The sequence below is a fragment of the Salvia splendens genome, chromosome 3, assembly GCF_004379255.2.
Source record: "Salvia splendens isolate huo1 chromosome 3, SspV2, whole genome shotgun sequence".
Taxonomy (NCBI): domain Eukaryota; kingdom Viridiplantae; phylum Streptophyta; class Magnoliopsida; order Lamiales; family Lamiaceae; genus Salvia; species Salvia splendens.
The window spans coordinates 35089725-35159231 of NC_056034.1; the positions used below are offsets into that span (position 1 = coordinate 35089725).

Consider the following 69507-nt stretch of genomic DNA (forward strand, 5'->3'; position numbering starts at 1 on the left):
GATCAATCCTATTTGAATTGCGGGTTAATCCAAACCGGACTAGAATTTTATTGGATTAGAAATTGTTAACTCTAATCCTAAACTGTGGGTTTCGAACCAGCCCAATGACTAATTGGATTGCTAACGATAAAATTACTCATATTTATTGTGAGAATTTTGGAATATACACTTCATCTGAAACCTTATAATATAGTAAAATTTATCACATATGACTGATCCATCCTGAGCTGTTAAACTATACTATTATATAAGAATATTTTATGGTGAATCTTGATATTGAAAATCTGATTTCAGATTTGTAAAATTAAAATGAAACATAAACTTATCCATTAATACAATACGTATATTATAAAAGTATAAATATAAAATGAAAGATTTAATATATTTTGTTAAATTATTTATATTATAAAAATAATTATTGAAGCTTCAAATAGTTGTCAAATAAAGCGGAATAATAGACAATGGTTACACAATGCATTTAGGTACAACACACTGGGCCAGCTTGTCGGGTTTCAGATTAACCCTACTTGGATTACATGTTAATCGGGTGCAAGCTAATCGAGTTGTGGTTTTGCTGGGTTCAAAATTTACAATCATAACCCGCTACTTTTAGTGGGCTATTCGAGCCACCTTATAAATTTCGGGTTGCGCTGATATTACTGCTTATCAGAAATAATTTTCGAGTTCTCATGTGTGTGACAGTACCCGTCACATGATTTCATTTTATATACACAATTTTAAGTAGATGCATGGATGTGTGAATTTGAACTTTGGGTTTAAATTAGGTATGATAGCATATATAATATATCACATAGTTTGGTGGGCTCTTTAATTTCACAATTATTAAGAACTTTTTTCTTTTGGCTATGAGCACACATGAATGAGGAATGTCATCCAAAATGTTGCTGTTGCTGTTGCTGTTGTGTGTGGGCTAGGGTTAGATCATAGCTACCATGAGTTGCTGTTGTCTTGGGGACAAGTTTCATTATTCCTTTACTCCTTAATTTAATTGTCATATCTCCAAAGTGGAAGAGGATGGCTACTTGGATTTACATAATTATATATCTTGCATCAAGGTAATCTTTATCAAAAATAGAGCATACATAGTCCAACATTTTCTTCACTTTGATGCCAACCTATATGTATTGTAACGCCTCCAAAATTCGAGAATATAAAAAAAATTAAGCATAGGAAAATCAAGAAAAACAAAATAATCTTAAATTTAAGATTATCGAAATTAATGTAAAATAGTGAATAAAATTATTGTGTATTATAATTATTGATACATGTGTACTGGTGTTAAATAATGAAATCTTTAACATGATAATAATTATATAATGGGATGATTGAGGATGTTGGACCAATATAATTATATCGTAAGTGGGCTTTGATACAGGAAGCAAAATGAAAGAGGCGGGAAAAAGCACCCCAAGTTGGTGGTTGATGAATTAAATTTTTAAAAAATGGGTGAATTAAAGATATTTCCATTTATATTTCTGTAGTTATCTTAAAAAATTAATATTAGTAATACACATTGTTGAAGTGAAAGCAGGAAACCCGATTAAAAAATGATTAAATTAAGCTAAAACAAATTATTAAAACTAAGGTGACAAATAGAGAAGCGATTCATCCTCTTCGCCACCAAAGCTGCTGTCATAGTAAGCTGATCTCTGTGTCATAATCCCACCCCAACGACTCCAATGACTGAATGATACTGACTAAACAGAATACTCATTCCAAAAGACTAGCCTTTTAGAAGAAATAGCTTATTTAATTTATATATTTGCTCACAACTGATATGGAACATTGAGCCCGTAACATTCAACCATTTTTTAAGGGTCAACGTCCTCATTGGTCACATTTGATTTGATCATGGCTAAATTAATGGTAGCGGAGTCGGCCCAAATGTACTTGTTGGTCACAGCGAGCCACATTGGTGGTGCTGGATTCTTTGCCCGACCACCACTCCGAGTCGGCTCAAACGTACTCGTTGGTCACGGCGACTTTGTTGCCTGGCCACCATTTAAGCTCTCAAAGAAAGCATCAATGATATAGACCAAACAGGAGAACTCAGTTCAAAAGACTAGCTGGTTAGAAGAAAAAACTCATTTAGTCTATATACTACGTACCAATTATTGGCACAACTGACGTGGGATATTGAGTCTGTAACACTAAACCACCTCCTCGTTGTGGAGGTGTTTTGCCTCCAAAAATCGACGGTGCTGATTGGATTCCATCTGGATCGAGGTCTTCTCTCGTTGCAACTGCTGAATCATAGCCCCCGCGCCGCTGTAGCAGAAGTCGGCCTTTCTCTCTCCACCTCCGAAGAGATGCATCTGCTCTCTGCCGCTTCATCTTCACCAATTTCCTCAACAAAGGTCCATCTCCAACAACTATGGCCACTGTTGTTGTTGTACGAGTCCTTCGACGACTCGGAGGCCGCCTTCTCCTCCGGCGAGTTGGTAGATTATCACCAGATACAATCACTCAATAAAAAAATATTTTACTCAATGACTAAGCTATTTTGATATCTTTACATCCATCACACGTGTACTAATCATAAGACTTTTACCATACATTTACTAACACGTACTCCTTCATTGATCTATAGTAGTGGAGGTTTTTTTGGACAAAGAGATTAAAAAAAATTTAGTGAGTTAAAGTAAAGGAAAAATAAAATAAAAAAGAAAAGATAGAGAAATTAAGAGAGAATAAAGTATAAGAGAGTAAAAGTGAGGAAAAATGTATTGATTTTTGCTGAAAAAAGAAATGACTCTACTATTATGGAATGTACTAAAATGGTAAAATGACTCCACTACTAAGTAACGAATGGATTAAGATAGATAGACTTTTCAATTAAACAATACAAATGCGTGTAATTATTTTTCCAAAGCTGTAATTTCCTAAGTAATATTTTCTTATTTGCAACCTATATAGTTTAACAATCACATGCATATAAAAATATACCGAGCTAGTATTTCAATACTACACAACTAAGATTAATTTTGTATGATTAGATGTTAAAATGAGTGGATGTGATTAAATCTTATGAATTTTAATAAATAGTAAATAAAATATCAATAAAAGGATAAAATCGCCAATCGTCACAATATTATTTTGTGGTTTTTCTGATATAAATATAGTGTATTGAAAATATCAACCCATGTATATGACAATTTCAACACAGTTTTATTGATATTGTACATGTATTATATTCAAACTTTTTCATGCATTTATTGATATAAAATATATTTATAAACACATACAAAAACTGAAATAAAAATTAAAATATCATCATCCGATCGTCGTCGGAACATATGCAATGGAAATCTCGTTGGAATCCTTATAAACTTACCTTTAATTTGGTATATTTTTCACAAAAAAAAAAACTTAAATAGACAGACTTACATAAATTTAAAGTTTAAAGATGATTTTGAGGAGAGAAAAGAAGTTAATTTTAACTACCAGGGGAGTGATCAATTGTTAACTCAATCTTTAATTGCTAACTACACTAATTTAGAACCATAAGATTTGTAGAGATTTAGTTGTCTATAAATCGACATGTGTAATTTTGTTTTATTATTATTTAAATTTAAAAAGATAAGAAAACTATCAAAATTAGGGTTTTGTATTAAAATGTCAATATAGTGTATTAACATATCAATACAATTCATTGAATATGTCAACACAATTTAGCATTGTATTATATTGACATATTATGATTGCTGCATTGACATTAAGCTGCTTTTGAAAAATACAAAAATTAGAGAATTTTTTTCAAATTTTGATATCGGAGCATATGCAAGTGAGAACTCGTTAGAATCCTTATAAAATTATCTTTAATTTGATATAAGTTGTGTAAAAAATAATATAAATTGAGATAGTTATAATCATTTAAAATTTTTGGATATTTTTTGAAAGTTGGTTATAACTAACTTTTGGTCAATTGATATTAATACCCATAATTGACATTCTTTGTTCTGATACTCGTGGATGGATGATCTTGTGCCTTGATTTCATGATCCAATGTCTATTATTTAGTTGTAGTTAGTAATTTAAGGGTGAGTTAACAATATAACACCCCTTAACTACCATATATAAGAATTGACATTAATCCCCTTTTAAGTTAATTTAGTAATTTTTAAATTTTAAAATATAATCCATTTCACATTATTTCAATCACTATATCTTCTAATCTAATGATTACGAATGGGTCGCAATTTCAGACTAATTAGTAGTTAGCAATTGATTACAACCATATACTTATATGCATACAACAGACATAAAATTAATTAAAGAATATAAATATATTTTTGATTCATGTTTATTATATATAAAAACATATTTTTTCTACTTATTTTGAATAAGGTACTAATGATAATAAAATATGCAAATATACCAGATGTATATTTCAGGTCAGAAATGTTACACAGTTTTGACTTAATAATAAGTCACGAGATTACAACTCCAAGCTTCTAAGATCACTTGTGTGAAATAGAAACACATAACTTTATAAGAATAAGGCTTATCCAAATCTCCTTGGATCCTACCTCAACAAGTATTTTATAAATATATATATAGGAGGAGAATCAAACCATAATAATACACAACTATCAGTTTTAAAATTTTGAAAAATTCAAAAACTGTTAGAAACAATTCTTGTGATATTTTATATTCCCAAGGTTCAGAGGTTTGATAGTTGATTGGTAACGCAATGTTCGAAGTTTAGTAAGGGTAATTCGCTTGAAGATTCGGAAAGAGCAAATAATGCTATGTTTTGTTGTTGAGGAAGTTATTAACCAGTTTTTATGTTTTGATTTCGAGCTTGTAATGTTGTTATTTAAAAAATATTATTATCAATTGCACATATGTTAGTTTATATATATAATTTTATACAAGTGAAAACTATGAAACCAAATTGTAATTTTTTACTATTGCTACTATATTTTTTAATTTAGGAGGGTATGCGTATTGGACTTAATTTTGTACAAAAGTTTAGAAGAGGGACCAAATGAGAAAAGCAACCGAAAATATAATTGGGCCAAAGATAATATATGGGCTTCTTAGTTAAACCCTAAGCCCATTAGATGTCTCATTATATAAACTCGTTGCTCCGAAGATAGGGTTTCAGTCAGTCTGTTGTTATTCACTCGCCTTTCTTTTCTCTCAATCTAGGGCTAACAGCAACAATGGCGGAAAGAGGCGGAGACAGGGGTGGTTTCGGGCGAGGATTCGGCGGTCGTGGACGCGGAGGAGACAGGGGGGGCCGAGGACGCGGTCGGCGCCCTCGCCGTGAGGCAGAGGAGGAGAAGTGGGTGCCGTGCACCAAATTGGGGCGATTGGTTCGCGACGGGAAGATCAAATCCCTGGAGCAGATCTACCTCCACTCCCTGCCAATCAAGGAGTACCAAATCATCGACCTCCTGGTGGGGCCATCGTTAAAGGACGAGGTGATGAAAATCATGCCTGTGCAGAAGCAGACGCGCGCCGGGCAGAGGACCAGGTTCAAGGCCTTCGTGGTGGTCGGGGATAGCAACGGCCACGTCGGATTGGGAGTCAAATGCTCGAAGGAGGTGGCCACCGCCATCCGCGGCGCCATTATTTTGGCGAAGCTGTCTGTGATTCCGGTGAGGAGAGGATACTGGGGGAATAAGATCGGGAAGGTCCACACCGTGCCCTGCAAGGTCACCGGGAAGTGTGGCTCCGTGACTGTGAGAATGGTGCCTGCTCCCCGTGGATCTGGTATTGTGGCTGCGCGTGTGCCGAAGAAGGTGCTCCAATTCGCTGGAATTGATGACGTGTTTACTTCTTCCCGTGGATCCACCAAAACCCTTGGAAACTTTGTCAAGGTCTGTTCTCATTTCATTATCCTTATTTTCATTTTTAATACTAAAGGCCCAATTAAATTGAATATCCCTAATTTCACATTTAATACTACTAAACGCCCAATTCGAATTAACATTGTTATATATTTTATTTGTTGCTATGGTAATTTTGTGCTTTTAATAATGCATTGTACATATGTTTACATATATATGAAATTGATAATCCTGGTTCTGGTTCTGGTATACTTTTGAATTGATGCGTTATATTTGATGGAGTTTTAGCATTGTATTGATCAAATGAATTGGTATATTTAGGCAACTTTTGATTGTCTGCTGAAGACATATGGGTTCTTGACACCGGACTTCTGGAGGGAGACTAGATTCACCAAATCACCATTCCAAGAGTACACTGATCTTTTGGCTAAGCCCACAGCCAAGATTGTCCATGTTGTGGACGACGTTGAAGCTTGAGGATTAATAAGTTGCTGTTTTAATTTTGTTTTTTGATGGATTGTTGAATCTTCTTATCGTTTTAAATACTTTATCCATGGATTTTTTGCATTGCCTATTTCTTGGAATCTATTTAGTTTTAAATTATTCTATGCTTTGTTGTATGGAATCATGCGAGATTATTACTAGTATATTTCTTTTTTCATATTTATCATAAATGAGTTCTAGTCGAATAATGTGATTTTCAAGCTTTATGTAATGTTGAAATGATATGATCACCCCTAGTGTCCCGGTTGTGAGTTTGGCATTGCACCCATAAGAGTGTCCACTATAAGGCGGACACGCCCAATAGTCCCGCCCCAGTTTTTGTCCATAGCTCTAATTTTATTGTCCATAGCTCCAAAATTTTGTGTCCGCCACTATAGTGGACAACTCCAATAGCCCTCAAATTTTATAATCAACTTTCATTTTATAATATTTCAAGTAATTATTAATAAATTTATCGGGCTTTTAGTGGATTAGAAAAGGCTGACTATACGAATTAAAAATAAAAATACAAATAAAATACAAATTAAAATTAGAATTACACACTAAATTTAAATTAAAATTAAAATCACACACTACATTGAATCTAATACAAATCACTACCAAGTTTACACAATGCCACCACCTCCCCTACGTGCCCACACTTCTTCAATCAAATCGGCCTGCAGTGTGTTATGTGATGTGGTCCTGCGCATATCAGCGAAGCGTTGGATCAAATATTCATTGCTCCGTGGTACGCCCATCTGGATCGGCGCGGAGGCGACACCGTGACTTGTACTTGCACCCTCTTCCGGCGCCCATCGCTTTGCCGCAAATCCAGTTGTCTCTCCACAAATTGTTCATTTCCGACCCCAAATTGTAGTGAGAGAAATTTGTATAGATGTTGTGTTTTGAATGGTGTGAAAATAATGAATGGGGTGAGGTGTATTTATAGGTGAATTGAAGTGTAAAAAAATAAAATAAAATTCGCATGCAACCGCCGCGGCTTTATCTTCGTGCCACTATAGGCGCCGCGCCTATAGGCGCTGCTATAGCCCCCTCGCCGCGTCCTCGCCCCGCACCCGGCGATTTCGCGTCCGCCGCCTCTCCCCCCACCCGCCGCGTCCACCCCCGCGGCAGACACCCTTCCCACTATAAGCCGCCCCGCTCGCGGCTATAGCCGCGTCCATATTATAGTGGACGCTCTAAGGGTGTCCATTGTAAGGCGGACACCCAAATAGCCCCACTCCAGTTTTTGTCCATAGCCCCAGTTTTTTTGTCCACAGCCCCAAATTTTTGTTTCCGCCACTGTGATGGACACCAATAGCCCCAAAATTTTTATTTTAATGTTTCGAGCAATTATGAATAAATTTATCGGACTATATGTAATTTAGAAGAAAACGACTATACGTGAAAAAATTAAAATTAAAGTATAAATTTTCGTCGTATTAAAGTAAAGGAAAAATTATACAACAAAAATTTAATCTAGTGCAAATCACAAAGGTGTTCACAATGCGCTGCCAACAGGAAAAAAATATTGTTTCTTCGGTCCAATCGGTTGAGTGATGAAGAGTTGGAATGGTGTGAGGTTGAGTGATGAAGAGTTGGAATGGTGTGAAAATAATGAATGGAATGAGGTGTATTTATAGGTGAATTAAATTGAATTAAAATAAAAATAAAAAATTCGCCGCCTACCGCCGCGCCGGGCACCGCTCCACTATAGGAGCCCTGCCTATCCGCCGTGTCCTCCCCGGAGTTGCCGCATGCCCGTCCGCCGCCTACCGCGCCCACACTCCTCGTCCGCCCTCCACTATAACCGCCCCGAGATCGCCCTGGCGGGGGCTATAGCCGCGGCTATACCATAGTGGACACTCTAATGCCCGAGCCAGGATGAGCACCCATCCCGTAACCCCTCATGCCTGTGCGTGGACCACAATCCACCACCTAACTTAGCCCCTCCTAGCCACAGTGAGTGTATGGTGCCATCCGCTGGTATGCTCCAAGTGCTCGCGAGAGATGCAAAGTTTGGTGATAAATTTTAAATTTTCTATTTCTTTCAAACTAAAATAAAAATTCATATTTTGAACCTTTTGTATCTCTCTATTAACCACTGACATAGTCATATCCTGTGATCATTTACATTTCAGTGTCGACATTATTTTTTTGTCTTCATGGATTTCAAATTAAAGTTTTTTTCATTATTTTATCTGTCTTCATCTACTATTTCTAAAGAGTTTCTAATGTAATTTTATACCTGGTACACAAAAAGTATAGATTCATATAATAAGCGATTTCATCTTAGAAAATATCTCTTTCATCGTATCTTATTGAATGAAATCATTAAATTAAAATGCATACTCGTCCCTTTTGATCAAAGCTGGTGCAAATTTATTGAACTTTATGCCAATCTCGTTAATCCAATTTATTAAAGTCGGCAGCCATTTATCTCAATTTTGGGACCTCCGTTAAGCCACCCATATTGCAATTGTTAGTATATCATATTCAAAGAAAAAGGTAAATCGGTACCTTATTCAATTTTGGAGGGGTACATTTATCTCATCTTCAGGTAATATAGTAATCTTTCTGTTTTTTTTGTTAAAAGTTGAGTCAAATTCTTTTTAGGCTTAGTTAAATCATATTATTATTTTTTTTTGCAAAAACCGGTACATCTCTTTTCTCTTCTATCCCTATACTTTGTTCTATTTTGTAAGTATAGAACTCCATCCGTCTCTTCACCTTTTCCACATATTTTAAGAAATGTAATAGAAAGTGGGTTGAAAAAGTTAGTGACATATATGTCCTACATTTATAATAGTTATAACAAAATATGAGTGAGAATGAGTTAGTGGAATGTGGGTGTACTACCAAAAATGATAAAAGTGAAATGTGACAAAATTTTAAGGTAAAATGGAAATAAGTGACAAATTTTTAGGGACAGAGGGAGTATTACTTTATTTTCTTTCTATTTAACCCACTTAACACAACTTTCTTAAATCTCGTATCCTAAATAAATGTCTATACTACAGAAGGACGAAAGTAATACTCCATCCGTTCCATAGTAGTAGAGTCATTTTGGTACGCTCCATAGTAGTGGAGTCATTTCCTTTTTTTAGTAAAAGTCAACACATTTCTTCTCACTTACTTTTCTATATCTCTTACTTTCTTCTCTCTACTTTTTCCTCTCACGTTATTATCTTTATATTTAATACATTACACACTTTTTCTTAATCTCCGTGCCGAAAAGAAATGTCTCCACTACTATGAAACGGAGGGAGTAGTTATTTTTATACTACTTCAGGCCACAAAAAATAGATAAACTTATAAATGACACGAGTTTTAACACGTGTAATTGGTAAAGTAAGAGAGGGGGAGGGAAAATGTAGTGGAAGTAGTGTTAGTGGATCGTGGGGTCCACATTTACAATGATGTTTATGAAACTTTCCATTTTTAGAATTAGTCTAATTTTGGTGGACGTCCCAAAATGGTAAAACTTGTCTATTTTTTGTGGACGGAGGGAGTATATTTTTTTCAATTACTTTTTTCCCTTAAAATTTACTACTTTCTTAAAAAATATACTTTATCCATCCTATTGAAATAGGCTGAATTTCTTTTTTTTTCGTCCATCCCATTGAAATAGGCTAAATTTCTTTTTTTTTCGTTCATCCCAAAGAGAGTATATTATTACTATGAAAAGATATTTGATTGAAAATAAGTTTTTACCGTAATTCATAACTTATGTTTACTTATAAATTTAATTATTTCGTTGTTACATATACATATAGGATCATGTTAAAATAAGTGGATGAGATTAAAACTCACAAATTTCAATAAATAGTAGATAAAATATCAATAAAATGGTAAAATAGTCAATTTGTTATACCATAATAATTTTCATGATTTTTTATATCAACATAGTGTATTATGAGTATCAACACAATGACATGAGAATTTCAACATAAGTATCCAAAAATATCAACACAGTTTTATTGATATTGTACATGCATTATATTGAATTTTTTAAATGCATTTATTGGAACATATACAATTGAGATTTCGTTGGAATCCTTATGAAATTACCTTTAATTAGATATTTTTTTAAAAAATAATTTAAATTAAGAGAATTATGTAACTTTAAAGTTTTAAATGATTTTGAGGAAAGAGAAAGTGGTTAGTTTTTACTACCATATACAAAAATTCATTTGACAATATTAGCAATTGATCAAACTCAAAATCAAAATTTTTAATTATTCTATTTTATTTCTTAAAAAATAATTTAAAATTTAAACATAATAATCATAATCCATTTTGAAATAAAGGTAGTGATAAATATATATAATTGTACGTAAGCATTACGAAATAATTAAACTTTTTTCATGGACAAGATTTTTCTAAATCCTATTTTATTACCCCTCCCTCCTATTACATGAGAGTATCCGCATGGAAGTGGGCCCAGCCTACTTTTATTCATTTTTTTTATTCCCTGCTATGCTCTTTCTCAAGAGCACAACACCCACATCCATGCTCTTCCGTAAGTTTGGGAGCCACCGATCCCTCCCGATCCTTGTTCGGGTGTCCAACCTATCGCCAATCGGTGGCATCTTGCTCGTCCACCGGATAAGACCGATAGCCACCCGGAATTTGAGAACCTTGGGTTTGAGGAGGGGCTGAGAATTTCGTATCTGGGTGAGGGAATGGTGTTGGGTTGAACCATTCGATGTTCCATCCGCATGAGTCGGAGGAGTGATCGCCGAAGCCGAACATTTTTTTGCAAGAGTGAAAAGATTGAGAATTAATGAGATAATTTAGATGATAATTGTATAGTGTGGTGTGAAATTTTTTATGTGGAAATGATGGTATTTATAGATGAAAAATGTGAATTTTGGGGGGAAAAATGAAAAATAAAGTAAAAGTGAGGAGAAAACGGATATAATTTATTAGGAAGTGAGAAAATAATTTTTTTATTTAAAAATGATTTTTTAAATTAAATTCAAATTTTAAAAAAAATAGAAATACCAATAGGAGGCTGTCACGTCGACCTGCTCAGCGGTACGGACGTGCTCTTATTATCGAGCAGCGTCGTGCCGTCGGCACGAGCACAGCTGCGGAGGCACGGACATCGTCCGCCCCATCGAGCAGCGATGGGGATGCTCTCGTTACAGCAAATAAGGGAAACTAGCCTTGAAATTGAAGCAGAAAACAAGTGAATCAGACACAAGTACCGGTAACAATGAATTTTATAAATCAACTATTGCTTTGATTTGTTTAATCTCTCCAAAACACAAAAATATGGAGTAGTATTAATACTTTATTTCTCCAATGTTTTTATATTTTAGGTAAATGATAATTATGAAATTTTAGCGTAGAGACGAGTATAGAATGTGGGTCTGTTTTTTCGTATGTTAAATTTGTTTTTGTCCGTTCCAGAATAAAACTCCCATAGATTTTGAGTTAAGGTTTATGCAGCGTGGTTTCTGGGTTTTCTTTCGAGCTGGTTTGGACAATTTTGACTGCATGGATACTGAAATCTAACTAAAAGAATCTCTTGCTTTTGGGGGTTCTCTTATTTCTCCAGGTGAGTGTGTATAAGCGTTTGTTTTGCACTTCGATTTCAAAATTTTCCGCATTTTATTTGATTCTCACCGGCTTATGATATTGGGGGAGCCTGAAAAATTGAATCTTTATTGCACTTCTTTAACCGATATATTGCTGAATCTGATGGGCTCTGCAAATTCCTTTTTCTTGAATAGATTGAGTGATGCATTTCATGCATAGCTGGGGATTTATAGCTTCGTTTGCTTCTGTGAATAAGGATACCTGTTGGCGTTAATTTGGGGTAGTTTTCATTTTAGATTGTCTGTATAGGAAGAGGGGAAAAGGAAGTTTAATGGTAGCTCAAAAAATGGGATCTCATGGGGGTGGCAGTAATAACACTGGGTTGAGCCAAGCCCAAACCCAGACCCAAATTCAGAGTCATGACCCGAACCCGTTGGCTCGACAGGGATCAATGTATAGCCTCACTCTTGATGAGGTGCAGAACCATTTGGGTGACTTGGGAAAGCCCCTTAGTAGTATGAATCTTGATGAGCTTCTCAAGACTTTGTGGACTGCTGAGGCTAATAATCAGGCTGGTGAAGGAGGTGTTGATGGCGGGCCTAACGTGCAGCTTCCGGGCCAATCTGCGCCTGGGTTGTCGTTGAATCAGCAATCGAATCTCATGCTGTCAATGGATCTCAGCAAGAAGACTGTGGATGAAGTGTGGCAGGACATCCAGCAGGGGCAGAAAAGGAGCAGTCTTGATAGGAAAACCACGCTTGGGGAGATGACATTGGAGGATTTCTTGGTGAAGGCGGGGGTGGTCTCTGAGTCTGCTGGAGGGAATAAGGTTTTAGGCTCTGTTGGTGATGGTGGTGGGGCTGATCTTACGGGGTTGCCTCAGCAGACCCAGTGGATGAATTATCAGATGTCTTCGATGCATCCTCAGCAGCAGCAGCAGGGCATGCTGCCTGCTTTCATGCCTAGTCATCCAGTCCAACAGCCTATTACTCTTGGTGGAAATCCTATCATAGATGCTGGTTACCCCGATGCTCAAATGACTATGTGTTCATCCCCTCTTTTGGGTACTTTATCAGACACACAGACACCTGGGCGTAAAAGGGTTGCTCCTGATGATATAGCTGAGAAAAGCGTTGAGAGGCGACAAAAGAGGATGATCAAAAATAGGGAATCTGCGGCCAGATCACGAGCAAGAAAACAGGTCTATTTTCCTAACATTTGGTTGGTGGATATTAATTTGTTTTCATTATTTACTGTTAGATTGTTTTATTGTTTTGGTCTGCAGGCTTACACTCATGAACTGGAGAACAAGGTTTCCCGTTTGGAAGAGGAGAATGAAAGACTCAAGAGACTGCAGGTGTGTGCTATGTAATTATTTTTGTGCCCAAGTTTTGGTGTAACTATTTTCAACCGCATTGCATTTTGCTATATCTAAAGATCTACATTGCTATTCAACTTGGAGCAATTTTGGCATTCCACTTGTGATTTTCTGTACCTTAATAGAAAAATGTGGAGTTTGGGTGCTACTGGTTTAGTATTTTGGGTTGTATCCATCATTCTTAGTTTGTGAGTGCATCGACATTCTCAAACTCATCAATTTATACCTCTCAATGTGCTCACCCAACAAGGCGTAGCTGGATAACTATGAATATGCAGCATGATTATATGTTCATCTATGTTTGTGTTTCCTGTTTGACTACTCCACATAAGCTAATTTATGCAACACCTATGTGATTAGCAGCATCTGCATTTGTTGTTAATCACTAAGGTGGTGTTCGGTTTCATAGATAAATTAGTAGCAAGGTATAATCTTGGATTGAGTTGTGAGATTATTTTAGTTGGAGGGAGTTAGCTATGACTAATTATTCCATGATTATCCATCTAGGATTGAGTTATGGGATTGAATCTCATGAACCAAACACTTACAATCTTGCAAACCGACACCCCTAAGGTTATTAAAGATTAAACAGTGTAAGATCAAATTTCTGAAACAGATTATCTCAAAGGAAGTTTCAGATGTAAAGAATGCCTGGGTTTATGTATATTATGTGGTGATTACACATAATTACATGAAATAATTATTTACAGGTCTATCCATGAGCAGTGAGTTAGTGCAGATTAGTTACCACCTTTTATTAATTTACATTGGTAAAGGCATGAACTCTGCTGAAATGAAACACTACTCCTTTTTCCCTCAAATACTGCTGAAAATCTGCTAAGTTTAAAAAATTGTCAATGAAGTATGAACTAGTCCAATTTTTTGCATCTTACATATTCCAATCCATTCACCATCATTGCTTGCTGGTTATACCACCCTTTGGATGGTGGCATTCATCTTGATTCAAAGCCCATTGAAATACTCATTAAGAACCATTAAGCCATCTGATCATAATGTACATAATCGAACATAAAGCATAATATAGGCTCTTAAGGAATCTCTTTCTGTTTTGCTCAAATAATCACAAACAATACTATCTATCTCTATTGGCATACATCTATTTTAAGAGTTCTCCTCTGGATGTATTCATGAGTATCTGTTGGTTTTGACTCCTAAACTAAACCCGACGTTTTGGATCGCAAGAAACCTTTTATTTTGTAGGTACACGTGACTTTACTATAATTATTTGCAAAGTAAAAGCAATAACAGTGCCTGCAAGAGCATAGAAATAGGACTAGTTTACTTTAATTCTTCCAATTTTCTCAGCTTATCCTTTCCTTTTTGCTTTTTTTTTTTGTTCTAATTTTGCTTACATTATTGATGAATTTTATCCATTCCGCACTTGTGTGGTGTTGCAGGAAGTGGAGAAGGCGTTGCCGAGCATACCACCACCGGAGCCAAAATACCAGCTGCGTAGAACGAGCTCAGCTCTGGTGTGAGGATTGTGTAATAATTATAACATAGTCAATGTTGTTAGTTGTTTGGAGTTGAAGTAGTTGGAGGGATGAGTCGCGGGGTAGATTAGCAGTTGTGAGTTTCCCTCATCTAACATCCTTGGGCTGGCTGTCTCGTGCCCCATTGAACCTTCATGTCTCATGTACATTTTTAGTCTTAAAAAACTTTGCCAACTTTGTTAACTCTCGTAGTTTATAACATCATGAATTTTTATCTACAATTATCGTCACACGTCTCTTGATTGCAAGGATTTTTGCACCTTTTCAACTTTTTTTTAGTACCAAAATGCTCTTTCGACTCTTAAAAAGAGCTATTTTTGTCAAATTTATTTTTAGTCCATCCCACTCTTCTTTATTTTTCAGATTAAATAATCTTTATTCTATGATCGTCTTTCATTTTCATTTCTCTCATCTACTTCTCTCTCAATACTATGAATCCATTTGTTACTGACTTATTATATACTCTCTCGTACCCATAAAAAAAAAGAGACATTTTCCTTTTTCCATATGTTCCATAAAAAGAGTCTAATTCCATTTATAAAATATTCTCTTCAATTCATTACCCATATATATCAATTTATTTATAATACCATTAAAATCCACTAAAATCCCATTATCGACTAATATTATTTTAACTATATTTTTCATCTTCTCTCTTACTTTACGAATTATGTATTAATTCTTGTGTTATTCTAATTGTCCTTATTTTTATTGGACGAAAGGAGTACTGCGTAGTTGTTTTTTGACAACTCCTGCACAATGGAAATGATAATCTAATAAATAATGTATATGTATTTTTTTAAAATTATTTAATCCTAATAAAAGAGAGATGACATACTAAAATTTGAGCTACATCATCAACCAACCTCACAACTCTCCCATTCTCTCACAGCCCTCCCAAAAGCCCTTCAATTTAATTTATTTTAATTGTTGGTATTTATCAAATATAAAAAAAATGAAGTACCATTAGTTGAATATAGAGTTCAAATAAAATATAAAATAAATTGAAAAATTCGGGCCGGCTCCCGCTCGGCGCGCAATAGGCGCCGAGTGAGCGCCGTCCGATTGTCGTCCTCAGCCATGCCCTTCCTGTCGGCGCCCGCGTTAAACCATCCCACGGCTTAAGTCGTGCATTAGGCGTCACGGCAGTGGGACGGCTCCGTGCTATGAATGCTCTCAAGAGGGTGAAGGGCATGTATAGCTATATTTTTAAAAGACAGGGACCATAAATGACATTCAAGCAAAGTTAATTGACTTAAAATGAATTCTTTCAAAATATTAGGTCATTCTATTGCTGCTCTTCAGTTGTCATTTGGTTGGGCTCATGGCTTCGGAAAAGGAGGCTGCTCTTGCTGCCGCTCCCTCTGATTCTCCCACCATGTCCGCCTCTATCCACCCATCCTCCTCCCTCTCTCTCATGTCTGTATTTGAACTAATTTTTCTTCATTTTTCACAACCTGCAGATTCGACAAGATCATCAACAAGCAAATTCCGGCCAACATCGTCTATGAGGATGAACAGGTTTTTTCTATTGCTTGACTTCTTTTTCTTCTCTCCGGAACTATAAGAATCAATTTTTGAAATCGGGAATTTGATATGCCATCAGATTAAGTGAGATATTGTAAATTTGAGAGGCTAATTGCTTATGATGGATGCTAAATTCGAATTTAGCCTTTAAATTATAGCTGCTTAATTTAAAGGAAATTTCACTTGGTTGATCTAGAATTGGGTGACTTGTTTTGCTTAGCTTTTAAAACTTAATCATGCCGATGTATTAGCTACCTATATTTTCTAGATTATGTTGGTTTTGTTATGAACGGATCTTTTTATATTGTATCTCAATTACATGAGTATTTTATTTGCTTTGTTGTAGTGAACAAGTTGTACTGGTTTGAAACTGGTGTTTTCCCTTGGCAGGTTCTGGCTTTCAGGGACATAGCTCCACAAGCCCCTACTCACATCCTCATTATCCCTAAACTGAGGGATGGACTGATCGGAATATCCACGGTACATATTCCACTCCTCGTTTGCTCCATTTCTATATTCAGGCTGCTGCATTACTTGATTTACCACTCCCTTATCTGATCTCATCACGATATGTTTTGTTTCGTCTTGTCATTTGAAGCATAGAGTTTCTTGAACACGGGATGCAAATGTTGCTAAGCTTTTCCCAAATTTTTTCAGAGCATACAAAACTTAGTATGGTCTTAAATTACAACTTGTACCAAGCTATAAAGAGATAATGCCAGTGTGTTAGTTGACCTAGTGTGCTAATGAGTCCACCGTGATGCGTCCTTTAAATTTATATTCATTTACCTATAATAAAGAGATAACATCTCAAGCTTATAGTTCAATATTCAGCATATCTTGTAAGACTGGTTTTTGTGGTGGTCGAATCTCCCCTCAACGAAAGATGAGGTAGGTAGGTGTAAGCTAGGTCTTGTGGGTAGGGCCGAATTTGGGCAAAACTAGAAAGCTAGGTTCTGTGGTTAGGGCCTTTTAAAAGACTATGCACTCTTGACATCTGTGTGAAAACGTGCGAAACTTGAACAATAATCTAATTTTATTCTTGTAGGCTGAGGAGAGGCATTGTGAGATTCTTGGCCGCCTTCTATACACAGCAAAGCTCGTGGCAAAACAGGAAGGCCTGAAGGATGGCTTCAGAATTGTGATTAACGACGGACCTAATGGATGTTAGTACCATCCTCTCTCTACCTCTTGCATTTGCATTCGAACAATTTTGAGCTAGTTTGTTCATATAATCCTTCAAATACGGGATCATATGTAATATCAATCTAATTTATTGAATGCCCCATGGGTTGTATTGCGCAGGTCAATCGGTGTATCACCTGCACATTCATCTTCTTGGCGGACGACAAATGAACTGGCCGCCGGGCTAAGCTGGACGCAAGAACAACGAGATTGGTATAATCATCTCCAATTTCAATCCTTGGCTGCACTTTTGTCTCAACTGTGGGAACATAAATAAGTTTATTAAGGTGGCTGCTTCTTACAATGAAGTAGATAAAAACCTTGGTACTTTCCTAAAGATATTTGTGGTTTTTACTAGTGTCGATCCTATGACGTTCAAGTATTATGATGTGATCGGATATACTCCTACCTATGGAGAACACAGCTGAGAGGAAGTCCCTGCCAAATTAATTTTTCTTTTATATTTATTAATTTTGTTAAAATTGGCCAAAATATCTTTAGCCTCCTTAATTAAGCTGGCACCTATCAACGCCAAAATACTAAAATGAGGAATAGAAAGTAAAATAAGTTTACATAAAACGTATCTTGCATAAATATGGTTTCAAGTCAAATTAAGGTATTGTTGGTTGGCCTTAAAATTTCTAAATTTTACGCTAATTTTGGTATCTATTACGAATTTAAAAATGGTCTTAAACATCATAAAATTTTGAAAGTATGCAATTTGTCCAACCTAACTTATTAATTTTTGTTTTAGATTTTGATCTTATGATTCAAGCTATGAAATCTATTGTGCTTAGTATGAATTATACAAGAAATAATGTTGTTGCAATGCCCTAATTCTTGAATTATGTCTAACATGATAAAAATATGCCTTGTAGATATATTGGGTTTGAAAAATGACCCACCGTGTAAAATTGACATCAATCTTAGGATCTATTTGGTAGTTTAGGGTTCCGTGGAATAATATACTTTTAATATCACTTTTAGAGTTTATAGAAAATACCAGAATTCGTTCAAAGTTTATGATTTTTAAAACCAATATCCAAGTATTGTAGTACTATTACTTTTAAAATATAATATTTAATATATTATTGATATTTTTTGCTATGTGATATATTTTTTTAATGTGTAGATATCCATTTTGATAGTAAGTAATATGCTTAATGAAGTCTTAACCAATAACTTTTTTCCGCGTGCACCTATACTATACATGTGATGAGTGATGTGGATAATATGTGATGTAACATAGCCAGGGGCGGAGGGAGGGTGGGGCCAGGGGGGCCCATGGTCCCCCCACTAATTCTTAAAAAACTTAGGGGTATTTTAGTAATTTCACAATAATTATAATTTATAATAAATATAATATTAGAGATAGGTTTCAGCAAAATATATATGAATCGTGCCTCTTAATTTAGCGTATTCATTCTGCCGTTCCAATCCAAGTCTGAATTTAGCGTATTCATTCTGTCGTTCCAAGTCTGAAATCTGGTAAACTAGAACTAGGTATATTCAAAACTCAAATATAATTCAATTAATTTTTCTACATAGGTTGTTTTTTTGTTTGGCTGCAATAATAATTCAAAGGGGGAGAAAGAAGATAGCTTATGTAATTCAATGGCTACGGACTACGGTGGTTCTGTAGTTGGAATTTTATAACTCCAATTCTTTATTTGATGTGTGTGTTAATAGTTTTGCATACAGAAAATATTAAATATTTTGAACTTAATCAGTGTTGACTATTTTTGTAGGTATATGGATCGTTATTTCAAGAAACTTTCTTCCGTTGATTCTTCATCAGTTGAACCTTCATTTCTTCAACCTCAAGAATTATCGAATGAAGATAAAAGTAAGGTTGATTTAGAGAATCTTCCAAGTGATCCAGGAGAACGACCTGATATAATGAGTTATCCACCAAATTTAATAGAACAACTTCGCAGAGCTTACTTACTTAAAGGTCCGTGTCAACCACGTAATCATGATTTTCGTCCTATAGTAGATGGAAATCGAAAACGTAAATTTGTCTCACATTAGTTTGATGAATTTAAGGATTGGTTGGAATATAGTGTTACAAAGGAAGCAGCTTTTTGTTTATATTGCTATCTTTTTTCAAGACTCCACGGAAATGGACAAGATGCTTTTGTATCAGGGGGATTTACGGTCTGGCGCAAGAAAGAAAGATTAAGAGATCATGTTGGAAACCATAAAAGTGCTCATAACAGGTGCAGATTAGCATGTGAGGATTTGATGAATCAAGCCCAACACATTGAGGTCTCTTTGGCAAAACAGTCAACACAGTCTAAGCTTGACTACCGCCTGCGATTAAATGCAACGATTATTTCTCTTCGTTATCTTATAATGCAAGGATTGCCTTTCCGCGGTCATGATAAGTCAGAAGAATCATTAAATCAAGGTAATTTTCTTGAGTTCTTGAAAGTTATTTCTTCTTGCAATGAAGAGATAGCTAGTGTTGTGCTAAAAAATGCTCCAGACAATCTCAAACTTACATCACCAGATATTAAGAGAGATATTATAAATGCATTTGCTGTTGAGACAACGAAAGCTATTGTACATGATATGAGAAGTGAATTTTGGACCCCCATTATGAAATCTCTGGCTCCGCCACTGAACATAGCTATTAATAGAAGATCTTCTGTGAAATGTTACGATTTTTCCTAACGTCCACATTGAGGTGATAAGGACATTGGTAATATTGTACCCCTTGAATCCCAAGTTATGATATAACTCTGTAACGTTAGTAATATTCCTATCAAATTAAGCATAACATCAGAACTCTAGTAACCATATATATGAAATTATACCACAATCAATTATTTTCATTTTTAATTATAAAAAATTACATCATGTATAAGTAATAAAGTTGAATTAATTAAATAATGAAAATTATATAATCAAAATTTTAATTGTACTCCTTCCGTGCCGCAATAAGCAAGATAATTCTTTTAAACATGAGATTTAAGAAAATGATGTTTAGAGAGTTAGTGGAAAGAAAATAAATTATTAGAGAGAATAAAGTAGATGAGTAAAGAGAAAAGAAAATAGGAGAAAGTAAATGCATTATATTTTGCCAAAAAAAAGAAATAACCCACTTTAGGTGGGGCGTCCTAAAAAGAATACATGTCGCTTATGGTGGGACGAATGGAGTAATATGTTGGTCCATGCAAAATGAAGAAGAAGAATGAAGAAGAATCACAACTCGAGACGACTCAGCCATCTGCAGAGGAGAAGCCATTGGTCGCGGCGAACTAAAGGTAAATGATGGAACTTTGCTTGTTGTTTTAGAGTAGTTTATGTTGTACACTATCAAGAGATGGATCTCTTACTATTTGCTTGTTTAGGATTATATTCTAGGTAGAAACGTGATCACGATGATGGCTCCAAGCGTGACGACAGACTTTTCGTCCATCACGGCTACCCCAATGGCGAAGCCGAGCCCTTGGGTGCACATGACACTGTAGAGAAGCACGAAGAGGCCTGAGAAGAAGGATCCAACAGTGTGCTTGAGGCCCGCCATGGTGTAAGTCACGATATAGAAGATGGTGGGGAGGATTAGATCTATGGGATGAGAGGCAGTACATGCACGATGCTTGCTCTTTCGTGAGCATCATGCGCTCTTGAGTGCATGTGAAGACGGCCTGGAACATGGGGTAGAACCCCTAAAGCTCAGAATAGAAGAATAGGAGCCCCACTTGTATACACATTATCAATCACAAAAAGAAAGGGTTAATTAGTATACAATAGTAGTAATTAGTATTTTCAAACTAACTCAAAAACCTGGTCTTGCAAGTGGTCGATGTTGGATTGCCACCAAAGGAGTCCACGGACAAGGGCAGCAACCAAGACCTCCACAATCCTCTCTTTGACCCCCCCTCTCACCAGGATTGAGCCATCCATGGATTTGACCAACGCCTATCATCGGCTGGAAGAACACCACTATCATCAACGTTGGCTGATAGCTCTGACCACATAGTGGCAGTTGGTCTTCATTGGTATCTCCCATTGCCACTCCTACAAGATATGCAACAAACTCACCACTAACTAACTCAATCACTACACAAGAAAAACAAAAAAATCATACCATTTGCTAGATCCAGCAAGAAATCAGTCGGGTTCATGGCAACCCATGGGGCAAACCCCACACTGGAAAAGTAGTCCAACACATGGGCTCATTTGCCGAAGTACATCGGATTCCCATTCGAGAGCAAAAGTATCTTGTATAGAAGAGCCTGCTCGAGGGCTGGTGAATAGTCATCACCACTGTGGAAACCATCCTTTAAGCGGTGGTTTAGTCTAATCTCGAGGTTGGGTCATCCAGGAACAATAAGCTCGGATTGATGAGCATCTCCTCTCGATGCTCACCCATTTCCTCTCGCCCCCGTATACCCCCCTTTCGAGTTGTCCACCGATGATGCTATTCTGGCACCTCAACAGCGCAAGCTGCACAACCACAACCTCAGTTTGCCGAACTTTGTTCGCCTTCATCAGAGTAGCGAAAGAGGACCGTGTAGACTAGTGTCTCTATTACAGTCAAGTGAGGGTAGAGCACGTCGTCATGGGTGACGAAGCCGATCTTGCGTTTCATCGCATTCGAGAAGGGCTGTCCGTTGAAGGTGATGGTACCGGAGAGATGGCATTCGAGGGCTATAAGCAGGGTGGTCTTGTCGTTGCTCGACGGCCCCATCATCGCCAGCGTCTCTCCGGGTCGCACGCTACCGGAGACTCAATATGTGAAAGAGATATGCTTTTTTTATTCTCTTAGACCTTAGATTTTAGTGTATAGATGCAATAGTTTGTGATTATTTAATTAATTAATTTATAGGATATAATTATGTTTTAAATTAAGTGATGCAGTTTTTGCATAGACGCCGAAATGGGCCAAAAACATTTTGTGTTAGAATGACTTGAAATTCGCACGGTATTTGCAAATCGAGCCGAGAAGTCATTCTGGCATACCATAAACATAAGGTTAAATCCTAATAATTGAATAATTTATGCGTATTTAATTCGCATTGCGTCTGTGAAAAATGACTTGAAATTCGCACGGTACCATAGGTATAAGGTTAAACCCTAGTATTTGAATATTTGAATAACACACGAGATGGGTGGAGCTCAATATCTTTTCCCTCACAACTACTTCTCTCCCCCTTTCTTCTTCTAAAAGACGTATCATGCATGACATCCGGAAGCAATGGGCGGTCGTGGCGACATTTGCAAGGATATTGGGTTCGGCGTCGGCTAAGCCCCCGCTGGAGCGGCAGTTTGGCGAAAGCTAAGTCCGTCCTTGGTGGTAATACACCTAATCAAAATTCAGATGTAAATAATATTCATCGTTACTTAGAAATTAATATGCCCACATGAGATTTATTAATACATGTGTTTTCAGAAATGACAAATATGCTGCCACATGAGATTAATTAATTCATGATAGTTTTAGCCATGACTGAAAATAATCACTGTGAAAAATTCAATTGTTAAAGTTCGTGATTTATCTGACCATCTTTAAAAGTAGTGGGAAATACTAAATTTTGACAATAGTTCATGATTTTTCAACTAATAACCCTAAAATATACAGTAATATGAAATATATTATTCATATATTTTGCTATATATATGTCCATTTGATATAATATATTTTTATTATAATAATTTGACAGTAAAAATATGCTTAATGAAGTCTTAATGTGTGGATAATATGTGATGTAACATAGATAGTAATAGAAGATCTTGCGTGAAATGTTACGATTCTTCACATTGATGTGATAAGGGCATTGGTAATTAATCTGCACCCCTTATAATATAAATCTGACAAGTTGTTATTTCCTATTAGATATCAAATTATATGTCACGTTATTATTCCCTCAAATAAAGCTTAACATCAGAATCTAGCTAGTAACCAACTAACCACATACTCCATCACACAATCTATTTTTTTTTCATTATAAAAAATGACACTATTTATAAGTAATGAAAGTTAAATTAATTTAAAACTGAAAATTATATAATTAAAATTTTAATGGGACGAAGGGCGACCATGCGTTTGTTCTTCATGAAGAGAAGCGTCTCAACTTGCAACTTCTGAAAATTGAGGCAACGCACCTCGATACTTCTCTCAAAGTTGTTATAATTTGTTAGTTTTCTATTAGGATTCTAAACCGAAGCAAAGACTAATTAAGGAATAAAAGAACATAATACTTGCATTTTATTTCATTGTTCGTAAAAAAAATATAAGAATTTCCCCCTTGCCATTTCTTTGAAGGGTGAAATTTGTAAATTGTTTGCTCTGGTTAAACCCTACAAAATTGCTTCAACTCAAAACAAATAAGATAACAAAGGCAACCCAAAAAAGTTTGTACATATAACTTAGGTAGAAATATTAAACTCAATCACGATATACTTAAGTAGTGGAAGCAAAATCTTGAATAAAATTTTCATCAAAAACTCGAACATGCATTGTTGATTTGGAAAATTTGAAAAGGAAACAAGAAATGGTATTGGGACAAGCAATCGCCAAAGCGTTGTTGAAACTCGAACATCTCAACTAGTGAAATTTTCAGTCATGGGGTCATAACTTGTCGTCTCGTCTCGATAATTAACAATGAAAAATTAATCAAGATTACCAAGAGGGTACAAGACCCCATCCAAGAGTTTTATTGTCGGAAAGTACAAGCACCTTGTAGCAGGCCCGGCCCGCACCTCCTTATCATTTTCTCAAACTCTCAGACCATACATAATTTGATCTCATTTGGCTGCCCCTAAATTTACCTACCAATAAACTCAGACCTGATTGAAACGTTCTTTTCATTGCTTTTATTGTCTCAGCATTATTTTTCTTCATTTTTGTCATATGCTATCTTTAGTTCTTTATTTTGACAACAAGTTGTGGTCTTTACTATCAACTCGGATAGAGGAAATGAAAGTTGCTCCACTCTCGTTCGAAATATTTGGGGTATGTGTGGCAAAATGGGTCGTATATCGTGAGGCTGATTCAGTTGTTAATTTACTCCCTCCATCCCTGAAAAATAGACAACATTTGAAACGGCATGAATTTTAATACACAATTGGTAAAGTAAGACAGAGACAGAAAGAAAAAATGATTGAAATATTGTTAGTAGGTATGAGACCCACCTCATTAGAGAAAAAAAAGTTCTTTAAATAGCATTGGTCTATTTTCACGGGACATTCCAAAATGAAATATGTGGTCTATTTTTAAGTGATGGAGGGAGTATTTGACAAGCTGATCGTCAGGCCATGATACTTGGTTGTATTTGCGTAAGAAGCCACCGGTTGGGCGTGGGGTACGAAACTTGTTATTGAGCGACTGCATAGGAACTGCATATGTTCGAGATGGATTAATGGTAGGAGTATTTTCTTGCCCTCTCTTGTAGGAGTAACGAGTAATTTTTTTTTCTTTATCGATATCTTATGTAGCAATTGGCATCTAAAGATAAAAATCCTTTTGTAGCACTTCTTTTAATTTCCCCATACTTCTCCACATAAGCAAATTTATGTTAACAGCATCTCCAGTAAGACTGGACGTCAAATAGCCCTCACATAGCCTTCACACTGCCACATCATCAACACTATAATTCTCCTGCCACATCAGCTTGCCACATCAACTGGACATCAAATAGCCCTCACATAGCCTTCACACTACCTATCCACATCACTAATAACAATTATATAATTTAATTTACACTCGTATCAACATACGGAATTTAATTTACGAGACAAATACGGAAAATTCGAATAATAATATTAAAACTTAAAAAGTACATTAATTTAAAAAAAAATACAATAATTTAAAAAAAAGTACAAAAATTAAAAAGTACATTAATTTAAAAAAGTAAAACAAAATCACTCCTCGCCGCCGTCCTCTCGTCGCCCAGCTCTTCTTCACCGTCGTCGCCGCTGCCTCCGTCGCCACCTACGCCGCGGCTATTCCCGCCGGTGTCCCTCCTCATCGCCTCCAATTCTTCACGCTGGCTCTGGAGCAATACACGAAGAAAATCCTTCACCTCGGGGTCCACCGCCGCTTGGAAGTCGGCTAAGGTCTTCACCATTTGAGCGCGCGTTTGTTGGCGCGCGAAGAATTTGAGCTCCTCGGTAGACCTGCCGAGGGGGATGTCGAATGGACCCCCTGGGAACTCGGGGTGCCCCCCCTCGCAACCTGTTGCGCCCGCTTTTGGCCAACCGGGTGAGGTCGGCGACCGAACGAACGAGGAGTCGGGACCTCCTGGGCCGTCTCGGGGAGGTCTGTCGAACCACCGCTGCTGCCGCTATAATCTCCGGTATAGTTCAGTTTCTGCCACTTCGGCCAGCCAGCGTCAACGCCTGCCTAGAATTTCTCCGACTCGTTGAGCACAACGTAGCAGTTCCAGTAGGTGAACTCATAGTACTTCTTCTGCGGATCGGGGTAGGCTCTCTCCGCAATCCTCCTGCAGTCTTCCTCTGTTTGGCCACTGGTCTGCATGCGGAGGGCGTTGGCGTACAAACCCGAAAATCGAGAGACGCCAGACCTGATTCGGTCCCAGCACTTCCGGACCTCCTCCCCGGTGCACGGTCTCCCTTCAGGGCAAAATGCCCTGTAGGCTGCGGCTATCTTGGCCCACAAGTTGACGATCCTCTGGTTGTTCGAAACGAGAGGATCGTCGCAGACACTCACCCACGCCTTGGCAACCGCAACGTTCTCCGCGTCCGTCCACTTCCTCCGGCCCCGGATTTCGGCCTCCGGCTGCGACGACTCGCCGACCTTCTTGGCCTTGCCCTTCTTCTTACCCCGCCCTACTCCCTGGCTTTGAATGAGAGTTTTCGGAACCTCGTTCATATCAAAACCCAAGTCCGCTAAGGAGAAGGTCTCCGTATACTGTGCATCCGTTGGGGTCGATGTGTGTGAAGAACCGGTGGAAAAATCAAAAGTCGGCCGATAGGCGTTGTCCCCCCCGTGCGTCCCCTGCGCTGGGGGAATCATCTGCTGCGCCGGTGGAATCATCTGCTGCGCCGGTGGCTGCATCCCGGGTGCCCACCCCGGCATCATCTGCATAGGGGGCTGCATGCCGGGTGCCCACCCCGGCATCATCTGCTGCCACGGGTACATGTTGTAGTACCCGGTCATCGGAGGCCAACCACCTCCCCCAGGAGCCGGGGAAGTATGGGACCCTACCCCGGGAGTCGGGGGCGTCTGAGACCCTACACCGGGAGGCGGGGGAGTCTGAGACCATCCCCCGGGAGTCACTGGAGTACCTTCGTAGTTGTTCTCCATTGCTCGTTATTGATCTTGAACAGAAAGTAAGGTAGAGAGAATACTCGTTAAAACAAGTGGTGCGAATGAAAATGACGTTCAAAGCGCGTATATATAGTGTTTTCAAAAGAAAAAAAAATAAAAAATAAAATCTGACGCCGGTTTGACGCCGATCCGGGACCCACAATGGCGTCGTGAGGATCGGCGTCGGAACCGGCGTCATCGCGCGAATCGGCATGGCCACGCCGATTTCGCCGACGCCGGTTCCAATGGTTCGGCGTCAGAACCGGCGTCGGCGAAAAATCGGCGTCGCGATTTTGACGCCGGCATTGGAGATGCTCTAACAAATTCCATATAAATGAGTTGTACAACAACAAATAGACATTGCTTCCGTTGGTCCAATTTATGCAGTTATATAATGTTAAAAAGTAAGGATAGTTTGTTGGCGTCCAAATCAAATATAGGTCACACACACCATCCATCACATGAAATTTGCATATAACATGTCCCCCGTTCATAACAAACACAGCTTTCTTATAATTAATAATCTCCATATTTGTTTTTTCACTTTAAAACTCACCCCAACAATTAATCTAATTCCTTTGATTTCTACCCAATTGTAATGCAATGTATACGTGCATGAAGTTGAGTTTAAATTTCTTTAAGTAACTTGTTTTCTTCAAAGCAAAATTTATAAAGTTCAGTTTAAATTATACTTCCTAGGTGCCCTAAAATAGTGACTTTTGAGACGACATGAGTTTCACTGCGAGATGGTAGGTAATATAGGAGAGAGAAAAAAAATAGTGGATTAATGTTAGTAGATAGTAAGGCACACATCAAGATTGTAACGTGTTGTAATAAAGGTTAAAAAAAATAAAAGTAAATTACTTTTAGTAGACAAACAAAAATGCAAAACTAGACTACTTTTTGGCAAAATGAGTGTGAATTGCAATGCCTTTTGTGCACCCTAACTTAGCACATATCCCATTAAGATCATGTTGCCAGAATTATAATCACAAAACATGTTGAGTTAATTTTGAAATGAAATCATTGTGGAAAATTCCAAATAAGACAGACTTTAGCAAGCATCGTTTACCAGCATCATGAACACTCACCAATCACTGAGCACTTACCGATAACCTAGTAGAGCATTTGTCTACATCACTGAGCCCAACAAATCCGAGTAAGAGAAATGGGAAAAGTTAAGACATTTACCAAGTGCACACGTACAATGCCTTGTTTAAAAAATTAATTATACCAAGCAACGCCTTGCTCAGTACAAGTCATAGTCGGTGGGCACATACCAAACAAATTGTAGTGTCCTCGGTAGGCTTTGGCGCTAAATAATTACGGAGCAACTCGTGCTAAGTAATGTTTCGGTCGACATACCGAGCACACAGTACTTGATGTTTTATTTATATTTATCTAATGTACTCCAATTGAAAAAGAAATTAACAGAGGGACAGAGTTTGAAACATGTGAGGCGCATGCATTTATGTGAGAATGTGTCGTTTGATAAAGGCCATTCGTTCTTGCTAGACAGCCCAACAGCAATGAGAACAGTGAGTTTCCCTTATCATATCAACAGGATTTGATTTGAGGGACCCAACATGAATTACATAGGAATCAAATATTGTATTTATATTGCATTGCATATACCAAAGAAAGATTCGCTTGAAATGTTTGGTTGAAAATATGAAAAGATTGATTCATTTCAAAAAGAATATAAAATGATGAGAAAGGACAAAACTAAACATGTAATTCCCACAAAATCATTGGAAAGTAAGTAAAAAAGAAAAATACTTATTGGAGAGTAGTTTTGGGCAAGAAATAAATCCAAATGTTAGAACCAGCGACCAAAATGTTGGGCAAATTGGGCCACTTGTTACTTTTTGGGCAAGCAATTTGTCGTCATCATCCCCTATAAATAAGAGCCAAAACATAGCTAATTAAATCACTTCACTTCAAGTAATTGAATTGTAGCAATGGAAGTGACGAAAGAGGTGAGCAGAGAAGAGAAATGGTCACTCAAGGGCATGTCCGCGGTTGTGACGGGTGGAACTAGAGGCATCGGGTAAGTTTTCTCGAAAAATAGTCTTGTTTTTCCATTCTGAGCTTCGCCTTATGTTGTGTTATGTTTTGAATTGAAGACGGGCGATAGTGGAAGAGCTAGCGGGATTCGGTGCAAGAATCCACACATGTTCAAGAAACAAGAAGGAGCTAGATGAAAGAGTTCAACAATGGAAAGCCAAAGGGTATCAAGTGAGTGGCTCGGTTTGTGATCTAACTTCAAGAACACAAAGACAAGAACTAATGCAAACCGTGGCTTCACTCTTCGATGGCAAGCTCAACATTCTTGTAAGTCATTTCAATTAATTGTATTGCAAATTTGCAATTGATTGATTGCATTAATTGAATAGATCAACAATGCTGCAATAAGCATAATGAAAAGAGCAATGGAGCATGATGAGGAAGACTTTTGGCAAATAATAGGAACAAATTTGGAGTCACCCTATCATCTCTCCCAAATGGCACACCCTCTGCTTAAAGCTTCCGGCAGGGGCAATATCGTCTTTATCTCCTCCGTCGCCGGCACAACTGCGCTTCCCGCGCTCGCTGTCTATTCCGCTTCCAAAGGCAACACCTCTTTCTTTACTTATTTAATTTAATTTATATTAATAATTAGCCTCACATTAATTCAATAATATGTCATTAACATTGTGCAGGTGCCATAAATCAATTGACAAAGAATTTGGCTTATGAGTGGGCAAAAGACAACATTAGAGTTAACACAGTGGCGCCATGGGCAGTCAACACCACTATTGTCAAACCTGTACCACTTCTATCCCTTCTTATTTTCAAGTTACATTTAATTTTTCAAACTTAATAACAATGAAAATATATTAAAATAGTCGATTGGCAGCATTAATCATCAAGCCAATCAACATCTCAATTGGTTGCTTGATGATAAATAACAAGGACTTTAAATTTTCTCTTATGGGACATAGGTGTGACAATGTGATTTCTTTTCTTTTTATAGAATTTATCCATTTCAACTTTCAAAGTGATGACTTTCTTTGAAAAGTTCACTAGTTCACCACCACACATCCAAAAATGGGACCCCAAGTTTTTATCTTATGTGCTTAAATATCGCAAAGTGTCTAACAACTTTATTGCATCAAATCAAACAAGTTTCAATCTGAATTAGCTGTTATTTTTGTGTTGTGTACAGGAAGATATAGACGTGTGCATACAAAGTATGTTTGGGCCGCTGATGGCCCGAACTCCGATCCGGCCCATAGCCGAACCGGACGAGATATCGCCTTTGACGGCATTCCTCTGCCTTCCGGCGGCTTCTTATATTACCGGCCAAGTTATTTATGTTGATGGTGGCTTCACTTCTAGTGCTTGAGCTATTGGTAGTATTATTATTATTATTTTTCCCCTACCTAAATGTGTTGTTTAGTAAAATGTGTTATTTGTATCAACCCTAGAGGCTGCACCAACCGCAATTGGAACAGCTAATAGTTATTCATGATTTTTTTAAATCATGATTTTATTTTAAAAACAATATCATTTTCTTGATTGTATTTTGACATTATTGTCTATCTTCATAATCACAAAGAGTGGTGTCCAGTTTATTTGACGAGTCAAGATTAAATGGATATGGATGTAAATTTAAATTTAGCGAAGTAATTTTTGTAATTAAATAATTATATTTAAATTAAAATATAGTGTGTAATATAATATAAGATGACATCAATCAATCATCCTTCTTATTACCCTAACCTCCATAAATGTCCCCTTTGATATGGGCCAACATTGTGATTGATTGGTTAGGGCTCTGTCCAACAGAAAATGGGGCCCTTTATGAGATTATGGGGCCCATTGTTTAATGGGTTGGGCCCATAATGGTCGCCGACCTAATGGATTGGCCCATAGGGTGTTCAGATAGAGTTCACTCATTTTGATGGCACATAATAGTAGAACTGTAGAACTATAATCCAATTCCTTGGTTCAAAATGATTCTGGTAGAATTTTGTTTTTCATTACTGGTTTATCTTTCACACTATTACATGTACGGAATTGGAGCGGGCACGTACTTGTAAAATTTGAACAAAAGTTAAACCTTAGTTAAATGATGGTAGTAATTATTACTATGAAATTTGAAGTTCATAATCTTATATCTCAATATCATATTTTCTACGTCCATAAATGGGTTATGTGATCATTTTCAGTACTTCATTCGTACTCACTTATGTGTCCCAGTTTATCATTTTAATCCGTCCCTTATTAATTATCTGTCCCACTTCAATTTTATTATTTTTGGTAGTGAACTTTGTATTACCCTAACTCATTATCACTCACATTTTATTATAAAACTAATATATAAAAGTAGGATTCATATTATATTAACTTTTTCAACTCATTTTCTATTACGTTTCTTAAAATTTGTGTCGATTCAAAATGAGACAAATATTAGGGGACGGAGGGAGTATTGATTTGTAAGTCAATTCGGCGACAATCAACTTCCGTCCGTCATTTATATCCTTTGTATTGTACTGCATTCGTCCCTATAAGAGCATTAGCAATGGGGCGCCCTAAGGGACGCCCTAAAGCCCGCCCTATGCACCGCCACGTCAGCATTTTATCCTCCTACCCTTCCACATGCAGTGGGGCGCCCTATAAGCCGCTCTAAAGACCGCCCTAAGCATTTTCTTTATTTGGATATTTAAATAACTACAAAAATTAAAAAAAAAACCTTCATTTCATTTAAAATTAATACAGTACAATACGAATTAAAAAAAATACGCATTCTTCAACCATGTCGTTCATTAGCTGAGCATGGTCTTGTTAGTTGCGCATTGAGGCTTGTCTAGACAGAACCTCATTGAAGCCCGTCGGTAATCCTCGAGCGTGGGGCGCGGTCGCCGTGCTGGAGCTAGATCCACCTTCATCATCGGCCCAATCGGTGACGCTTCCACCTTCGTGTTCGACTATCATGTTGTGCAAGATTATGCACGCATACATGACATCGGCGATGACTTCCTTGAACCAGAGACGCGCCGACCCTTTCACTATTGCCCACCGTGATTGGAGCACACCAAATGCCCGCTCCACATCCTTCCGCGCCGCCTCCTGCTTTTGCGCAAATAAAACTCTTTTCTCATCCATTGGGCAGCTGATTGTCTTCAGAAAAATAGGCCAACTTGGGTATATGCCATCGGCCAAGTAGTACCCCGTGTGATATTGGCGCCTGTTGGCAGTGAACTCGATAGCCGGGCCGTTGCCATTGCATTGCTCGGTGAAGAGGGTGGATGAGTTGAGGACGTTGATATCGTTGTTCGACCCCACTACACCGAAGTAAGCATGCCAGATCCAGAGCCGATGGTCAGCGACGGCTTCGAGGATCATCGTCGGGTGGCTGCCATTGTATCCACTAGTAAATTGGCCTCTCCACGCCCTCGGACAATTCTTCCACTCCCAGCGCATACAGTCGATGCTCACTAGCATCCCAGGAAAGCCGTATGCCGTCTCGTGCATCTTCATCAGGCCCTGGCAATCCACAGCAGTCAGCTTTCGCAAATATGTGTCGTTGTAAGCCTCCACAACTCCCCTACAAATTCTCTTCAGGTACTCGCGGCCAGTTGTCTCCCCGACGTGAAGGTACTCGTCGAACATGTCCTACGTAGTGCCGTAGGCCAACTGCCGGAGTGCAACCGTGCACTTCTGCAACGGCGTAAGTCCGGGTCTACCGATGCCATCTTCCCAATACTGGAAGTATTCATCACGTGACTCCAACGTCTGAACAATGCTGAGAAAAAGATAACAATGCATTCTAAACAGGATGTGAAAAACAGTCGGGCCCCACCGTGGTTGCTCGGCAAAATAGTCTGCAAATAGACATTCGTGAGCTACGGCGTGTTCGCGGCGGACAAATGTCCGACGTCGAATAGGCCTGGGGATCTGCTCCGTCGCCACCGCCGCCGCCAAGCGCTGCATTTCGGCTAAGCAATCCGCCATTGCGTCATTGACAGCATCGAATAAGACTGGTGTCAAGGTCTGACTAACGCCCTCCGAGGTACTCCAGTTGTCGTCGTGGTTCATTTTGTTTGTGAGAGATTATCGAAATATTCGTATGAAATGTGAGAGATGAGAGAAATGTTCGTATGAAAAATAGAATGACAAACGAGGTTTAAATAGACAAAAAATTAAAAAAAAAAACGAAAACGCGTTGCATCGTCCGCGTCGCCCACAATGGGCGGACGATGGGGCGGATGATGCCCTATCGTCCGCGTATCGTTCGCGGACGATCTATAGGGCGCGGAAGATGCATCGGGCATCGTTCGCACACCCACAGTGGGCGGAAGATGGCGCGCCCGAGGCATCGGGCTGCCTATCGTTCACCCCATTGCGGATGCTCCAAAATAGACAACACTTGAAATGACACGGATTTTAATGCGCAATTGTAAAGTACTAATAAGGATAGAAAGAAAAAAAACGATTGAGGGTACTACTAGTGGAGAATAAGACTCACCTCATTAGAGAGATAAAAATTTCCTTAAATAGAATTGGTCTATTTTTAAGGGACATCACAAAATGGCAAATGTGGTCTATTTTTAAGGAATAGATAGAAATATTATTTACGATCTTAATATATGAAGTAGTAGTTTTATATAAGTAATTTCTTTGATTGTAATTTGGACAATTTAAATTATTGTACAGTCCAGATGTCATTAATTTCAACCATTCTCTTCAATGAAATGTTTATTATTGGTTGAGATAACAGAGATATTCTTTTACATACATTTTTATTAAATGAAATTTCATAAAATATATGAAGTAGAAGATTTTAGAAAAATAAGAAGAAAAAATATACTCTAAATTTGACATATGACATTATTGGAGATTGATGTCACATTTCTGTATGTTGTTCTGTATGTTGAAAAACAATTACTACTGAGTTATCATATTGTTTAATATTGATAAACAAGAAATAGCTTCAGTAATTATATACTCCATCCATCCCACTCAAGATGACCACATTCTTGAGTGATACGTGATTTTAGAAAGTGTTGTTAGGTGGAATAAAGTAGAGAGGAAAAAAAGTAGTTGAATATTTTAATGAGGAAAGAGTAAGTTATTTTCAAAATTGGAAAGTGGTCATATTGATTGAGACAAACAAAAAATAAAAAAATGGTCATCTTGAATGGAACGGAGGGAGTAGTTTATTTTGTTGTATAAATATTTTTATTCTAGTACTAATTGCAAAACAGGCATATTAGATGATCGAAATGTGAAAACAGAAAAAAATAAGGTCCTGCCGACACTTGAACTCGGGTTACTGGATTCAAAGTCCAATGTCCTAACCACTAGACCCAAAAAACGAACGACGACTCCAAAAAATCCCAAAAGCCCATCATTACTAATCCAGTTGCAGCTTCAACCACATCAAAGTACTTCATTGCAATAAAAGAAGATGATGAACATTCATAGTCTCTCACTCAAAACCCCCTTCAAGAAATAAAGGGGCAAAAATGTATGGCTTAATGTGACAACTTAAGCAACTAAACATAAATATGTGAGACTAGGTTAAAATGAGATATATGACCGGAATCAGGCCGATGACCCGTCATTTGGTTGATCGTTCACGAAAAACCGTTTGAGTCTCGTCCTCGCAGCTGAGACCTGCAGAATTGCGGAAGAGGCGACATATGAGCAACTTCCTATCGGATTGTTATGAAAGTGGGAGTAATCGGGACGGGTTAGTAGTGGTTACCTGTTTATCCCAATCTGTTCTCTTGGTTATGATCATTAGTACTATCGTTTGAACCAACGTGCCCATCAGCATTCCAATCCATACTCCCTATATACAACATTTAATTTATTAATTTGACTCATTATAAGGGGCTAGACGCGATCAACGGGATCTGGAAACTCACCTCGACTTCTAGCTTGATGACATAACCCAGCACGACCCCGATTGGAATTCCTATCAGATAATAACATCCTAGGTTGACGTATACCACAACGCTCTGCCACCCAGCCCCAACTGCGACACCTGTTCAGTCGAAAACATTCTATCAGATGCAGCGTATTCTTCAATTGTTAAAGATGTGACGGATCAGCGAAGAAGATTATAGGCCTTACCAGAAAGAACTGGTTGAACGCTATTCATGAGAATGGAGAATGCCAGCAGAGGAGACAAGTGAGCAACTTCCACAGCCACATCTTCTTCGTTTGTGAATATGTAAGCTAGACGTCCACGAAAGAATAGGAAAAATACGAACAGCACTAGTCCCACGGACGTTGAAGTTACGACAATATTCACAATAGAAAACTTTGCAGCTTTAGAGTCCCCCCTTCCAAGCTCATTTGAGACCCGTACACTATGACAAAGAGTACGAAGATGATCCATTTAAAACGAGTTCCTCTAGTCTAATACAAGTTGGGTTACCAATAGGATGAAGCAAAGTTTCATACCTTGCGGCAGATAAGAAACCAAGAGATATCATCATTTCCCAGCCAACGATATTAAGGCTACAAGACAGAAGCAATATTTAATTATATGATGAATCTGAGGTAACAAGATTAATACGAGTTCAGAGTGAATAATACCAGATCGAAAGAGCATCAACCGCGACCCTAGCATTCTTCAAATTTCCAGTCAAAAGGATCAGTATGGCATTGTACCAGAGCTCAAGACTATCACCAAAAGAAACAAGGAAATTAAAGATGTAGACTGAGGACTGCATAATGAACAATAAACTTCCATGAAAATCCTCGGTTTTTGTTATACGAAATGCTTAATCATCAAAAATCATTCCTGCATGGTAAATAATAGTACTACTACTATGCAAGTTTGAGCTCTTGAATCTTTTGCAAAGCCTTACCATAGCATGGCACCGGATGACATGGAAAATTTGATAACTGGCCAAAGATCTTTGAAGGCTAAGGTCGAAAAGCCATTCCAAGTTTCACGGCATCCTCCGCAAGTGACAAAAATTAGCTGGCCAAAGTTTGGAATCCAGTAGGCCAAGATAGTGGACACCATTGCACCAGGTATACCAAAATGATACTTCACGGTTAAAAGCCACGACAGGAAAATGTGGATTGTCAAGGATAACACTGCCAAATACGTTATTATCATGTTCTTGCTCTGCGCTTGTAAGTACATCTGGCAGGTAAATGACAGGATGTAAGAGTATATGACCGGGATGAACCAGAGGGCGATCTTCCCCGCCTCTTTCGCAATAACTTCATCCTGACCTAGGGCTATCAGGATAGGGGTTGCAAAAATATAGACAGGCACTAGTGCAGTGGTGAGGCAAATCAAAACAATCCATGATCTTTGGAGATATATTCCAAGCATGTGATACTGCCTCGCGCCATAAGCTTGCCCGCATAGCGTTTCCAATCCATTGGCCGCTCCCAACTGCAAATCCGAAATCCGAACTAATATTACATGCTCTTGGTTTCCTAGATTGAACTCATACTTTGCCCAGCAAGAACCATATATATTAGTATCACTCAATTAAACACACACTCTCATTCACCAACTCCCTTTCGAGCAATTCATTAATCTCAAACAAAGAATTCTTGATAACTAAGCATCAATTGAACATCATATATCACATCATAGGGCTGAAGATTAAAGAAAAATCCCAAATCAAAATCCAAACTAATGCTTATGTGGACTTGTTAACACAGAGACACACACTAGTCTTTCCTAGAAAAGAAAAGGGTACGAAGGTGAAAAAATACCAGCAATCCGTTGGCAAATCGAGTAAGGAGAGTGAAAACAAGAGCATAGGCAGCAAGCTCAGTAGCACCGATGTGGCCAACAAATGCTTGGCTGATGACATTTATTCCAAAGGTGGAAAATCGAGTGAAAATGGCCGGTGCAGCGACTACCCACATCTTCTTGTTCTCCACCCATAGCTTCGTCTTCAGATCAACCTCCTCTTCTTCAACAGGCTTCACCAGCGCCTCTCGAGGATCACCTTCCATTTACTCACCAACAAGCTCGAAATCGAAACTTTTCTTGATTCCAGCAGAAATTAAAACCTGGGACTAAAAAAAAGGTTGAAAAAGTAGATTTAGGGAAGAAAAAATGGATCGGAAACCCGAATCTTGAGATTAACGATAGAGAGATGCTATACGTGTAAAGAGGGCAGTGAGCTTCGTGGACTAATAATTCTCCAATGCTCTTCTCATGCAGTATTGAAAGGGCATTTATAACTACGGTGATGAGCTAGCTGTCCCAGTATTTCAATCACTCTCAAGCTCAACTGGAGAGTGGAGATGCATTTCTGCACTTGCCAATTTTTTATAAAAATATACACTTTTTTAAAATCTTATAAATTAAATACTCCTCGATATAATGAATCTTAATTAATACTTTAATATTGCTGAAAGATTACAATCAGATCTTACTACCTTTTTTTTTCTCAGCGTGGTATCCATTTTTGAGTAGATTATTGCTAAAAGACTAATTTTCTAAAGCGGAATGAGGTTGACACAATTCTAAATTATTAAATCCACGTGTATTTGATGAATTATTGTGATGCCATAGATGCAATTGTTTTATACATGATCATAATTATAGGAACTTTTAACGTGTACGGCCTCTGTCATAATTAAGTTGTGTCATATTCTTTTTTGGAATGTTCTGATTAAGTTGAGACATTTTTCTTTTTGATAAAAAATAAAATTCACAATCACTTTTACTTTATTTTATTACCTATTTTATTCTCTTTTTATTTTTCATACTTTCTTTTTTTCGTCATAATTTCTTAATCTTTTGTATCTTAAAATTTTAACTTAATTTAATTGGACAGAGAATAAGAATTATGTACATTAATTTGATATGACACTAATGGTAAGGTATTAATTACTAGGTTTTTGTATAGTAGAAAAAAATTCATCATTTAGAGCAAATTAAAGAGTCGTGACGTTATTTAATTAAGACTCCGTATATTATTGGTTTACTTTTAGTGAACCCAATTGATTTAATATTGGCCCGACAACATTATTTCATTTGAGGATATTTTTATATGGAAAAGTAAAAGTTATTCAAAACCTTTTGAAACAAAAGTAGGTATACTACTAGTACTTAGTATGTGAAGGGATCGAAATTTCGTGCATCTGAAAATGTGGTGTTTTGTTAGTCAGATTAATATAAATGTAATATGAAGATTGAATAGTACTACTTTTTTATTTAAATTCTTAAACTTTTATGTGACGTAGATTTTGTTGCACATTTATTACTGCAATATGCAACTTGTGGTTGTAGACTGACGAAGTTGTTGCAAGGCAGTAGACGAATTAAATAAAAGTAACGAAATTTAAAAACGACATTAATTTAACTTTAAGAATTAAATTATTTGACTTTATAAAGTAAAGTTGGTAGAAAAAGTTAGTGGAATATGAGATTTACTTTTATACATTAGTAGTCACTTTGACTATTCTGCGCACTCGATCTATAAAAAAAATAATAAATTTAATTAAAGTGGAGAAATGATAAAGTAAGAGAGGGAATAATGTGGAGAAGACTGCAGAAAAGTCAAAGTGACTCTTAATATGAGAAGGGGAAGTATGTGTTTTATAATAAAATATTAATAGAATAAGTTAGTAGAATGTAGGATCCATTATCAAATGTAGTAAAAATGAAATGAGACATTTATTAGTGGACGGAAAAAAGAAAAATGAAACATTTAATAACAATAGTTTTTTCAAATACTCCGTAGCAAATTATTGCATACATATCTTAAAATTTTAAAATATAAATAAAATATGGATATTGAGCCCTAAAATTATGAATTTTGCTCAATTTTTTGTAATTTTCAAGAATCTTAAAATTGATATAAATATCATAAACTTTACATTTTGTTTGTTATTTTTCCTACTCAATCCGAATAAGATATCTTCAACCGTGAATTGTTCATGATATTTTAAACCATTTTTTAAGTATGTGGCAAGTAGGATAAAAAGCTAAGTAGAAAACCACATTAATTTTGTGGTGCCAAGTAAGATTAAAAAAAATGTAAGTTATTCGGATATGGTGATTAACCTGCCATAGGACATAATAAACAAAATTGTAAAGTTTGTGATATTTTAGACCAATTTTAAAGTCCGTAGAAAATATCAATATTTGGCAAATGTTTATAATTTTAGTGATCAATATCCCATAAGATATAAACTAAAAAATTATCGACTACATAATTTTAATATGCGGATTTGGTCTGTCCCTCCGTTCCATAGTAATGTAATCATTTTGTCATTTTTTTTGTGCCATAGTAGTATAATTATTTCCATTTTTGTAAAAGTCAACACATTTTTTCTTACTTATTTTACTCTCTCTTACTTTATTTTCTCTTTATCTATCTACCATTTTCATTTCCTACTTTAATCTTCCTTTACTTAATTCGCTTCACAATTTTTTTAAATTACGTGCCAAAAAAAGAACATCTTCATTATCGCAGAACGAAGGTTGTTCTCGTTTGGTAGGGTGTGCGCATACGACCCAAACCCAATAGAAAGACTCGCCCTGGTTTGGCATTGTCCCTCTCTACTCTATTAACAGGGAGTACATAAACCTGCACGTGGAAATGTCATGCAACTTTTCGTTTATTAAATAGAGAATTATACTACTCGTTTTTATATTATAAATAATTTTAATTTTGTTACTACAATATTACTAGATGATTTAGGGCATCGGGCGGACGATAGGCCGCCCGATGCCTCAGCGCGCCATCGTCCGCCACTGTGGGTGCGCGAACGACGGACGGCGTCGTCCGCGCCCTAAGCTTAGTCCGCGGACGATAGGGCATCGTCCGCTCATTGTGGGCGACGCGGACGATGCAACGCGTTTTTGTTTTGTTTTTTTTCGAAATTTGTCTATTTAAACCTCAATTGTCATTCTATTTTCCATACGAACATTTCTCGCATCTCTCATTTCTCTTATCTCTCACATTTCTCCGTCTCTCACAAACCAAAATGAACCACGACGACGACCGGAGTTCCTCGGAGGACGGTAGTCCGACCTTGACTCGAGCCTTAAATGCAGCCGTGCAAGACGCAATGGCGGAATGCTTAGCTATAATGCAACGCGAGGAGGCGGAGGCGGCGGCGGCGGAGCAGATCCCCAGGCTTATTCGACGTCGGACGTTTGTCCTCCGCGAACACGCCGCAGCTCACGAACGTCTATTTGCAGACTATTTTACCGAGCAACCACGGTGGGGCCCGACTGTTTTCCGCCGCCGGTTTAGAATTCCTCGTTACCTTTTTCTCAGCATTGTCCAAACGTTAGAGTCACGTGATGAATACTTCCAGTATCGGGAAGATGGCATCGACAGACCCGGACTTACGCCGTTGCAGAAGTGCACAGTTGCACTCCGTCAGTTGGCCTACGGCACCAGCGCTGGCATGTTCGACGAGTACCTCCACATCGGGGATACAACAGGCCGCGAGTGTCTGAAGAGATTTTGTAGGGGAGTTGTGGAGGCATACAACAACACATATTTGCGAAAGCCGACTGCTGTAGATTGCCAGGGCCTAATGAGAATGCACGAGACAGTGCACGACTTTCCTGGGATGCTAGGGAGCATCGACTGTATGCACTGGGAGTGGAAGAATTGTCCGACGGCGTGGAGAGGCGAATTCACTAGTGGATACAAGGGCAGCCACCTGACGATGATCCTCGAAGCCGTCGCTGACCATCGTCTCTGGATCTGGCATGCTTACTTCGGTGTAGCCGGGTCAAACAACGACATCAACGTCCTCAACTCATCTACCCTTTTCACCGAGCAATGCAATAGCAACGGCCCGACCATCGAGTTCACTGCCAACGGGCGCCAATACCGCATGGGGTACTACTTGGCCGATGACATATTCCCAAGGTGACATGTTTTTCTGAAGACGATCAGCTGCCCAATTGGTGATAAGAGAGTTTTATTTGCGCAAAAGCAGGAGGCGGCGCGGAAGGATGTGGAGCGGGCATTTGGTGTGCTCCAATCACGGTGGGCAATAGTGAAAGCGCCGGGGCGTCTCTGGTTCAAGGAAGTCCTCGCCGATGTCATGTATGCATGCATAATCTTGCACAACATGATAGTCGAACATGAAGGTAGGAGCATCACCGATTGGACCGATGACGAAGGTGCATCTAGCTTCTCCAGCACGACGACCCCGCCCCCCGCTCAAGGATTACCGACGGGTTTCAATGAGGTTCTATCTAGACAGGCCTCAATGCGCAATCAACACGACCATGCGCAGCTCATGAACGACATGATTGAAGAAGTGTGGGCCCGTAACCGACGTTGCTGAGTTTGCGTATTTTTTTTAATTCGTATTGTAATGTATTAATTTTATAAATGAAATGAAGGTTTTTCCCAAGTTTTGTAGTTATTTAAATATTCAAATAGAAGAAAATGCTTAGGACGCCCCACTGCAGGTGAAAGGGCAGGAGGATAAAATGTTGATGTGACGGTGCATAAGGCGGGCTTTAGGACGCCCCACCGTGAATGCTCTTATTACTTATTTAGAATTTCATTGGTTCAAAATTCTCTTCAATCATGAAAGTCTAATTTAGTCAACTTTCGCCATATATTCTCTCTTCTCGCTCTTTTTTTTTTCCTTCGATATTTTTTTATCTCTCTTAGTTCTCTTCTCTCCTTATTTTAACTCTCGACTAGTTTATACTCCTTCCATCCCATGAAAGACATTATCTTTTTCTTTGAAGACCCGACATTTTATACTCTCTCCGTTCCATAAAAATATGAGCAATAAATATAGTACGAGAATTAAGACAAAATTAGTAAAGTAAGAGAGAGAAAGAGAATGATATGATAAAGTAAAAGAGAGGAGGGGAATGGTAGTTAAAGTAGAGTTAGTGGATAGTGAGACATACATTATTAAATTGATATAACTTTTCAAAAATGGAATGCACATATTTTTGTGTGACGGACGAAAATTGAAAGTGCACATATTTTTATGGGACGGAGGGAGTATAATTTTATTTTGTGTATTAAGTGATGAGAATAAAGTAAGAGAAAAAATAAAATAGAGATAAAAGTATTTTTATTTTTGATAATAGATCATTTCGGTTGAGACAAACTAAAAAAAGTGAGTCATTTTCGGTAGGATGCTTTTGGTAATGAATTATCTTGATTGAGACAAACTAAAAAGGAAAATAAGTCATTTTTAGGAGACCTCCGTACCAACAACTCACTTTCCTTTTATTTATTCCCACCAATTAACACATTACTAAATATAAAAATACTTTTAGCTATACTTTATTTTCTCTCTCTTTTATCCTCTTCACTCTACGTACAAAATTATAGTAGTATATGAATATTGTGCAACTGGCCAAGTAAAAATAAATAGTGTGCTGTGCAATTGACAAAGAATAGTAAAGAACTCGTAACATATTGGACCACCAATATGACAAATAAATTAAATATGAACATGACGCAAATAAATGCAGTATGGCCGTATTCAGACGAATATATAGTTTAATGGAATACTCCACTATGTGTAAAAGTCCAAAGGGAGAAAGTAACTATACTACTTAAACCCTGTGCACTATACTAGTTTCATTTGTTTTGTAGTAAAAAAACACAAGAAAGTATATAATGATATAAAGGCATTTGAAAAGTGAGAATATAACTTACCTTAATCGACAATCGTGACGATTTCTGTTGCTGAGTGCTGATTGGGCAGCTGATATTAACACAACCAAATTCCAACTAGTTTTACTACTCCCTCCATCCCGGCTAAGGTTGACACATTTCTTAGCCGGCACGGGATTTTAGAAGTTATTAGTTAAAGTGTTTAATTGGAGAGAGAAAATATGGGTGTAAGTATTAAAATAGAGAAAGGAAGAAAAATAAATATTTTAATAAGAGTGAGAAAAAAATGGTTGGGTATATTAATTGGAGAGAGAAAGTTTCAAAAAAAGAAATGTGTCATTTTAGTAGGGACAAGCTAAAAAGGAAAATGTGTCATCTTAAGCGGGACGTATGGAGTATAAAGAAATGGTCCCCATTTAAATTATAGAGTTTATAAAATTTTTAAGTAACATGAAATTAGAAATTGAAATGTAGTATTAAATTGTGAAGTTCTATTTTTTTTCAATTTGTCTTATTTATATATAAAATGTCATTTTTTTATGATATTCAAGATGACGTGATTTATTAAAATAAAAAGATTTCTTTTATTTTTTTTATCCTTTTTTGTTTTATTGAAATAATATCGTTTTGAACATCATTAGATGAAGACATTTGTATATGAAACGGACAATTGAGAAAAACTGAAACTTTGTGAATTAATATGTTAATTTCAAACTTCCTGGATTCGACTAAAATTCGACCAAAATTTATGATTTAAATGACTATTAACTATATAAGGAAATGCACCGAACAAGAATGAGGTGAGTATTCTCTCAACTTATACAAAAGTGACTATAGCGATGCTAGAAAATGGGATGTAACAGATAAGCGGATCTCACAGAGTACCATGCTAGGTCTTTTATGTACGAAGACGAAGACGAGAATCTTGCTGGTCAGACAGACTTTTTTGACCGATCATTAGGTCGATCATTGACTATTCATCGGTTAAGCCATCGTCGAGAAATTGAGACCTGAGAGGGCCAAGATGAGATTAATTGAATCAAATTCATTGAGGGACTACAAAATGGCAAGAGAGAGGTTTTACCTGTTTATCCCAATCAATTCTCTTAGTTATGATCATCAACATTATAGTCTGAAGCAAAGTGCCTATCTGATCCAGGGAGGGGCAGAAGGGGGCAATCGCCCCTCCCCGACGACCTGCTACCATGAATCCGGACGTAAAATTTTCGTAGACGCCCCTTCCAATAGCTTCCGACGTCGCCCCTTCCCCATCCGTTAGCTTCTGTTAAATTTTGTTTCGCTCCTTCTCTTTTAGAATCCTTGATCCGCCACTACTATCAGCATTCAATCCACACACCCTAACAATACAAAAAAAATTTAAGTACATATTAAGATTGAAGTATCTAGAATATAGTCATGCGTGCCCTGAATATTTTAGCATCATTATAAAAAAAAAAAAAAAACTCCATAAAGTTTCATAACCGAAGATGCAACTGATCTCAACATGTATTTCACTGCATAACCAAGCAAAACTCCAATAGGAATTCCTATCAAATAGCAGCATCCAATATAAAAACTCTGTTCGTCCCACTCTTAGTGGTATACTCCCTCCTTCCCACTCAAGATGGCCACATTCTTCAGTGGCACGGGACATTGGCGGAGCCACGGTGGGGCAGGGGGCCCTTGGACCCCTCAGCCGTTTGAATATTTAGGACCCGTTCGCTTTGGCCGATATGCTCATAATTGCATTTATTTCATGTTTTTATGCCCATTCGGTGTATTTGATAAGCTGATGCAAGGCACGAGTTTTTGAATAGACCCGCACTGTTCCTTTCTTTAATGGTCAAATTCAAATATTGGATGGACGGTGGTTTTTGTTGCTGCCTCGAAACCAACACCCTGAAATGAGCTGCTAATTTCCTGATTTACCCATCACATTTTCACTCCCCCCCCCACGACATTTTCCTCATTTCCGAAATCGTGATCCCCGAAATTTGAAATCACCCAACCCTAGCCACCGTTGTCGGCCATGCACCCGTTTCTCTATCAATTCTTCTAATAAGGACAACCCTTGCAAGAGAGGAGCCGGGCGTCGGGACTAGTCAGCCAGATCTGTCTACGGAGAACGAGCAATAGCTCCCAGCTTCGTGTGAAGGATTTTAGGTGTGGTTTGTATTTGTATTATGTAGATGATCTAACTAACCAGTTACATTTCTTCATAAAATCCCATTTGCTGGGGCATATTACCATCGCGATGACCCGCATTTCTCAAAGCTAGCATGCTTCTACGGGTTGGACGATGTGAAGAAGGAACATGAGGTAACAGTTGTATTGCTATCCGACCGGACTGAGAAGATATCTGCTGACGAGCTAAGTTGCTATGAGGTTAATGAGAATGACACAGAGGTGAACTCACCAGCTGTATTCCCACCACCAACGGTTCGTCGCAAGCTCTTTCCGGATGAAGTCGAACCCCCTACTGATCGGGAGTCTACAAATGAAGCTGGCATATGTTTCATTGACCTCGACGCTGATGGGAAACTGCACACTAGGATGATGGGGAAGGGAAGGGACCTGCCGACCCAGCCCGGGCGAAACAAAGACCCAGGTGGCCCGTCAAATCTGTCATCCAACGCCAGCTCGTGTGCGTCCAATTCACCTTGCGAGGGATTTCCCACCGTGTAACTGTATAGACACAAAAATAACAGAACAACTGCATAAAATGGTTTGTAGACTATGGTAGGCACATATTTTCATAGGAGCAACAACTCCAAGACAACCCCAATAAGCAACTCACATATTGGATAACAAACTCATAGCGTCGACAATATCTCTACAACCACCATCAAAACCACCATCAAAACCACCATATTGCTACAATATCGTATGCACACACATGTATGAATGGGTGGAATTCGCACCTCATTTTGAAGCTCCGCCTGGTAATGGGATGTGAGTCGAATTTGGGGTTGAAGTGATTCGAATTTGGATGTCGTCTATTTGAAGAGCTCCCAAAAATTTGATTGGTACCGAAATAGCCGCTCTTTTTTTTCAATTTTTTCAATTACGCGTGGCTTCAATTGTTTAAAATTTTTTAAGGGCGAAGTAGTCATTTACATGTATTGCTGAGTCACTTTATTGACACACAGAAGAAATGTTGACCTCAATCTGGGCCCAAATCATATAACCCGAACAACGTAATTAAAAATGTACAAGGTGGGCCATACCCAATTTATATCTGCTCAAGTAATTTATCTGACCAAATGAGATCGGACATAGCGAACAACTCTTAGTATATATAATATATGTATGCTATATAAACAACATCAGTAGCTAGCGCAGTTGGCATGGAAACAAGCCAATTGTCCGCGAGATGCCGAGTTCGCATTCTGCTGGTGTGTTTGTTCTCCTGACTAAAGATTATATTTTGATTCGTATATGTTTTTCAGATTTTCTAATATTAGTAGATAATTATTTAACTCTACTAACTATAAATGTATAATAACATTAGTAAAACTGGTTTTAAATGTATGTTTAGTTCATTTGTGGCTTTATTTTTAAATTTCTTAAATTAGTAATTCTGGTTGATTTTTTTCATATTCATTTAGAGTATTATTGATTTTCTCACATTACTATTTTTATTGATTTTATCTCAAGTAATTTTGTATAAACGATTTAAATTTATATACATAAAGAATGATATTTATAATTTAAGAATAAAAACAATTCTATAGACATGTAAATATATTTCTGTATAATATTAGTAAAATTAATATCAATGCTATGCCCTAAAAATATATTCATATTTTTCTTATTATTAATTTCTCTCGCACGACTTTTTCTATAGCTTATGTTCGAGTTGTTTCCGAACACCGAACATACTCAATAAATTTTAATACTCCCTCCGTTCACGAAAAAAGTCTCATTTTATTATTTTGAAATGTCCACAAAACATAGTTTCATTTACAAAAATGAAATTTTTTCATCTCATACTTTACCCACATTTTTATACATTCTCTCTCTCGTACTTTACCACTTTCTCATTAAAACTCATGCCATCAATAAATGAGACTATTTTTTATGGACGAATAGAGTAGTTGTTTGGGCCCCCATCGTTAAAAGTTTGGCTCCGCCACTGGCACGAGATTTTAGAAAGTATTGTTAGGTGGAATAAAGTAGAGATGAAAAATGTAGTTGAATATTTTAATGAGAATAGAGGAGGTTATTTTCAAAATTGGAAAGTGACCATCTTGATTGGGAGAAATAAAAAAAAGAAAAGGTAGACATCTTGAATGAGACGAATATAATATTTTTCTTTTTGAGATTTGAGATGTCCCATTTTAAATGACATATTTATAAATATAGAAACATCTATCTCTACTTTTTCCATCTCTTTTATTTTATTCTCTTTAATTTACTCATAAAACCACACTATATAAAAGCTCGTACCCAATTAGAAATGCTCCTTAAAATGAAACGGAGGGAGTAAAAATAACGAAATTTAAAAACGACACTAATTTCCTACAATTTCAAAATTGAAAAATGGCAGCAAACCATACCTACTTGAGTAACTTCAACGACCCCATAAATATTACTCCTAATAACCGATTCTAGGGATGGCGACGGAAATTACCTGATGGAGATTGATGATATATATCCGTCAATATTATATTTATTTATTTATATAAGTACAATAGATGTTAGCTTTGTTTAAGTAAAAGTTAAAAATATCATAAATATAAACTAAAAAACATTGGCTACGTAATTTTAATATACGAATTTGATAGATGAGGTGAGTTTATACTAGTTTGGTAGAGGCGTGCCCAAACGAGCCAGACCAAAAAAGTAGATAAATTTTGTGATTTGCAAATTTATGCTCTACAATTTTTAAAAATAATGTCAATATATTTAATTTTTTTATCATTTTTTGTGCACTCATTTATCATTCTCAAATCAGGCAAATATTTTTATTTTTACTGGATCCATTTCGTTACTAACTTTTTTATAAAGTAATGCATGGTCAATATGATAGTGACTTTCATATAAATCTAATTAGGAGGTTTGCCTTTTAGGGTACTCTCTCTAAACATCTAATTGGATTTTGTCAGAGCAATCAAAATTTTGTTTATTTAACTTTAGATTTATTATCATATAAATCTAATTAGGAGGTTTGACTTTAGGGTACTCTCTCTAGACATCTAATTGGATTCTGTCTGAGCAATTAAAATTTTGTTTATTTAACATTAGATTTTTAAGTTAATCTCGAATCTCGATGACTATTTTCTATGGGTTAGACATGTGACGAGTAGTATAACTTAATTTTACCTACTCCCGTTCTATAAAAATTGTCATCCTTTTCTATTTTTTTTATTTTATGATGTTTCACAAAATTAGTCACCTTTAATTTTTGACAATTTTTTTTTCGCATTTACAAGGTGGGTCCAATTTTACCACAATTCACTTTTCTTTCAATTTCTCTCTTATATTTTATCACATTTGCAATAAAATGAGTGTCTTATAAACATTGAGCAATTGGCAAACAATATGAATAAGTTCAACATATGGGACCACGAATATGACAAAAATAAATTAAATATGAATATGACGCAAATAAATGCAATATGAACCAGATAGAGACGAATATAGAAAGTATTGTGAAGTGTAAACGGAATACTAATTGCTTTTTCATAAATAAAATCCAGAGGGTGAAAGTAACACTTTTCTATTCCTTGACGCAGTTTCTTTTGTTTAGTAGTTACAGAGAAACACAAGAAAATATATTCATAAAAAGGAATCTGGAAAAGAGATACTCCATATAACTTACCTTAATCTACAAGCGTGACAATTTCTGTTGCTGAGTGCTTATTGTGCAATTCAACTGAACAGAAACCAAATACTAACAAGTTTTAAGAAAAATGGGCTCTATTTATATAAGAAAATACACCATACTAGAATGAGGTGAACATTCTCTCAACTTATACCACTAGAAAAGGGGATGTAACATTTTGGCATGCTTGGTTTCTTATGTACGACGACGAAGACGAGAATCCTGCTGGTCAGACGGACTCTGCTGACCGATCATTAGGTCGATCGTTGACCATCCATCGGTTAAGCCATCGTCGGGAAATTGAGACCTAAGAGGGCCAAGATGAGATTAATTGAATCAAATTCATTGAGGGACTACAAAATGACAAGATGGAGATTTTACCTGTTTATCCCAATCAGTTCTCTTAGTTATGATCATCAGCATTATAGTCTGAATCAAAGTGCCTATCAGCATTCCAATCCACACACCCTAACCATACCAAAATTTCATACATGTTAAGATTAAGTCATGCTTAAGCATCATTTTAAAGAAAAACACAACTCCAGAAAGTTTCATAACATAAGATGCAACTGACCTCAACATGTAATTTCATTGCTTAACCAAGCAAAACTCCAATAGGAATTCCTATCAAATAGTAGCATCCAATATTAACATAGACAACCACACTCTGCCAACCGGCCCCAATCGCCACTCCTGTTCACGATCACCAGACAAAGTTTGTGGCATTCTTCAACGATGCGCTTGCATTGTCTCGCGAATGTTACTAAGTAAGACGAGAAAGAACCAAGACTCACCAGAAAGAACTGGCTGGACACTGTTCATGAGGATGGAGAATGCCAGCAGAGGCGACAACCGAGCCACCTCAGCAACCACAGCACGATCCTCCGTGAATACATAAGCCAGGCGCTTGCGAAAGACTAGAAAGAGTGCAAACAGCACCAGCCCTATGGCTAGTGAGATCACCACTATGTTGACAATGGAGAACTTTGCAGTTCTGGAATCGCCCTTCCCAAGCTCGTTTGAAACGCGTACGCTGGGAAAGAAAGATGATGGAATCAATATGGATAAAGGATTATAGCAGTTGGCTTTATCTACCTTGCTGCAGCCAAGAATCCAAGAGATATCATCATTTCCCAGCCAATGATGTTGAGACTGCAAGAAAATGAATGTAGCAATGTTTATCAATTACATCCAACCTTAAAACAACTCAGATTGAATCATACCAGATTGCAAGGGCATCAACTTCTACCATAGCATTCTCCAAATTTCCCGTCAAAAGTATCAGTATCGCGTTGTACCAGAGCTCGAGGCTCCCACCACACAAAAATCAAAGAAAATGATCAAATCCCACCAAAAAAGTTTGGATTGTTTTTTCATATCATAGTGTGCAATATGGAGTAGTAGTACTATTTATCAACTAAAACAAACACAACGAGTTAGTTTGTACCAAAGCATAGCGCCTGATGACACGGAAAGCTTGACCACTGGCCAAAGATCACTGAAAGCCGAGGTTGAAAAGCCTGTCCACATCTCAGGGAATCCTCCTGACGTGACAAAGATCAACTGGCCGATATTTGGAATCCAGTAGGCCAAGACAGTGGACACCATTGCTCCGGTGACACCAAAGCGGAACTTGACAGTTAGAAGCCATGAGAGAAAGAGATGGATCGAGAGTGAGCACACTGCAAGGTATGTTATGATCATGTTTTTGCTCTGTGTTTGCAAGTACATTTGGCAGGTAAATGAGACGACGAAGGAGTACATCACTGGAATGAACCAGAGGGCGATTTTCCAGGCCTCTTCAGCAATCACTTCGTTCTGTCCTAGAGCTCTTAAGAGAGGGGCTGCACATACGTAGATTGGGATGAGTGAAGTTGACATAATTATCAAAACAATCCATGATCTTTGAAGATGGATCCCAAGCATATGATACTGCCTTGCACCATAGGCTTGCCCACATAGAGTTTCCAATCCACTGGCTGCTCCAAGCTGCAAATTTTAATCAAATAATAAGCTAGACCATATCGATGATCCATGTTACATATGAGAGGGTATGAAATAAATTACCAGCAATCCGTTGGCAAATCGAGTAAGGAGGGTCAAGACGAGAGCATAGGCAGCAAGCTCAGTGGAACCGATGTGGCCTACAAAGGCTTGGCTAATGACATTTATCCCAAACGTGGAGAATCGGGTGAAGATGGCCGGGCCGGCCACCACCCACATTTTCTTGTTTTCCACTAATATCTTCCTCTGTAAACTCTCCTCATTGATCACATTTTTTCCAGACTCTACTGCCTTTGTTAGTGCTTCTTGAGTATTATTACCTTCCATTGCTCATATAATTCTCGGTCACAAAACAACTTCCGAGCTGACACACATCACGCAGGCTGTAAATAAATAGTGTTTCTAAATAAAGAAGGAATAGATGAATCAGGATCAGGATAGGACATGAATTGAATGGCTGAATAGGGCTCATATCCAATATGAATACTACAAATTGCAATTAAAATTACACTTAATCCTCTATGTAATAGGAATAATAACAGATATGAATAACGAGAAGATGTCACGACCGCATTTTCTAAGGATAGAAAACACGGATGATCGCGACTAGGGGAGGATTAAAGAAGCGGGGAAAGAAATAAGGGGAAAATAAAATCAAGCATTGGTTGCGATACATGACTAACCAAGTGCTGATACATAGAAGAAAAGATACTCGATCATGAAAACTCGAGTAATTGTTTGTAAAGAAATTTTAAAATATCAGAGTTTTGAACAACATAGACTTGAGTCTTTTAAGATGCACAACGGAAGCAAATGAACGCGGTTCCATGTATGAAGACATGAACCTCCGAGAGTCAAAATCTGACTGAATTAAATGTCTTGTCTCAATAGCACTTCCTCCACCACTTCGCTGCTCAACCTGCACATTTAGAAATATATACAGGGCTGAGTACAAAAGTACTCAGTGAACACATTGCCGAAAATTACACATATACATTTGAAAATATTGTCAAGCCATCATCACAGTAACACTAGGGGGTTTATTGAAAAGACCCGAGCTTACTAAAAATATCACATTGGGTTGCAACCCCTTTTTCTGGTACTTAGCCATATTTGATCACATTGTGCCGTCGAGATGGTGTTCTCGCACGGTCACCTTCTCTGCCCATCATGTCAGAGGTATTCTTGTGCCCCGGGAAGGTGGCCACCTTCCACGGTCACCTGTTCTGCCCAACATGTCAGAGGGAGCTTGTGTACACTAGTCCGAGTGGGGACACCACCCTCACTGGGACCCGAATTCGACTTATATCATCATTCATAATTCACTTGGCCGTAGCCAACAGATAGGCATCATACACAAAACATTTATGGCATAACAACATCATTAAAATCACAAACAAGTGTTCTTGTTTTCATAAAATATGATTTGTATTTTAGTATAAGAAAGCTCACCTCGTTCGCTTAAAACTCCTTAACTTGAATTTTCCTGACTCCACCCTTAACTCACGGAGATAACCTTTTGAAAACAAACAACGTACTAATAAGACTCGAGAAATTCACACACTTATAGGAATGCAGGCCCCTACTTTATTTCTTTTATCATTTGTTCACCGTTAGAAAATTTTAGAAACTTGCATATTAATTAAATTGGGAAATTTAATTAATAGCACTTCTTTATTAAACTTAATTGTTCCTGTGACTTGAGAACGTCGTCTCCCTCTTTCTTTCCATTTCCTTAGCGGCCGCCCGAGGCGTCGCGGGGCAATGCCGGTCGGCCGCTTACGCCCATAATTCCTCCGTTGGCTCATCGTATTTTCCATCATAATATCGAACAAAAATCCCAAAAATTTATTTAAGCGCATAATTGAATTATCGCAACTATTTCCCTTTTTTTTAAGAAAAATTATATGTTTTCCGGACTTGGGATAAAATTATTCATCCCTCGAAATATTCCGGGATTAATTAAATAATTCGTCACAATTAAATTATCGACCCAACGATTTAATTAAAAACCCAATACTTAATTATTTACCTCACCTCTTACTTGTCATTTAATTTAAAAGCCCCAATTAAACAAATAAAGGAGCCCAATCTAGCAACCATCCCATTTTAATTAATTGGCCCAAGAAAATAAGTAAAGGCCCAAATTCTTTTATCAATACAAATGCCCAATTTTGACTCCCATTTTCCCCAAATCGGTCAACTCTCTCTCCCCCTATCTTCTTTCTTCTTTCTTCTCTCTCTACCCGCCTCCCTCAATCGCAGAAGCCATCCCCCTTCCGTCGCTCTCTCTCCGGCTCGACGCCGCCGTCGGAGCTGCCGCGGCGGTCGCCAGGAAGTCGCCAGCTGCTGCTGCCTCGCCGCCTCTGTCCGTCCGCCGTCGCAGAGTCGCCGGGAGAAGCTGCTGCGGCAGCGAGGAGGAACGCCGCCGTCGCCCGCTGCAGCTCGCCGTCGGCTACCACTGCTGCTTCGTCGCCGTCGGTCGTCGCTCCTGGAATGGAGGCAACCCAGCCGCTGGAGCGGCCACCCTCCTGCCGTCGCCGGGAGTCCAGCCGCCGGCCAAGCACCGCGCAGCCCCGAACATGCCCGGAACCACCCCGAAACGTCCCGCAATCAACCCGAACAGCCCCGAAGATAAGTTCTTAACTTGATTTCAGTTCTTTACAGGTTCGATCTTTAATTTGGTTGCTTCGATTTATTCGATTCGAGGATTGATTTCAGATCGTGGTTATTGTTTTGATTGTGCGATTTGATCGGTGATGCTGGTTGATTGAATTATGTGGGGAGTGAAGTAGGATGATGTGTTGGGAGCAGAATGCAATAATTCACGTTTTAAAAATTTGGGTAGGAAAAATACCTTGAACAGATTTCAAAATAACAACCGGTAGCTCCTTCTCTCGAATTTGGATTCTTGGTTTCTTGAATTTGATTGAGTAGAAGTTGAGAAGAATAAATCATGTTCTTGTTGCAGAAGAATGAAATAGGAGAAAACTAATTTGTGAAAGAGTATTATAGAGGGGAGGTTGATAGATATGTGAGAGATTTGCATAAAAGTACATATACATAAAAGATAAAGATGGTAAGTGGCGTAACTTGCAAGATGCAAGTGGCTTATCTGCTGAGAATAAGATGAAAGTTGTATGACATTATTCCTATCTCAAATATGACTTGCTGCTCTTACTTAAACGCAGCATTTAATGCCGTGCTGAAAAATTTGATCCTCCCGGATCTGCCTATCCCTTTCTTTTATATTTTATTTGTTTTATTAAATTTTATTATTTGTATATTTATTTAGTTTATTTAATTTGGTATAGGAAAAACCCAGTTTAAGTTCGTGGCTTTGGTGTAGGAAAACAAATAACATCCATAGTCTTCCCTGATGATGTACCGAACTTTCTTGGAGTGCGAGCACGACCGTTGAACGGGCTGCGTGAACTTTTCTCTAAATGTAATAGATAAGGATCCGATAAATTTGTATGATAGTAATTTAGCGGACTTCGGAGATATGCCGGATATTATAAATTTTTATTTGGTGTTACTTTTTTTTCTTTACTTGAAATATTCGTTCGAGAACGAAGCAACGATTATTTATAATTCCAAGATCAATTATTATACATGAAAATGACAGATTTCGAATACTACAACGATCACTTATTATTTATCTTTAGGCTAATAATAATAATAAGGTACGAAAGTTCGGGTTGTTACAGAAATAGTGGCATGCATGCGCATATAAACCAAAGGAATTTCTATAAGGTTTTGGGAAAAAAGAAGTTTTTGGAAAAACAAAACTCGGAGACGTACACTCAATTGATTCTATTTAGATGTATAAAATGGATGAACGGCGCTGATTAAATGCTTCTTCTCCTCTAATTTCATGCAGTCTCCATAATGTTATCCCCTCCAATAAATTAATGCTATATTTTGTAAATAGTTCTTCATCTTGTAATGTGGTCTTGTATATACTATTAGTTAAAAAAATTACTCTATTTTGTGACAAATATGGATTCATTTTCTATTGAATAGCATAATGTCATACATGTCATGCATTGTAATGTGGTCTTGTATATTCTTGCATGTCATGAGATATATTGAATTCCAAAATAAATTAATGCTATATTCCTACTCTATTCTTGAATATTAACTGCTCGTCCTCATGCATGTCATGGTTTAAATAACATGTAATTATTCTAGGTAGGAATAGTGAATAGACTAGTGATTGTGATCAGTTAAGGTATATATATGCAGCATGTGTGTGAGAATACTGAATGATGAGTTGAGGGTGTAAAGAGCATATGTATGAGATATATTGAATGCCATCAAACCGAACCCGTTCAATAACCACAACTTTCTTTGTTAGAGTTAGTATATTGTAAAGCAAGTTTCATCGACCATAACTGTTTGATGTCCGAAAACACTCAAAAAATGACGAGGACGAGCAGTTAATATACAAGAATAAACGAAAGAAAACACCTGAGAAAACACCAAACATAAATAGTACTAAGAATCTTGCAATTCTAACAAAACACAGCTGTTGTTTCTAAGGTCACAATGAATGAATGCCATGAGGGGATTTCCCATTTAAAAATACATTCTTATCTATTGCACTTTCACGTCCGGAGGTTAAAAGGAGAAGTGTGGACGAGCGATTGTTGTGTTCTCTAGAGCTGGTATAGATAGACCCACATAAACTCAAAGCTGAACTTAACTAGCACAAAATTGGCTGTCAGGCTACTTATCCCTCAGTTGGAGTGGTTTCAGAGCTGCCCTCTTCACTGGTTTCACTTTCTCCTGCATTTTCCTCAGATTGTTCTTCAGTATTGCCTTTTGCAGGTCCAGGACCGGCTGATACCTTCACCATTGAGGGTCTCAAAAGTCTCTCACCAAGTTGAAACCCCTTCCTGAATTCTTCAATAACAACACCTTCTTCATATTCTGCTGAATCTTCGCGCATTATAGCTTCGTGCAGCTTTTGGAAAGAGAAATTTAGTCAGAAATATATTATGGAAGAGAATCCATAATTTAAGTAAAAGAAGAAAAACAAAGCCAATTTCAGCTCGATTTCACTGCAGATAATATGAGCCTGGTTCACACAATGTGGATTAAGTGAGTGATCTTCAAGGAAAAATTCCACAATATAGAAAGGATATTTAAAAGTAGAAGCATCATCTAGTTATCATAACATTGATAAAATGGGTCGCACAGGGAGAGACCACCGAAACATATCTCACGAGGAAAATCTATTGCAATATTTAAGATGCCATACCATCTCTAGTCAACTAACTAAGTTGGCTCGACTCGATTGATACTTTGTTTAACCTAAAAGCGTATCCGGTTCTTCATAAAACCTGAACCAACTTTATACAGCTTTTCAAAGAGTTCAGTTATAACTCGACTGAATTCTGAGCCAACTCGGGAGCTTTCCTGCATCGAGCCAATGGCCAGAGAATGATTGTAAATACAAGGCTGTTGAAACGACTCTGTGGTTAAAAAAACCTCGGCATTCTAAAGGGGCAACATCATTAAAACACTTACACAACTTGTTGTCATTGCAAAATTTCTCAATGAGTGTTAATTATTAGCATAACAAGGCTGTCCACGCACCAATTAGAATTACTTCCTGATTTAGAAATACCGAAATAAATAGTAGGAACTCACCATCGGATCAAATGGTTTCCCAACAGTCTCCACAGGAACAACACCCAGGGACACCAAAATCTCCACAAACTGCTTGTATATGCTCTGGTAACTATTGGTGATCTTTTCTTCTCCTTCAGTTTCCACTTTGATCTGAGCTTTAGCCCGCTCAAAATTATCCAGTACAGGTAACAAATTCTCTAAAACTTCTCCTCGTGCATTTGACACCTGTGAAAGTCGGTCTCTCTCCGTCCGCTTACGGAAATTGTCAAAGTCGGCACTAATTCTAAGAACTCGATCCTTCTCGTACTGCAATTCTTCAGATAAATTCGTCACCTTTCTCTCAAGATCAATTTTTTCTTCTTCAATGGATTTTAAGAAAGATTCTACTTCGGTAACTTTTGAATCATCATTATTTGCTAGAGCCTCCTTATATAAGTTTAAAGAAGCTATAACCAAAGAACTTGGTTCATCCGCAACTGCATCAGTAGTCTCACTAGAACCATCAACATTAGCAGTGCCATCAGTGTCCCCCTGCCCATCAAAATAGAACTAGTCAATCATTCCGTAGATGCAAATTATCTCAGGCTGCTGAAACATTTAAATCCTTCTAATTTTCACCACATAAATTCATTTCAGAAATTCCTACCAAATCAAATGACTATTCCAGAAAAAGGCTTGGATTTTCAAACAGAAATCTAAAATCAACAGGATTTGCTGGGGAACAAGGCTCACTTATGTAAAAAATGATTACACATCATTAACCACATAAACAAATTATAGTTTAGTATATATTTTGTATAAATGCAGTTAATTATACTAAACTATCTGAGTATTATTAGCCTGGATGTAATACAATTTTTTCCACCATTATCATACAAGAACAACATCAGTTACAAAATACAGCTTTGCACAAAAAATTTCTTCAAATAAAACAAGTTGCATCAATAACCCTATTATCTCCGGAGAAAACATCAAGTAATCAAAATTGAATAACAGGCGAGGCACACTAAATAAATAGCTCATCCATAGCTAAAAATAGAAACCAAAATTAGAGATAAAACCGAAATCCAGAAGAAGATATTACGCAAAGAGAAAAACTACCTCAATTTGAGGCTCCGAATCAGATCCTTGAGCCGGCTCTTTCTCTTGTGTCTCGGTTTCGGCCTCCGCGGTTTCTCCATTAGCAGCGCAGGTAGAGAATTTCTGAGCGGAGAGGCTGAGAAATTTGATGCCAGTCCTCCTCTTGTGGTGTCTGGAGTGGTGAATACGACAGCGTATCAAAGGCAGTGAGAGCCTAGTGGATGTAAAGGAAATCTGAGGAGGTTTGACGGAGGAACCACCGGCGGCGGTACTGCAAAGATAGGCTGCGGGTGTACTGAAGGTTGGTGGCGTTTTTAACATTGCGGCGGTGGCCATCGGAGACGGAGAGAGATAGAGAGGGAGTTGGTGAGGAGAGGATAATGGTTGGAGGAATGAAAGAGGATTGAATTTGGGGAAAATCGGGTTTGTGGGGGAGTTTACACTAAATATTACGTAAATGTACCCATTTTGTTATCTATTCCACAAATGGGAAAAACGCCAACCACATTGGCGTTTTTATTAGTAAATACGCCAACGTCATTGGCGTGTTTTAAGGTAAATACGCCAACGATGATGGCGTTTTATACTTGTGCCGTATTTTGGGTGTATGCTCTCGGATTGTAATTACGATTAAACACGCCAACTTGGTTGGCGTGTATAAATAAAAAAACGCATTTGTAAATGGCGTGTTTTCTTTGTTGAAACGCCGAACATATTGACGTTTTGTAAAAGACGCCAACCGGAGTGGCGTATTTACTTAATCATGAAAAACGCCATTCTGAGTGGCGTGTTTAATCAGACTGATATACCAGGCGTTCCTCCCCCAAATCGCGAAAACCTCACAACACACAGCCTTCGCGATTTCTCCAGCTGCGCGCCTTCTCTCCGTGATTTCGGCCTACATTCATCAATCGGTGCTATTCTCCCCCAAATTCATCTATTTTATTCGGTTAGTATGCTTACCTTTTACATAATTATAGTAATTGGTGGATAGCTAGGGTTTGTAATGGGTTGTGAATTGAGTAGAAATATTATGCATTTTGGATTGGTTGAATGATATTATTGTTGATTATTATGTTGGATTGTGTTGGGTTTAAGTTAATTTGTGTATAAATTTGATTATAAGCCTAAACCCTAGGGTTTTTATAGCTAAAAAATTGGGCAAATTGTTTTGATTTATGTGGGTTTTGGTTGATTAGTTTAGATTGTTAAATTTGTTTAGGTTAGGCAAAATTGAAATTGGTAGGTTGGGCGAATTGTTAATTGAAATTGTTAATTTTGTGTAGGTGAATTGGTTTATGATTTTGAATGTGCAATGTTGTGTAACTTGCTTATTTGATGTTGGTGTTCAATTTTGTGATATTGGATTAAATTGTATCTAATTATTGAAATGGTTTATGGTTGGTTATTGTTGAATTTGGTTTATGAAATTGGATTAAATGTTATGGTTGGTTATTGTTGAATTTGAATTATGTAGGTAAATTATGGCATCATCTTCAACCTCTCGTCGTCGGCTTGCATGTGGTCCTGCGGATCCATCTGTATTATATTTTCAGAGACAACACGTCTCTAACAACATATGGGCAGGAGTTCCATCCGAAGATGTACGCTGCCGACGATTTGAAGGAAAAATTTGGGATGTTCCCATCCAGCAACATGTCTTGACAATAGTGGACCAGATGGGGTTTGGGGGTATGTTAAGGTGTGGTAAACCAAAAGAAATTGACCACCATCTTATCACAGCTCTGATTGAACGTTGGAGGCCAGAGACTCACACGTTTCACTTTCCAGTCGGTGAAGCGACTGTGACACTGGAAGACGTGGAGGTCTTATGGGGCCTGAAAGTTGATGGAGAGGCTCTGACAACTTACATCCCCCCGACGGACGCGGGATATTGGACGGACAGGTGTATGGATTTTCTAGGATTCATACCGGAAGCATCCGAGTTGAAGGAAATGGCTTTTAAGCAGACGAGCTTATCGCGCCAATTGAGGATTGAGCTGTCTAATGACCACGAACACTACATATATGCTCAGCGGGCTCGTATCTATTGTCTGCTATTACTTGGTGGTCTGATGATCCCCAACGCCACCGGAAATAAAATTCCGTTCTTCTACCTACACTTTTTCATGGATATAGAACGGTGTTCTACATATAGCTGGGGTGGGGCGACGCTTGCTTGCTTGTACCACAATTTGTGTGAAGCGGCCGTTGGTCAGAGGACGGATGTAGGGGGAGCCTTAACTCTATTACAACTTTGGGCTTGGGAGAGAATCCCAAATATTAGACCGAGGATGCTAGATCCCGTGCATACAGACTATCTACCATGTGCAAGCGCGTAAGTTGTTCATTAATTGCGTTTTTAAACTTAATGTTCATCAATTTTCGTGTTCTTCGCTCATAATTTAAATTTTTTAGATGGAATGGCCCGGCGTCATATGTAAAAGCACCCGGACATTGTGTTGAAAATTTCCGAGATCAGTTCTCCATGATGCATCCTAATCAGGTACTTCATATATTTATAAAATGTTTTTGGTTTTTTGTTTTTTGTTTTTATGGAAATTATTTTGAAAAATTTGTATCACATGTAGTTTATTTGGAGGCCTTATCTCCACCGGGAGTTGCCGGAAAGTTGTGATGCCGGTCGTCCTATATGGATGTCGATCACAACGCTTATTTGTTGGAATCTGGCTGAGCCACACCTGCCACACCGAGTGTTGCGCCAATTCGGGATTGTCCAACCGTATATCCCGGATCTCCCCCGGTTCGACGGTTCTGATTTTTTGAAACAGGATCGCCGTGGAAAAGCTGGTCGGAATTGGGTTCAATGGCACGCCAATTATATACAGGAGTGGGACAACAGACACTTTACGATATGGACTGATCTGGAGGACAGTACTGAGCCTGTTGCAACGGAAGAATATATGAATTGGTTTCGCCAGATCACTGTGGTGTATTTAACCAAACCCGGCGTGCATGCTGAAGAGGGATTCCACGAAACCGCATCTTCTCATAACTTTACGGTACATTATTCATACTTAACTAAACCCTGATTACTTATTCAAATTCATATTATGATATGTACTTAACTTTGAAAAATTGTAGGTGGAGACGCTTCACAAAATACGTCACTATCTAAGTGGTCGAGCTGCGACAGGACATTTCTGTCCGGATATGGAAACCATTTCGAGGATGGTTGAAGAAGGACTGCAGATATCCGGGGAGCCTCAGCTGATGGACTACCCTCCTTCGCAGCGCTCTGCAATGGACGTGGACGTACCCATAAGGCAAAAGGCAAAACGACGAACCAAGCAGAAAACCGTCCGCGGAGAGTCGTCATCTCAGTTCGTACACGACTCCGATGACGATTTTGAGGACCCACCTCCACCGAGCTCTGCACTTCGAGGCCGTCATTCTATTAGCCATACCGGTGGTACCGGAGAAGATATTGGCCTCAGTGATGTCCCCGCTTCTCCACCGCGGTCGTCTGTGCAGGAGGATCTTGAGAACGCTGTTGTTCAAGATACTCCTCCCTCAAGGATCCCTAGATCTACATCTACTATTGGGAAGGGGATACGGCGTCTGTTTATGCGGAAACGTCGTGACGATTGAACTAATTTGAACTCTTGATATTACTGTAATTTGATATTGATGTTTTTTCATTTGATTTGAACTCATTGATTTTAAGTCTTTATGATTAAGTATTTGGATGTCTGAATTATTATTTCCTAGTAGAAATGAAAATGAAAACAGGCAAATAAAGAGATATTGGCGTTTTTGTGAATGTAAGTCTTTGTGAAAAACGCCAATGCTATTGGCGTTTTTAAGTTAGTTTATATTTTTGCCCGTTTTGTCTACGACGAATGCGGACATTCTGAACAAACACGCCATTCCCGTTGGCGTTTTTAATAAGACGCCATTCCCGTTGGCGTGTTATTTAAAAACGCCATTCCCGTTGGCGTTTTTAAGTTAGTTTATATTTTGCCCGTTTTGTCTACGACGAATGCGGACATTCCCGAGGTGCCGAGCAGGGGGCCGAGGTGCCGAGCAGGCGGCCGAGGTGCCGAGCAGGCGGCCGAGATGCCGAGCAGGCGGCTGAGGCGTTTTTAATAAGACGCCATTGCCGTTGGCGTGTTATTTAAAAACGCCAACGCCATTGGCGTTTTTAAGTTAGTTTTTTCGTTGCTCGTTTTTTCTACGCCGAAAGCGGACATTCTGAACAAACACGCCAGTCCCGTTGGCGTGTTTCAGTAATAACACGCCATTCACGTTGGCGTTTTAAAGTGAAAAGACGCCAATTAAGTAGGCGTCTCTTCAAACACGCCACTCACATCGGCGTGTCCTATAAAAAAACGCTCCCACAGCTAAGAGTTTTTAATCATTTCATCATTATTCAATATATAAGTACATACAAATATTACCCTATACATTAGTCCAAATCTTGCTAAATACAGAAATCCAATATTACACAATGCATACGTTCAATTGTCTCGCCTTTTCCGCGTAAAAAAGCTACGGATCCCCTTCCCGATTCTGGCGGTTGAGAGTCTAGACGGAGGAGTCTCTCGCACAACGACATTCTCTAAATCAACCCCAAAATATTCGTCTCGCACAGAAGACCGAGGTGGAGAATGTGGGACATCACTGAGACCGATGTGTTCGCCTGTACCACCAGTGTGGCTGACAGAGTGACGACCTCGAACTGCAGATCTTGGTGGAGGTGGAGGCATAAAATCGTGATCGACATCATCAGTGTGACTGACAGAATGACGACCTCGAACTGCATATCTTGGTGGAGGTGGAGGCAAAGAATCGTCAGCGGCATCATCTATCAACTGATTATCCATCCTTGGTGGAGGTGGATGCAAAAAATCGTTAGCGGCATCATCTACCAACTGAGTATCCATCCTTGAATGAGCATTCGGGCAGTTGCGCCTGTCGTGACCTGGTTGACGGCAATGTTTACATCGGCGTCGGGCTCGTGGCTGGTCAGCTTCACGGACATCCATCTGATTAGGAATCCTAGTAGTACGGTATCGACCGCGACTTTTAGGCATTAACTGAGCTCGTGAACATTGCAAAGTCCATTCAGGCACGGCCCAATAATCTTGGTGTCTGGGTGGATTGAACACCGTAGAATATTGGTGTACCCAAACACTTGTGCGGTATACGGGATCAACAAGCGACAGCATGTTGTCGTTTCTAAAACGCGCAACTGCCGCTGCATGTGAACATGGAAGTCTCCACATCTGCCACTTTTGACATTTGCAGTGCGAGTCCAAGTACTTTACCTTCCACTTATTAGCGCCCTTTCCACCAATTCGACGCTTTGTTCGAACCACATAATGCCCTGCAATTGTGTTGGGTGCTCTCACATTATGCAATTGACCTTTTGCATCATTTTTGCACACCTTTTCATGCGCCCACGGGGTAAGTGGTGTGGCACACTGTGTTGATGCAATTGACCGGTCATTGAACCATTCTATTGTCCTCCAGAATATCATATCAATGCAAGCTTTAATTGGGAGTTGTCTTGCGCCTCTCAACACATTGTTGTAAGATTCCACCATATTAGTGGAAACCTCACCCCATCTTTTGTGTTTGTCATACGCCAGATTCCATTTTTCTAACTCCACGGCATCAAGGTACTGCAAAGCCTCGTTGTTGACGTTTCGAAGTAAACGACGTCTGATCTTAAACTTGCGCTTCTTGGTAGCAATACCAATTTTCCAAACAAGTCTTTTGACCATGATACCTTTGTGATTCTGCAAAACATTCTTTCTAACATGTACCAAGCAAAATCTGTGATGACCCACATTGGGTTCTTCTTTCCATATGGGAGAATTCATTGCATCTATGATTCCCACATGCCTATCAGATATGACACATATTTCATGCTTTGCTACATGAAGTCTAATGCGTTCCATAAACCAATTCCAACTTTCTTTGGTTTCCTCATCAACAATGGCATATGCAACAGGCAAACATTTCTTATTAGCATCAAATCCAACGGCAATAAGAATTTTACCTCGACATCGTCCACGTAGATGAGTTCCATCAACCGTTAAAACTGGTTTGCATAGTTGAAAAGCCTCCACAGCTGGTCCAAAAGCCCAGAATACGTACTTGAATACCTTGTTCATACCATTGCTTAATATGTCATCGTGCATCCATTCCACAATTGTGCCAGGATTTTGTCTTTGCACTTCATTCAAATAAGCTGGTAAAACTTTGAACGACCACTCCCATCCACCGTATACAAGCTCAATCGCTGTCCTCCGAGCATACCATGCTTTCTTGTAACTAACTTTGACATGAAATCTATTTTCAATATCCGCCACAATTGCTTTTACCTTGTAGCAAGGATCGTTTTCTATCTGATGGCGAACACTCAACGCTATCATACCCGACGAAAGATTAGCGTGACCATTATAGTTACGATCCCCCATGCAAGTATGAGCAGTGCTGAACACTCTAATTTGCCAGTGTTCATCATGCTTCCTCAGTGTTGCTCGGCACTCCCACAAACATGGCGGTAAGGACTTATCTTTCGGATTTCCCTGTGGCCACTTACAAACTGCATGCCATCTCTTTCCTTTACTTTCAACAACTGTATATTGTCGGATTTTTTCCAAATGCCAATGAGTCACAGCTGCCTTCAATTCCAACTTCGTTCTAAATTTAGTATGCAAACCGACATTGGTAGGATCCTTTTCACTCCAATAATGCACACTGGGATCATCACGCTCAAAGTTTTTGGGATCAAAACTATCATATGGACCTGGTAAGGTGCGAAAGTAGTTGATTCCAGGCTGTGGGAACTGTGGAACTACTCTTCCTCCAACTGCCCTTCCACCAACTGATGTTTCTCCAACTGCTGTTTCTCCAAGTGGAATGGATGGTCTTGAATCAACAAATTGTTCATCATCCGACGGATCACCATCTGAGTCTGTACTAACCGTGTCGGAATCTTCAGAATTATAAGGTGATTGTGGATCAAGAAAGTCGGCTTTATCAGGACCTATTATGTCCTCCACCACATCACAATTGTCACGATCCCCTAAATGCACGCCTCCAGCTTCAAAATCTTGTGTTGCAGCTAAATATGGTTCTTCGGCTCTCGTAGACGTACCAACATCAAAATCTTGTGTTGCAGCAAAATATGGTTCTTGGGCTCTCGTTGACGTACCAGCATCATAACTTATGACATGATGACTATGATGTTGAGTAATTGCCGAATACTCAACATATAATTCAATTACACCTCCAATAACCATACTCTCACTAAACATTAGTTGCATGCATACTTCTTCTAGTTGAACACCTATAAACGTGACTCCGGATCCAAAGCATATAGTACGTTTCCATATTATTTGAATATTGTTTTCATATATGCTTATCCCCATCCTTTCACAAATTTTTTCCACAAGGTCATCGTACGAAATTGTTTCATCCAACATAATGAATCCTTTAGCAAAAGGAGGATCATACGAAATAACTGCTCCGAGAATTATCTTTCCACCCCAATATAAATTGACACACCACGTCATACTATCTGCAATAATGTAAAACACAAATAAATATGTATTATTTTTACATTCATCATTATGTAGAGTCAGCCAAAAAATTGACAAAATAATTCTATTAAATACACTACAATATGTATTATCATAACAATCCATAAAATATACTATAACATATAATAACATAACAATTGGTCAAAATATTTCCATTAAAATATATACTATCATAATAATCCATCAAAATATTAGTGTACCCATAATAATTGGTCAAACTATTATATTAATTACACTACAATATATATTATCACAACAATCAATCAAATATTGGAAGACTAATGTTTAGAAGAATGAGTCTAAAATTTGATATACTAACCGATTAGAAGGACTAATGGTTGAAAGAATTAGCCAAATTCAAAATATCCACGCTTAAATCCACCACCGGGTCGACCCGAGCGAAAGGTTTTTATGCGTTTGGGAAGGGTTTTCGCGTTTTGGGGAGGGAAAGTGTTTAGGGTCGCGATGTTGGGGGAGATCTGATAAGGATATGGTTCAACAGAAACACGCCGCTCAAATTGGCGTTTTTAAGCATAACACGCCAACCTCAGTGGCGTTTTTATTAATTAAACACGCCAACTACATTGGCGTTTTACCTGGTATACACGCCAACTTCATTGGCGTTTTTTCCCGTCGCTGTATTTGGCGAAAATACACCTCCAATACGACGCGAAGATAAACGCCAATGAGGTTGGCGTTTTTACTAATAGAAACGCCAATGTGGTTGGCGTTTTTCCCATTTTTGGAATAGATAACAAAATGGGTACATTTACGTAATCTTTAGTGTAAAGTGCCCCATAAACCCGATTTTCCCATTGAATTTGAGGGTTTAGTCTGATCACTTCTACTACCAGCTTCTGGAAAAGAAAAGAAAAGAAAAGAAAAGAAAAGAAAATAAAATAAAATAAAATAAAATAAAATAAAATAAAATAAAATAAAATAAAATAAAATAAAATAAAATAAAATAAAATAAAATAAAATAAAATAAAAAAGTTCAGTGCGAAGCTTAATTATACTGTTTATTATTATGTACAAGTAAAATCTAAGACAATAGTTTAGGGCATCCACAACGGGGCCGTCCGCTATTAGGCAGCAGGGAGGTGGACGCGGACGTGCGTTGTGGATACCGGAGTTCTGCGGCATTCCGGGGACGTCCGTCGTGACGTCCGTCATTGCGGTGACACGACGGACGTCCTGGCGGACGTCTCGATTTTTCATCTAAAAAAAACTCTATATATACGACTCGTTGAACTTCATTTCATTCACACCAGTTGTTTTAACGAGTTTTTCTCGCTCTCTACTTTCATTTCTTTTGAAGATGAATGGAGCACTTCGATAGTGATTCCCCAGCCACTAGCGAGTCACAAACGCCGACTTTTCCCGTTAGAGTTGAGGGAAATGCCGACGGAAGTGCACCGATGTCCGGGATGATGCCCGGAATGGCGCCGATGATGCCCCAACCCCAAATGGTGGAGATGATGTCCGGGTACTACAATATGTACCCCCTTGGTGTGGGATGATGCCCCAAATGCCTAGGATGAGTGCCGCGATGACGGGGATGATGCCCCAAATGCCCGGGATGAGTGCCGCGATGCCCGGGATGATGCCCCAAATGCCCGGGATGATGATGCCCGGGATGATGCAGGGCATGCTTGCTGCTGCGGGGGGGAGCAAACAGGGGGTCCCTCAATCACCTGGGGACAATGTATATCGCCCTTACATGTATCTATTGTCGAGTGATACCCCCCAGAGTACTCTTCTGGAGACTCAGTTCACCGGCATCGAGACTTTTTCTTTTGAGGAGTTGGGGCTATCTCCGGTCAGGGAGTCCCACTGAGATGCCATCGGCGGCGGAGAGGACGTGGAGGCAAAGGAGAGGGAAGGGCAAGGGCACTACCTCGTCCGCACATGCGGGGAACGAGGGTGGGGCGGGGGCCGAGGGGGAGGGGGGAAGCCGGCGGGAGAAAGAGGACCATCTGGAGCATAGGGGAGTGCGTCGCACTGGCGAAGGCCTAGATCAGTGTAGTCGAGGATCCCTACGTCGGGGCTAACCAACATATCGACAGAATGTGGTGGCGCATTAGCCGTAGCTACCTCCAATTCAAACCGCCAGGTGGGAAGCCTCACTATGGAGAGCAATGCCGGAAACAGTGGGAGCGGCTGAGGAGGCAGCTCAGCCGATTTGCCGGCATCTACCAAAACAACCTCCGCACAACAAACAGCGGCATGTCCGCCGATGATGTGAAGTTTCTGTCTCACCAGCAGTACCCCGACAGTGAATTGGGTTTCAGGGATTCAAATATTGAGAGGTCTATCTTGTGGTGTAGATTTCCGCCAAGTTTAGTTCGGGTGTTGAAGCTGGCTGGCCGAAGTGGACGAACATCAACGCCTCCGGGGAGTACAGCAGCAGTGCCGGTTCCCACGAACTCCTTGACGCCGAGGCAGAGTTCCCGACCCCTCAATCCCGCTGCCGTCGCCCGATTGGGCAAAAGTCCGCGATGCGGATGGCTAGGGGAAGCGGCAGGTCCGGACCCGAGGTCCAATCGGCAGCTCCTTCCCAGATCGATCCCGACCTCCCCTCACTCGCCCGCATACAACAATATGATTCACTTTTAATCACCATGGAAAAGTGGTTTGCAGCGACTGACCCCTTATACAAATTGATACTGAAGGATGTCATCGACAGTATGCGGCGCGATTTGGGGATGCCACCCCCACCACTGCCCGATTGTGACGACGGGACTGGCGGCGGGGACGACGAGGAGTGAGACGGGGGCCGCATTTGTCGAAGCTTGAGGTTGTTTCTTTTTAACTACGTATTTTTTTTAATAATTATGTATGCTTTTTGTTTTAAATAAAATGGTTGCATTTTCTCCGTATTCGTGTCGAAATTTTAATTCCGTAAATTGTTTAATTTGGTGAATTTGTGAATTTTTATTATTGTGGGAAGTCCGTCGGGATGTCCTTGGGGATGTCTGTCATTGTGCAGTGGGATATCCTTATGACGTGACAATGCAGTGGGATGTCCTTATGACGTGACATGAGGTGTTTTTGGGAAGTCCGTCGGGATGTCCGCCGGGACATCCATCCCACTGTGGATGCTCTTAGAGAGTTCATAATTTCCTTTTGTCATTATACTCTAAAATTATACCAAGAATAATCTCTAATATAAATTTTCTTTTAATTACAAAATTAAATGGAGAAATGAAAGATTTGGAGAAAGGATCCTACTTATATGTTTTTTTATCTTAAATATTTCATTGTGTAGCTTATTATCTGCTCACACGTTAAATTTTTTTCTGTTACTGAATATAGTATTTTCTAAATTCAGTTTTCGATATTGTTCTGATTCTTTAGAAATACTACTCTTAGCATGAAGTTAGCTTTCTGAATGATGATTTTAATATTTATTTTTGCAACCTTAATTCGCTCTTTAAATTGTTTCTTCGTCGTTGAGGTTTGTTTTTTTATGTCGATATATTAAATGCATTGTTTTGTCATTTCCAACGGACGGCAGTATCATATGGGGTATTACTTAGCCGATGGCATATACCCGTGATGACCAGTTTTCTTGGAGACGATCTCCTGCCAACGGATGCGAAGAGAGCCATTTTTGCACAGCGTCAAGAATCTGCATGGAAGAACGTGGAGTGAGGATTCGGTGCTCTTCAAGCACGTTGGGCAATAGTGAAAGGCTCGGCTCGTTCCTGGTACAAGCATCATATCGCCAATGTCATGTACGCGTGCATCACCTTGCACAACATGATTACTCACGAAGAAGGTGCAAGGGCTGGCGATTGGACCGACGATAAAGATGAATCGAGCGCAGGTCATGCAACCCCGCCGGTCATTCGAGGTTTACCCCATGCAGTCAGTGAGAGATTACAAGCTCGAGAGAACATGCGCAACCGACAAGCTCATCTTCAATTCATGAACAACATGGTTGAAGAAGTTTGGACACGTAGTGGTCGTTGAAATTGTACCTCTTTTTAAGTATTTTCCTTGTAATTTTTTTTAAAAAATTAAGTAATGTATGTTTTTTGCTAGTTTAATTTAGAGTCTAATTTTGCTATATATAATGTGTAAACATAAAAAAATAATATTAAAATTTAAATGAAAAATGGATAATTGATAAGGCATCCATTAAGACCAAACCATTACAGAAAGAATGCATGCTGATGTTGCCATCACTAGGGCACCTACTAGGGCATCCATTGTGGATGCTATGAATAATGTTGATAGGAGCACTTATTACTACGAGATTGAGAAAGTGTACAACTATTAAGAAAAAAAAATTTGGTGACATTCACGTTTAATCAAAAGCTCCGAATAACATTATTATAAGATAATCTGGAATTTATTATAATAAACTAATAACAACCTTATAATAAACTTTTAATTTTTAAATTATGCTAAATGATGTTATTGTCTTTAAATACCTGAAATCCATATAATGAACTACAAACAAAGTTGTAATGAACTCCACGTTATTTTATACGGAATAGTAATGTATTTGGTGTTTAGCATTTAAAGCAAATTTGGTATGTAAGACAACCCCTATTATGTTAGAGTTTAGTATACTGAAAGCATCTTTTGAATGCTTGTATATGTAATAACTCTTCTATCCATTTTGTTACAATGTGTTTGCTCATGTGTTGCTTATGTATTTATGAGATGTTGAAATGTGTTTTCCATTTAAATACATAGCTTAAGCAAAATGAGTGTAAGTCTTCTGCATAGTAGACGAGTTGTGAGCGGCGTTCACAGTAGGTAACTTGTCAGTTCTTGCAGAAGGAAAATTATTTCACAACCTAGATTGGCTTTGACCACCTATCGTGAAAGGTTGCGACGTCAGTCCGAGAGTTTCCTTACCTAAGGAAATGAACGACGTTAGTGTGTTATAGCACTGAAGGATCAAACAGTGAGATAAGCCTTTCTTGGCTATTTACTGAAAGATGAGGTCTCAGTGATTGTTATTTCTTAATCATTGTTGACATAACATTGAGCATGCGATATTAATTGAAAACTACTTTGACTT

At 38.4% G+C, this 69507-nt stretch overlaps 8 protein-coding genes, 1 long non-coding RNA gene and 1 pseudogene across 17 annotated transcripts; 5 read left to right on the forward strand and 5 right to left on the reverse strand.

The window, feature by feature from the left end:
* Window positions 1-5118: 5118 nt before the first annotated feature.
* LOC121797376 (40S ribosomal protein S2-4-like) lies at window positions 5119-6422 on the forward strand. Its single transcript, XM_042196130.1, has 2 exons — window positions 5119-5849; window positions 6141-6422. The coding sequence occupies exons 1-2, from the start codon at window positions 5190-5192 to the stop codon at window positions 6294-6296; spliced, it is 816 nt and encodes a 271-aa protein (XP_042052064.1). The 5' UTR covers window positions 5119-5189; the 3' UTR covers window positions 6297-6422.
* Window positions 6423-11409: 4987 nt separating this feature from the next.
* On the forward strand, window positions 11410-14962 carry LOC121795783 (ABSCISIC ACID-INSENSITIVE 5-like protein 2). 6 transcript variants are annotated; one of them, XM_042194389.1, is made up of 5 exons: window positions 11410-11520; window positions 11763-11871; window positions 12047-13053; window positions 13138-13209; window positions 14649-14962. In XM_042194389.1, the coding sequence occupies exons 3-5, from the start codon at window positions 12184-12186 to the stop codon at window positions 14727-14729; spliced, it is 1023 nt and encodes a 340-aa protein (XP_042050323.1). In that variant the 5' UTR covers window positions 11410-11520; window positions 11763-11871; window positions 12047-12183; the 3' UTR covers window positions 14730-14962. The 6 variants fall into 6 exon arrangements, with proteins under 6 accessions (XP_042050323.1, XP_042050324.1, XP_042050326.1 ...); XM_042194386.1 differs by having other exon boundaries at window positions 11427-11632; window positions 11724-11871; XM_042194387.1 differs by having other exon boundaries at window positions 11494-11520; window positions 11724-11871.
* A 1036-nt stretch (window positions 14963-15998) lies between these two features.
* Window positions 15999-17813, forward strand: LOC121793573 (adenylylsulfatase HINT1-like). The gene is made up of 5 exons (XM_042191604.1): window positions 15999-16124; window positions 16208-16265; window positions 16662-16751; window positions 17320-17437; window positions 17577-17813. The coding sequence occupies exons 1-5, from the start codon at window positions 16069-16071 to the stop codon at window positions 17642-17644; spliced, it is 390 nt and encodes a 129-aa protein (XP_042047538.1). The 5' UTR covers window positions 15999-16068; the 3' UTR covers window positions 17645-17813.
* A 3001-nt stretch (window positions 17814-20814) lies between these two features.
* On the reverse strand, window positions 20815-24309 carry LOC121796913 (annotated as a pseudogene).
* Window positions 24310-28666: 4357 nt separating this feature from the next.
* On the forward strand, window positions 28667-30302 carry LOC121795786 (tropinone reductase 1-like). The gene is made up of 5 exons (XM_042194395.1): window positions 28667-28786; window positions 28863-29070; window positions 29133-29349; window positions 29439-29545; window positions 29945-30302. Exons 1-5 carry the CDS (start codon window positions 28698-28700, stop codon window positions 30122-30124), a joined length of 801 nt encoding a protein of 266 aa, XP_042050329.1. The 5' UTR covers window positions 28667-28697; the 3' UTR covers window positions 30125-30302.
* A 3845-nt stretch (window positions 30303-34147) lies between these two features.
* LOC121795785 (protein DETOXIFICATION 21-like) lies at window positions 34148-37033 on the reverse strand. Of its 2 annotated transcripts, XM_042194393.1 has the most exons (9): window positions 36876-37033; window positions 36478-36786; window positions 35607-36148; window positions 35332-35418; window positions 35197-35253; window positions 34864-35102; window positions 34656-34774; window positions 34493-34579; window positions 34148-34401 (listed from the first exon to the last, which is right to left on the reverse strand). In XM_042194393.1, exons 2-9 carry the CDS (start codon window positions 36721-36723, stop codon window positions 34330-34332), a joined length of 1449 nt encoding a protein of 482 aa, XP_042050327.1. In that variant the 5' UTR covers window positions 36724-36786; window positions 36876-37033; the 3' UTR covers window positions 34148-34329. The 2 variants fall into 2 exon arrangements, with proteins under 2 accessions (XP_042050327.1, XP_042050328.1); XM_042194394.1 differs by lacking the exon at window positions 36876-37033 and having other exon boundaries at window positions 36478-36861.
* Window positions 37034-43065: 6032 nt separating this feature from the next.
* On the reverse strand, window positions 43066-45355 carry LOC121793904. Of its 2 annotated transcripts, XM_042191926.1 has the most exons (5): window positions 45263-45292; window positions 45139-45174; window positions 44758-45026; window positions 43426-43699; window positions 43066-43351 (listed from the first exon to the last, which is right to left on the reverse strand). In XM_042191926.1, the coding sequence occupies exons 1-4, from the start codon at window positions 45265-45267 to the stop codon at window positions 43686-43688; spliced, it is 324 nt and encodes a 107-aa protein (XP_042047860.1). In that variant the 5' UTR covers window positions 45268-45292; the 3' UTR covers window positions 43066-43351; window positions 43426-43685. The 2 variants fall into 2 exon arrangements, 1 of the variants encoding a protein (XP_042047860.1); XR_006049191.1 differs by lacking the exon at window positions 45139-45174 and having other exon boundaries at window positions 43426-45026; window positions 45263-45355.
* Window positions 45356-48022: 2667 nt separating this feature from the next.
* Window positions 48023-50983, reverse strand: LOC121797377 (protein DETOXIFICATION 21-like). Its single transcript, XM_042196131.1, has 8 exons — window positions 50236-50983; window positions 49616-50157; window positions 49392-49478; window positions 49264-49320; window positions 48963-49201; window positions 48743-48861; window positions 48550-48636; window positions 48023-48475 (listed from the first exon to the last, which is right to left on the reverse strand). Exons 1-6 carry the CDS (start codon window positions 50497-50499, stop codon window positions 48764-48766), a joined length of 1287 nt encoding a protein of 428 aa, XP_042052065.1. The 5' UTR covers window positions 50500-50983; the 3' UTR covers window positions 48023-48475; window positions 48550-48636; window positions 48743-48763.
* A 1103-nt stretch (window positions 50984-52086) lies between these two features.
* Window positions 52087-53710, forward strand: LOC121793846. The gene is made up of 2 exons (XR_006049178.1): window positions 52087-52839; window positions 53487-53710. It is a non-coding gene; the product is annotated as an uncharacterized LOC121793846 (long non-coding RNA).
* A 936-nt stretch (window positions 53711-54646) lies between these two features.
* LOC121797378 (protein GrpE-like) lies at window positions 54647-57300 on the reverse strand. 2 transcript variants are annotated; one of them, XR_006049832.1, is made up of 4 exons: window positions 56914-57300; window positions 55831-56343; window positions 55439-55596; window positions 55000-55141 (listed from the first exon to the last, which is right to left on the reverse strand). XR_006049832.1 is itself a non-coding variant. In XM_042196132.1 (3 exons), exons 1-3 carry the CDS (start codon window positions 57226-57228, stop codon window positions 54908-54910), a joined length of 1062 nt encoding a protein of 353 aa, XP_042052066.1. In that variant the 5' UTR covers window positions 57229-57300; the 3' UTR covers window positions 54647-54907. The 2 variants fall into 2 exon arrangements, 1 of the variants encoding a protein (XP_042052066.1); XM_042196132.1 differs by lacking the exon at window positions 55439-55596 and having other exon boundaries at window positions 54647-55141.
* Window positions 57301-69507: the final 12207 nt, after the last annotated feature.

Bases quoted from the DNA above. Each gene is read 5' to 3' on its own strand.
- LOC121797376 (XM_042196130.1), top strand. From the start codon at position 5,190: ATGGCGGAAAGAGGCGGAGACAGGGGTGGTTTCGGGCGAGGATTCGGC. The intron at 5,850-6,140 runs GTCTGTTCTCAT...TGGTATATTTAG, and splicing joins CCCTTGGAAACTTTGTCAAG to GCAACTTTTGATTGTCTGCT.
- LOC121795783 (XM_042194389.1), top strand. From the start codon at position 12,184: ATGGTAGCTCAAAAAATGGGATCTCATGGGGGTGGCAGTAATAACACT. The intron at 13,054-13,137 runs GTCTATTTTCCT...TTTGGTCTGCAG, and splicing joins GATCACGAGCAAGAAAACAG to GCTTACACTCATGAACTGGA. The intron at 13,210-14,648 runs GTGTGTGCTATG...GTGGTGTTGCAG, and splicing joins AAAGACTCAAGAGACTGCAG to GAAGTGGAGAAGGCGTTGCC.
- LOC121793573 (XM_042191604.1), top strand. From the start codon at position 16,069: ATGGCTTCGGAAAAGGAGGCTGCTCTTGCTGCCGCTCCCTCTGATTCT. The intron at 16,266-16,661 runs GTTTTTTCTATT...TTCCCTTGGCAG, and splicing joins TCGTCTATGAGGATGAACAG to GTTCTGGCTTTCAGGGACAT. The intron at 17,438-17,576 runs GTTAGTACCATC...TGTATTGCGCAG, and splicing joins TAACGACGGACCTAATGGAT to GTCAATCGGTGTATCACCTG.
- LOC121795786 (XM_042194395.1), top strand. From the start codon at position 28,698: ATGGAAGTGACGAAAGAGGTGAGCAGAGAAGAGAAATGGTCACTCAAG. The intron at 28,787-28,862 runs GTAAGTTTTCTC...TTTGAATTGAAG, and splicing joins GGTGGAACTAGAGGCATCGG to ACGGGCGATAGTGGAAGAGC. The intron at 29,546-29,944 runs GTACCACTTCTA...TGTTGTGTACAG, and splicing joins ACACCACTATTGTCAAACCT to GAAGATATAGACGTGTGCAT.
- LOC121795785 (XM_042194393.1), bottom strand. From the start codon at position 36,723: ATGGAAGGTGATCCTCGAGAGGCGCTGGTGAAGCCTGTTGAAGAAGAG. The intron at 35,419-35,606 runs GTAAGGCTTTGC...TTTTGGTGATAG, and splicing joins TCATCCGGTGCCATGCTATG to TCTTGAGCTCTGGTACAATG. The intron at 34,580-34,655 runs GTGAGTTTCCAG...TGTTGTATATAG, and splicing joins TCATCAAGCTAGAAGTCGAG to GGAGTATGGATTGGAATGCT.
- LOC121793904 (XM_042191926.1), bottom strand. The intron at 45,027-45,138 runs GTGAGTTGCTTA...GTGTCTATACAG, and splicing joins ATGAGTTTGTTATCCAATAT to TTACACGGTGGGAAATCCCT.
- LOC121797377 (XM_042196131.1), bottom strand. From the start codon at position 50,499: ATGGAAGGTAATAATACTCAAGAAGCACTAACAAAGGCAGTAGAGTCT. The intron at 50,158-50,235 runs GTAATTTATTTC...TAAAATTTGCAG, and splicing joins GATTTGCCAACGGATTGCTG to CTTGGAGCAGCCAGTGGATT. The intron at 49,479-49,615 runs GTACAAACTAAC...GTGTGGTGGGAG, and splicing joins TCATCAGGCGCTATGCTTTG to CCTCGAGCTCTGGTACAACG.
- LOC121797378 (XM_042196132.1), bottom strand. From the start codon at position 57,228: ATGGCCACCGCCGCAATGTTAAAAACGCCACCAACCTTCAGTACACCC. The intron at 56,344-56,913 runs GTAGTTTTTCTC...TTTGATGGGCAG, and splicing joins ATTCGGAGCCTCAAATTGAG to GGGGACACTGATGGCACTGC. The intron at 55,142-55,830 runs GTGAGTTCCTAC...TCTTTCCAAAAG, and splicing joins GGAAACCATTTGATCCGATG to CTGCACGAAGCTATAATGCG.